The 72,089-nt window shown below is 36.0% G+C and overlaps 1 long non-coding RNA gene across 1 annotated transcript; it reads left to right on the forward strand.

The window, feature by feature from the left end:
- Positions 1 to 17,139: 17,139 nt before the first annotated feature.
- LOC115898243 lies at positions 17,140 to 31,436 on the forward strand. Its single transcript, XR_004057934.1, has 4 exons — positions 17,140 to 17,252; positions 20,017 to 20,089; positions 25,792 to 25,798; positions 31,427 to 31,436. It is a non-coding gene; the product is annotated as an uncharacterized LOC115898243 (long non-coding RNA).
- The last annotated feature ends 40,653 nt before the right edge of the window (positions 31,437 to 72,089 follow it).

Here is a 72,089-nt window from a genome sequence, read left to right on the forward strand (position 1 = left end):
CAATAAATATGTGACATGAAAGAAAAAAGGCTATCTTAGTCTGTTTTCTGTTACCTGAATTCCATAGGCTGAGAAATTTATAAAGAAAATAAACTTATTTATTTCTTACGGTTCTAGAGGCTGATAAGTCCAAGCGTATGGTGTCAGCCTCTTGTGAGGTCTTGCTGTGTAATCTCATGGCAGAAGAGTGGAGGGACAAGTGAGCACATGCAAAAGGGAATGTATCAGGTTCTGAGCTGGCTTTATTACAACTTTCTCTTGAGATAACTAGCAACTCTGATGATAGGACCTTAATCCATTCATAAGGGTGGTGCTTATGATTTGATAACCTATTAAAGACCCCACGTCTTAATACTTTTACAATGGCAATTAAATCTCAACATGAGTTCCAGTGGAGACAAACATTCAAACCATAGCAGAAGCTTAGAACAGAATCCTAGGAATTCCAAAATTGCCAGACAGAGAAAAAGAAGACAGCTACAGAATCTGTAAAATATGTTCATCAAAGTAAAAAGAAATCCAGACAGTCAGTGACCTGTGAGCCAGTGGAAGAGAGAAACCACAGAGGTGAGTGCCAATGAGAGATCAAATGAGATATAGGTGATAGTTACTTGTTCTATTAAATGACATAGAAGATAAAGGTGGCCTTAGCAAAAATAGAGTTTCAAACTGTTAGGGAGGAAGCCAGACTGGAATTAGAGAGGTCGCTGAAGAATGACAGGGAATAATTAGAAAGGAACAGAGAGTATAGGTTTTTTTGAAGAGCCAGGAAAGTTGGCATGAAGAAGTTCAATATCTCTTTCTCTCTGGTTCTCATTCTCACTGTGTGTGTGTGTGTGTGTGTGTGTGTGTGGTGGGGAGAAGTAATAAGAGACAGAAATCTTGAAACATTAAAATTATCATTAAATGATGGTGAGAAGGAAAGAAATATAAAAGTTAAGGTAAGAGAAAACTATGAGTAATATTTAACTCTTTCCAGAAAGGATCTTCAAACCAAAGAACATCCATTTAGGCACTATGGCTATTGTTCAAACATATAGTAACCTCAAAATAACACTTGCTCTCAAGCGGACTTTGTAATAACTGAGCTGAATAATCATGGATTCAAAGGAATTTATTTCTTGACATATCAAAATGGCCTGGTTTAAATGCATGTAATCAAGTCTATAATAAAAATTTAATCTTAAGGTTTTATAGCTCAAAAAATCTATATTTTACATTTTTAGGCAGTTTCTTCTAAGGTGAACAATAATATTTACCTTTTGAGTAGAACATGACTTATTTTTGGAAGTGTTGCTTGAGTAATATTAAGAATTAGGAAATGTCTACTTGCTGATATGAGAGTACACAAAAATGTTTGCTTGACAAGCTTCTGAGGGCTCCGTAAGATTGTGAGTGATATCAGATAATGCCCTTCCCAAATGGGTCTGCCTAACAGTGAATTTATATCTGCTCCTGGGAGCATAATAGCTTCCTGGGAGCAGAATGGCTTGTACCTGACTCTGCCTCTGAGTGTTTCAAAGATATGGAAGCATGTTTGATGAAAGATCAGGGAATAGCAAAGAAAAATAGCACCAAAAAGGCAAACAAGACAGGGAAAGATTCTAGACTAGTGATTTGGGATCAACACAGGATAGGATGATTAGAGAGAATACCTTCCTGTGCACACTGTGTGGTTTGATGCAAGAAGCCATCCTGATCCAGGTGCCCTGGTACTGTGAGGAGGCACCTTGGAAAAATGACCCAGAGGGTGTGAAGTGACAGATATGTTACACCAAAACTAGTAAGTCATTCTTCAGAGTGAAGGCAGTTTTCCTACAGAAAGCTTCAAAAAAGGAGATACATCCTTCCTTGTTCCTGGAAATCTTGTATTTGAGGAAATCATTATGTTCCAACTTGGGTGAGTCAGGCCACTGGCCAATTTTTTTTTCTATATCCCTCCTCTACTATAAGTTCCTAATTTCCACTTGTTCTGAATTTTTTTGGTAACCCATTGTCTCCGTTATTGAACTTATTCCTTTCAAAAATTAGCAAAGCTGAGAATTTTCATCCTATTCTTTTCCTACTTTCAGAACTTTGAACTTTGAATTTTCAGGAAGCCATGAAGGATGGAATAAGTAAGATTCTAGGACCAGTTAACAAGAACATGTAAAATAATTTGTTTCTAAAATAATCTTAGAAGGCTAAAGAACAAGCCAGAGCAGATTTTTTTTTTTTTCAAAATGCATAAGCAACACTTGTTCAATTCCACCTGCTGCAGTTAAAGTAAGCAAAAGGGAACATTGACAAAGTAATTATTTCTAGTTATCAAATGTCCATTCATTGATTGCTAGCCAAACCAGAGCAAATCAGGAAGTTTCTGTAAGTTCAATGAGTTTCCAAAATACAGAATATCTGTGTTGGCTCAACTCCTACCAATTACCAAACTCCCTAATCTTCTTCAATACTTTTACAATAATTGTAAATACTTTCAAAGTTAAAATAGATGCATCAAAAAAAAATCTGCCAGATAGCAATATTTGAACACTTTTCACCAAGTGCTAAAAGATTTTAGTTTTATACACTAGTTGTTAACATGGAGTAAAACCAACAAATAAAAACACAGTTGGAATACTAGTTGTGCTATCTGGCCAACTTAGCACCAAATCACTAATAACAATAAAATTTTTCAAAATGTTAATCAAAATTTCCCCAAATTAAAAGAAAACCAATCAATCCATAAATTGTAAATATTGTAAAATTAAATCAGTTAAACTCAGTTGGGAGAGATTTTGTTTTCCAAGGCACATTTGTTAATATCTAAAGACATTTTGTTTGTCACAAATGAAGGAGGGGGTGCTACTGGTGTCTAGTGGGTAGAGATCAGGGATGCTGCTAAACATCCTTTTATACCTAGGCCAGCCCCCTACAACAAAGAATTATTGGCACAAAATGTCAATGGTGCCAGATTTTAGAAATCCTGAGTTGGAGTTATCATAAAGTCCAATTTCTTTTCCTTTATTTAGGCAGCACCCTCTGGTTTATAATGTTAAAATCATAGCATCAGTATGTAGGAAGAAATGTATTTTCTAATCCATTATGGTTTTCAGGAATGAAGAGAATTACTATTGCTATATCTGAAAATAATACCACACCATTAAGAATGTAAGTGAAACGGAAGTGTCTAAGGCACTGGAATCTTTGTACAACTTAATCTTTTAGATAAATTTGAAATTTTTAAATGCTTTAAAATAGGGATAAACTCTCCAAGATTCTGAGTTTACAAAAAAATTTCCAAGTGTTTTAAGTAATTAATTTTCTTATATAAATACCAAATAAGACATAGAGGTACTTGTCAACAAACTGACTCCAGATTTCTATCAATGAACCTAATAATATTACAATGATAGTTTAAATATTAGGCTAAAAGACATTAATAATGGAGATTAAAGTAAAAGATGTATATTTAAATTAATTCAGTTAAATGTTATTGATACTCGTTTCCATTAATTCTGTTTTTGCAACCATTCAGACTTAGTTTCCAGAGGCAGAAAAAAGGCAGAAAAGGTTGTTGAAATTCTTCACATTGATTTCAGGGCAATGATCTCAAATGGTATAGTGGGAACCAGCAAATTTAAGAGGTAAGGGAAGCAAATGGACTCACTGGAAACTTTATCAGGTAAGAGGCAGCCAGGTTTAAAGAATAGCCCTGCCGCTGAAGAGAAGGAAAATCTTCCCTGGCAACATTTTCTATTTTCCATCCTTTTCATTAAGAGAAAACACCACACCTCGAATCTTGGGAACAACATGGATGATCTATGTGTTTTCTCATTGGCAGACACCTACTTTAGGAATCCAAATGTTAATGCACATGGAACTTTAGCATGGAAGAAATCAGAGTACAGCACTTTAATTCAAGTTATGTGTTTGAATTGTAACACTTTTACAATAAAATAATTTTTTTGAAATTTATTAAAATCTCCATTATTGGAGATTAATTTCTTCTAGTCAAGGTCCTGTTGCTTCAATGTTAAAGTAAAAATATTCCAAAATGTTTAGCACACTGTTCTACCAACAGCTATTAAAATCTTAACTTGAATTAACTTCTTTAATCAACTCTAGTATCAGATTTCTCATTTAGAGAGACAGGGTAATGATTTTTAAACTAGTATGATGAATTGACACAAAATTTTCTATTCTAAAGTAGATTCCATGGAACACTATTTTCTGAAGTAGCCACATGGGAGAAAAATGGTTCAAACTTTTAAGAAGTGCAGGACATACTGCCTATATTGATCTTTCTTTGAGGTTCACCATGCATATTAGAAAAGTCTTCGAGAAACTGATTTAACTAGTTATAGAAAGTCACAAATTTGCTCATTTTCCCAGTGTGATCTGTAACATTAATTGACATACTGTGATATTAATACCCTGAGTAAAACTTGGGAACTAGATGTGTAGGGCATGAATAGTATCATTGGGTATATTAGTTGTCTGTTGCCATGCAGTAAATTTTATTATATCAGAGTTTTCCAGGGTCAGGAGTCCAGGCATGGCTTAGTTTATCTGGGTTTACTGCTCATGGTAAAAGGCTGAAATCATGAAATCAGTGAGGACTGCAGCTTGGAAGATTGTCTTCCAAGCTCAACTGGTTGTTGGCACAATTCATTTCCTTGTTGCTGTAGGGCTCTCAGGGCTTGCTTCTTCAAGCCCAGAGAGAGAATCTCTGTGACTTTAAGTTTCTGACCTGTAGATCCCCTTTTAAAGGGCTCTCCTGATTAGAATAGACCTATCTAGAATAATCTTTATCAAGTCAGCTGATTAGGAAACTTAATTGCATCTGCAAAATCCCATCACCTTTGTCTTATAATCTAAGCACTGGAGTAACACTTGTTATAGTCACAAATCCCACCTCTACCCAAGGGCATGGGATTATACAAAGGCTTGGATACCAGGGGAAGAGAATCACAAGGACATCTGGGGACTCAAGAAACCATACTGGGGAACATTAAAGAAAGGGATATATGGGGGCAGAGCAAGATGGCCGAATAGGAACAGCTCCAGTCTCCAACTCCCAGCGCGAGCGACACAGAAGACCGGTGATTTCTGCATTTTCAACTGAGGTACTGGGGTCATCTCACTAGGGAGTGCTGGAAAATCGGTGCTGGTCAGTTGCTGCAGCCCGACCAGCAAGAGCTGAAGCAGGGCGAGGCATCAACTCACCTGGGAAGCACAAGGGGGAAGGGAATCCCTTTTCCTAGTCAGGGGAACTGAGACACACAACACCTGGAAAATCAGGTAACTCCCACCCCAATACTGCGCTTTAAGCAAACGGGCACACCAGGAGAAAATATTGCACACCTGGCCGGGAGGGTCCCACGCCCACGGAGCCTCCCTCATTGCTAAAACGGCAGTCTGCGATCTAACCGCAAGGCAGCAGCGAGGCTGGGGGAGGGGTGCCCGCCATTGCTGAGGCTTAAGTAGGTAAACAAAGCCGCTGGGAAGCTCGAACTGGGTGGAGCTCACAGCAGCTCAAAAAAACCTGCCTGTCTCTGTAGACTCCACCTCTGGGGACAGGGCACAGTTAATAATAACAACAACAAAAGCAGCAGAAACCTCTGCAGATGCAAACGACTCTGTCTGACAGCTTTGAAGACAGCAGTGGATGTCCCAACACAGAGGTTGAGATCTGAGAATGGACAGACTGCCTGCTCAGGTGGGTCCCTGACCCCTGAGTAGCCTAACTGGGAGACATCCCCCACTAGGGGCAGTCTGACACCTCACACCTCACAGGATGGAGTACAACCCTGAGAGGAAGCTTCCAAAGTAAGAATCAGACAGGTACACTTGCTGTTCAGCAATATTCTATCTTCTGCAACCTCTGCTGCTGATACCCAGGCAAACAGGGTCTGGAGTGGACCTCAAGCAATCTCCAACAGACCTACAGCTGAGGGTCCTGACTGTCAGAAGGAAAACTATCAAACAGGAAGGACAGCTATACCAAAACCCCATCAGTACGTCACCATCATCAAAGACCAGAGGCAGATAAAACCACAAAGATGGGGAAAAAGCAGGGCAGAAAAGCTGGAAATTCAAAAAGTAAGAGCACATCTACCCCTGCAAAGGAGTGCAGTCCATCGCCAGCAACGGATCAAAGGTGGTCAGAGAATGACTTTGACGAGATGAGAGAAGAAGGCTTCAGTCCATCAAACTTCTCAGAGCTAAAGGAGGAATTACGTATCCAGGGCAAAGAAACTAAAAATCTTGAAAAAAGAGTGGAAGAATTGACAGCTAGACTAATTAATGCAGAGAAGGTCATAAAGAAAATGACAGAGATGAAAACCATGACACGAGAAATATGTGACAAATGCACAAGCTTCAGTAACTGACTCGATCAACTGGAAGAAAGAGTATCAGCGATTGAGGATCAAATGAATGAAATGAAGCGAGAAGAGAAACCAAAAGAAAAAAGAAGAAAAAGAAATGAACAAAGCCTGCAAGAAGTATGGGATTATGTAAAAAGACCAAATCTACGTCTGATTGGGGTGCCTGAAAGTGAGGGGGAAAATGGAACCAAGTTGGAAAACACTCTTCAGGATATCATCCAGGAGAACTTCCCCAACCTAGTAGGGCAGGCCAACATTCAAATTCAGGAAATACAGAGAATGCCACAAAGATACTCCTTCAGAAGAGCAACTCCAAGACACATAATTGCCAGATTCACCAAAGTTGAAATGAAGGAAAGAATCTTAAGGGCAGCCAGAGAGAAAGGTCGGGTTACCCACAAAGGGAAGCCCATCAGACTAACAGCAGATCTCTTGGCAGAAACTCTACAAGCCAGAAGAGAGTGGGGGCCAATATTCAACATTCTTAAAGAAAAGAATTTTAAACCCAGAATTTCATATCCAGCCAAACTAAGTTTCATCAGTGAAGGAGAAATAAAATCCTTTACAGATAAGCAAATGCTTAGAGATTTTGTCACCACCAGGCCCGCCTTACAAGAGACCCTGAAGGAAGCCCTAAACATGGAAAGGAACAACCGGTAAAAGCCATTGCAAAAACATGGAAAAATGTAAACACCATCGAGGCTAGGAAGAAACTGCATCAACTAACGAGCAAAATAACCAGTTAATATCATAATGGCAGGATCAAGGTCACACATAACAATATTAACCTTAAATGTAAATGGACTAAATGCTCCAATTAAAAGACACAGACTGGCAAACTGGATAAAGAGTCAAGAACCATCAGTCTGCCGTATTCAGGAGACCCATCTCACATGCAGAGACATACATAGGCTCAAAATAAAGGGATGGAGGAAGATCTACCAAGCAAATGGAGAACAAAAAAAAGCAGGGGTTGCAATCCTAGTCTCTGATAAAACAGACTTTAAACCATCAAAGATCAAAAGAGACAAAGAAGGCCATTACATAATGGTAAAAGAATCAATTCAACAGGAAGAGCTAACTCTCCTAAATATATATGCACCCAATACAGGAGCACCCAGATTCATAAAGCCAGTCCTTAGAGACTTACAAAGAGACTTAGACTCCCATACAATAATAATGGGAGACTTCAAGACTCCACTGTCAACATTAGACAGATCAACGAGACAGAAAGTTAACAAGGATATCCAGGAATTGAACTCATCTCTGCACCAAGCGGACCTAATAGACATCTATAGAACTCTCCACCCCAAATCAACAGAATATACATTCTTCTCAGCACCACATCGCACTTATTCCAAAATTGACCACATAATTGGAAGTAAAGCACTCCTCAGCAAATGTAAAAGAACAGAAATTATAACAAACTGTCTCTCAGATCACAGTGCAATCAAACTAGAACTCAGGACTAAGACACTGAATCAAAACCGCTCAACTACATGGAAACTGAACAACCTGCTCCTGAATGACTACTCGCTACATAACGAAATGAAGGCAGAAATAAAGATGTTCTTTGAAACCAATGATAACAAAGACACAACATACCAGATTCTCTGGGACACTTTTAAAGCAGTGTGTAGAGGGAAATTTATAGCACTAAATGCCCACAAGAGAAGGTAGGAAAGATCTAAAATGGACACTCTAACATCACAATTAAAAGAACTAGAGAGGCAAGAGCAAACACATTCAAAAGCTAGCAGAAGGCAAGAAATAACTAAGATCAGAGCAGAACTGAAGGAGAGAGAGACACAAAAAACCCTCCAAAAAATCAATGAATCCAGGAGTTGGTTTTTTGAAAAGATCAACAAAATTGACAGACCACTAGCAAGACTAATAAAGAAGAAAAGAGAGAGGAATCAAATAAACGCAATAAAAAATGATAAAGGGGATATCACCACCGACCCCACAGAAATACAAACTACCATTAGAGAATACTATAAACACCTCTATGCAAATCAACTAGAAAATCTAGAAGAAATGGATAATTTCCTGGACACTTACACTCTCCCAAGACTAAACCAGGAAGAAGTTGAATCCCTGAATAGACCAATAGCAGGCTCTGAAATTGAGGCAATAATTAATAGCCTACCCACCAAAAAAAGTCCAGGACCAGATGGATTCACAGCTGAATTCTACCAGAGGTACAAGGAGGAGCTGGTACCATTCCTTCTGAAACTATTCCAATCAATAGAAAAAGAGGGAATCCTCCCTAACTCTTTTTATGAGGCCAACATCATCCTGATACCAAAGCCCGGGAGAGACACAACAAAAAAAGAAAATTTTAGACCAATATCCCTGATGAACATCGATGCAAAAATCCTCAATAAAATACTGACAAACCGGATTCAGCAGCACATCAAAAAGCTCATCCACCATGATCAAGTGGGCTTCATCCCTGGGATGCAAGGCTGGTTCAACATTCGCAAATCAATAAACGTAATCCAGCATATAAACAGAACCAAAGACAAGAACCACATGATTATCTTTTTTTTTTTTTTTTTTTTTTTTTCGAGACGGAGTCTCGCTCTGTCACCCAGGCTGGAGTGCAGTGGCGATATCTCGGCTCACTGCAAGCTCCGCCTCCCGGGTTCACGCCATTCTCCTGCCTCAGCCTCCTGAGTAGCTGGGACCACAGGCACCCGCCACCTCACCTGGCTAGTTTTTTGTATTTTCTAGTAGAGATGGGGTTTCACCGTGTTAGCCAGGATGGTCTCGATCTCCTGACCTCGTGATCCGCCCGTCTCGGCCTCCCAAAGTGCTGGGATTACAGGCTTGAGCCACCATAGATGCAGAAAAGGCTTTTGACAAAATTCAACAGCCCTTCATGCTAAAAACGCTCAATACATTCGGTATTGATGGAACGTACCTCAAAATAATAAGAGCTATTTATGACAAACCCACAGCTAATATCATACTGAATGGGCAAAAACTGGAAAAATTCCCTTGGAAAACTGGCACAAGACAGGGATGCCCTCTCTCACCACTCCTATTCAACATAGTGTTGGAAGTTCTGGCTAGGGCAATCAGGCAAGAGAAAGAAATCAAGGGTATTCAGTTAGGAAAAGAAGAAGTCAAATTGTCCCTGTTTGCAGATGACATGATTGTATATTTAGAAAACCCCATTGTCTCAGCCCAAAATCTCCTTAAGCTGATAAACAACTTCAGCAAAGTCTCAGGATACAAAATTAATGTGCAGAAATCACAAGCATTCTTATACACCAGTAACAGACAAACAGAGAGCCAAATCAGGAATGAACTTCCATTCACAATTGCTTCAAAGAGAATAAAATACCTAGGAATCCAACTTACAAGGGATGTAAAGGACCTCTTGAAGGAGAACTACAAACCACTGCTCAGTGAAATAAAAGAGGACACAAACAAATGGAAGAACATACCATGCTCATGGATAGGAAGAATCAATATCGTGAAAATGGCCATACTGCCCAAGGTTATTTATCGATTCAATGCCATCTCCATCAAGCTACCAATGAGTTTCTTCACAGAATTGGAAAAAACTGCTTTAAAGTTCATATGGAACCAAAAAAGAGCCCGCATTGCCAAGACAATCCTGAGTCAAAAGGACAAAGCTGGAGGCGTCATGCTACCTGACTTCAAACTATACTACAAGGCTACAGTAACCAAAACAGCATGGTACTGGTACCAAAACAGAGATATAGACCAATGGAACAGAACAGAGTCCTCAGAAATAATACCACACATCTACAGCCATCTGATCTTTGACAAACCTGAGAGAAACAAGAAATGGGGAAAGGATTCCCTATTTAATAAATGGTGCTGGGAAAATTGGCTAGCCATAAGTAGAAAGCTGAAACTGGATCCTTTCCTTACTCCTTATACAAAGATTAATTCAAACTGGATTAGAGACTTAAATGTTAGACCTAATACCATAAAAACAATAGAAGAAAACCTAGGTAATACCATTCAGGACATAGGCATGGGCAAGGACTTCATGTCTAAAACACCAAAAGCAACGGCAGCAAAAGCCAAAATTGACAAATGGGATCTAATTAAACTAAAGAGCTTCTGCACAGCAAAAGAAACTACCATCAGAGTGAACAGGCAACCTACAGAATGGGAGAAAATTTTTGCAATCTACTCATCTGACAAAGGGCTAATATCCAGAATCTACAAAGAACCCAAACAAATATACAAGAAAAAAACAAACAACCCCATCAACAAATGGGCAAAGGATATGAACAGACATTTCTCAAAAGAAGACATTCATACAGCCAACAGACACATGAAAACATGCTCATCATCACTGGCCATCAGAGAAATGCAAATCAAAACCACAATGAGATACCATCTCACACCAGGTAGAATGGCAATCATTAAAAAGTCAGGAAACAACAGATGTTGGAGAGGATGTGGAGAAATAGGAACACTTTTACACTGTCGGTGGGATTGTGAACTAGTTCAACCATTATGGAAAACAGTATGGCAATTCCTCAAGGATCTAAAACTACATGTACCATATGACCCAGCCGTCCCACTACTGGGTATATACCCAAAGGATTATAAATCATGCTGCTATAAAGACACATGCACACGTATGTTTATTGCAGCACTACTCACAATAGCAAAGACTTGGAATCAACCCAAATGTCCATCAGTCACAGACTGGATTAAGAAAATGTGGCACATATACACCATGGAATATTATGCAGCCATAAAAAAGGATGAGTTTGCGTTCTTTGTAGGGACATGGATGCAACTGGAAACCATCATTCTTAGCAAACTATCACAAGAACAGAAAACCAAACACCACATGTTCTCACTCAAAGGTGGGAACTGAACAATGAGATCACTTGGACTCGGGAAGGGGAACATCACACACCGGGGCCTCTCATGGGGAGGGGGGAGGGGGGAGGGGGGAGGGATTGCATTGGGAGTTATACCTGATATAAGTGATGAATTGATGGGTGCTGACGAGTTGATGGGTGCAGCACACCAACATGGCACAAGTATACATATGTAACAAACCTGCACGTTATGCACATGTACCCTAGAACTTAAAGTATAATAAATAAAAAAAAAGAAAGAAAGAAAAAGAAAGAAAGAAAGGGATATACAGAGTGGAGAGCTGAAAGGAGAGGAGAAAATATTAATATCATGAAAGAACTTTAAAACCACAATTATCCTAGCTGCCAAAGGCCAACTCAAGACCACTATCTCAACAAAAATGTCACTGACTGAGTTCTTCACACTGTTTTAACTAAAAGACAAATTAATCAATTTTACTAAGACCAATGGCAAAATGGATCATGGTTTCATTTAGGTACCTATTGCTGAAACTTTTAATCCAGGCTTAAAGTAAACATACAAAAACATAAGCATTATTTTCTGGCACCTGTTCCACTTTCTTAACATAATGCCATTCTAGCATTCTCTTCCAGTAGACATCCCATTGTCACAGCACAACAGAGTAAAAATACATTGTCACAAGGCTGAAAGAATAACATGCTTTTTCTTAAGAAATGGAAAAAGATGGATAAATAATCATCCATAAGTAAAAAGTTCAATAAAATTAAACTTATAATAACTAGAATCTAGATTTCCAAGGTTATATTTTACCAAAATTGTCTTCACTAAAACATTGCAAAATTTTTCTGATTATAATCTAAATATAGTCACCATTTAAATTTTTTTCCTATTTGCCATTTATTAAATTTTCCTTTTAAAACAATTTGTTTAACCTTTACATTAAGTTTAAACTTAAGAAAAAGAAAGAATACAATGAAAAAAGAAAGTAAGGAGCGGATGAAATATTATTTTTATCATAATTAATTTTCTGAAATAAATTAATATTTTTAATTTAGATATACACATCATAGAAAATAACATACACTAAAATCTTTTGCTGTCTTTATTGTTGTATTAAATTGTACCTAATATACTTTTTAAGTGAAAGTAGAGTCTCATCCCTGTATTTACAATGATTTCTTTTGTCTATCGATTAAAAAAAAATTTTTGCTTCTCTTTTCAACAGGAAGCATGAGATCACAGATAAAGCTTAAGCTCATATGTCTTGATAGAGCACTAGTCTTTGTACCAGTTATACACTGTACACATTGCATATTTTAAATTATTTATATTTCAGAGGAAAGAGTTAGCTAGGTGATTTACGTACTACTGGTAAAATCCCAGTGCACAAAACTAGCTGTACAGAAGACAATTGAAGCTTACTCCTGAATATTTATAAATCATTCCAGAGTTAGGATAATAATGTAATTCTCAAAAATAACAGTGAAAAGCAAGAAAAGTTCCTTTTGGAGAAATAAAACAATAGATCCAAGTTTCAAATCCCACTTTGCTAGGCCATAAATCAGGTAAAAAGATATAATTTCATACCAAGCCAATTCTCTATTAGAAAGGGAATGTGGGTTCTGGGAGGCTTGCACTTAATCTGACTTATGCACACCACAGTGTTGTCCACAGAATGTACAAATAACCCTGTAAGAAAGGTTAATCGAATGTGCACTGTGACTTAGGATAAAATGCCTGGGATGGCTGACCAATTCGATTCATATCTCCTAGTGGAGATCCATAATGTCTCAATTCTTAATTATCTAGTCTTTTGTGCATTAAAAAAATGGCCAATAAAATGTCAGCCAAGAAACACACTGTTCATTCCTTTCAGGTTTATTTTAAACCTATTGCACTTAGACTAGAGCTAAATCAATTTTTCATGAATATCTACCCCGGTAGATTGCACCTCTAGCCAATTCAGATCTCTAGAGAATTTTAAAAAAGAGATTTATCAAGTAACAAGTAACACCTCAGGAAAAAGAAACAGGGTTTTTAATTGCTTTGTGTGCTCCATAATTGAAGGCAGGAACCTTCTTGAGGCGCTCGCTGCCAGGAGGAGTGAGACTCCACTTGGCCCTGCCTAATTAATCCTGTGATACAAACCTTCTGGCTTCAATTTTCACATTTCTGTCTCTTTTTAGAGGTGATAATAAAACTAAAAATTTATGTTGGTTACTGTATGACTATAACTGTGCCAGCAGAACGCAAATAAAACCATATGGGCTAAGGAGACCTTGTCTCTACATTTCTGGTTTCCCTGTGGCACGAGGCACCGGGGCAAGCTTTGTGCTAACAAGAAAACGTAGGGAAAACTCAGTAGCGGGTGGAAGTGCAGGTCAACCACTTCTTATGAGTTTGCTCTGTTAAGATGACTCATTGAAACATATGCCTTTTTTATTGACAAAATTTTTTTCTCAAAATAGAATTGTACACTCTGAAAGCTCAATGGCTCAGCGACTGCATATCACAAAACGGCGCTAGAGCTTTTAATGAAAGACAAATTGGGCAGCTTAGCCTTTAAAAAAACTGTCAGAGTGACAAGTGCAGGGTCTATTATCTTAATAGCTTACATATTAAGATGAGTAAAACACATCCTTTAGAACTTTGTCCATGACACCAGCAACATCGTAGTTGAGCTGTGATGCATAATGCATCCCACATCATGAATTGGCTCCATTGTTGACACAGGTCAAAATTATTTTGCTTTTATGGAGAACCTTGATTTGTAATGTGACGTTATTGTTATGTGTCTGGTGGAATGATACTTATATAAAAAGAAGAGGCGAACAAATGGGGAGAATAATAGCGCCTATGGGGTAGTAGTTTACACAGAAAAATAGTATTTTCAAAGATTGGCATAAAAACCTGAAGGGTATATTGTGCCGTGCTGTTCACAAGTAATTCATATGTCTTCTTAAGAGAAAGATAATTCTAAAAATTATGTTACTTAAATTATTTTTATATGTGGTTAAAACTTTCACAGGTTGTATCATTTTCTTTACCTTTGTTTCTTTGAAATCTTTGTTTATTTTGAACAGTTTCTGGTCTTTCCGCTGAATTTTTAAAAATATGGGAGCCATCTGGTGGTCAACAATTATAAATTTTCTTAAAAATAAAATAGTATTTTATTATAAAATAAAGTGCTGTATTATTTTAAAATTTGGTAAGGTCTCCCCCCCACCACCCCCCCCCACCACCCCACCCCCCCCCCCCGCCAGTAGAATTATTTTTTACAAAGGCACTAATTCTGTACTCTCATAGGCTTAGTCAAATAAATTCTGGGCATGAAACTTTTAAAATATATTGTTTTCACTGTACATTCCACTCATTTTTTACAAATATCAAATGGATTCTTCTTTCCATATTGTTCATGTATTTACCAAGAAGTAATTTAAATCATTCAAGGAGTTGAGAAAAATACAAATATATCCTTGAAAATTTTATAATATGTGAGTTTTATGCGTTTTAAAGTAAAGCAAGTGATTTTTATAGAATATTCTTCATAAAGGGAAAGCTTTGGGAACAAGGTCCAGGATTCCATAAATATACACGGATATGGAAGATAATTTTAAAAGGAAAGACTTACACGCAAAGCCTTAACTACAAAAGTTCAAGTTCTGGCCAGTGATATGTGAAACATCAAAACAGAACTGACATTAATAGCAATTGTTGAAGTTCTTCATACCTTGTTCACATGACTTAAAATAAGCTGCTCACCTTCTAAACTAGTATATTGAATGTGTGTATATATATGTATCTACAATACACACATATAAAATGTGGTCTGTTGTGAGTATATTAAAACTGACCATTTCATTCTAATCTCTACCTCTTGATTAAACTGTTGAATTCTTTTTGTTGTTATTAAGTTCTGTTAACTGTTTTTATTGTTATTTAACACATATTGAATATATACTGTATGGCAGGTTTTTGATTAAAAGCTCTTATAAATAATCTCTTTAGGCTGGGGATAGTGGTAAGCACCTGTAGTCCCAGCAAATCCAGAGGCTAAAGTGGGTGGAACACTTGAGTCCAGGAGTTTGAGGTCAACTTGTGCAACATAATGAAACCCCTTCTGTAACAAAATAAAATAAAACAATTTTGTTGAGTCTATGTAAAATACTACCTGATGGGTACCATTATTCTCCCATTTATTTTCTGAAGCATATGCAGCTCAGAGAAGTTGTGAGACATCAGTACAAGTAAGTGGCCTTGGCTTGACCCCAATTTTAACTCCAATTTCTATACTTTTATCTACTATTCAAAACTAAAATGGCTGCTAGACACTCTAATCACTTGCAGTTTTTCTGTTCAACAACATAATTACGTCCTCAATCAGCTTTGAATTGGAAGGGAAAGCACCAGCCTTATAAGCCAGATCTGTTACTTATCTATCAGGTTCCATGAGAGGCAAAGTAATAAGGAGAAATCAAACATCAATGTAATTGTCACTGATTGTTTAGTTCATTAGGCCCTCTTTCTTCCTTCTCTTCTGGAGCAAACTCTTTCCCTTCCACTCAGGGTTGGCTTTCTTCTGCTTCAACTCTGGAGGGAATGCCAATCCCGAACTCTGGGGATTGGGCATGTAGTGCAGGCCTGGCCACCGTGACATGTCCAGGAGACAGCAGGAGGCCTAAGCCAGAACAAGCAAAGGCATTCCCTGGTATTCTTTACCCTTCTCGGAAGAAGGGTGGTGAGAGCTCTTTCCTTCAGATCTCCAAGTTGAAATGATGTAGGCATGAAGCTTCACTCAAACCCTGGGCCTCTTGTCAGAACCCTCCATATGCACTCCTCAGTACCTGAGGAACAGAAGGGAAAGAGATGAATGCAATGGCTACAAGAAATGAGAACTAACAGAAAATAAAAAGCCTTGAGACTTTCACTTGATCTAGCTAAGAGCTCTAAAGCAGTGTTATTTCTTCAGAACTTCCTTCAGTGTTTCAGCTACCCAGGAATTCTTCCAGTAAACTTGTTGTTTATTGGGTTTTGTTTTTGCTGCGGTTGTTTTACCTTGAGCTAGTTTGAGTTGGATTTTTGTCACTTGAACACAGGAGGCCATTAGACTGTACAATTACAAAATATTAGGTTCTCGTATGGCAGAAAACAGAGATAACCACTGTTACCCAATAGTGTCTTTCGGGTGGGTTTTAAAATAAACAGTTTCCCTAGGAAAAGAGCCAGCGTGCCTGCATATGACAGGGAAGTGTGACACAAAGCACCAGACTGGTTTTGGCAAACACAGGGATGAGCCAATTTCCAAAAGCTCTACAGTTTTAATCCCCACTGGCATGCAATGTTTGTTTGTATCTCACCCTTCTATGTGTAAAACTGGACTCAAAATTTGCACACTTAACGAATCTTTCTCTCTCTCTCTCTCTCTCACACACACACACACACACACACATACACACACATAGCCCTCTTCCTGATTTTCTTGATTTTTATATGATCTCATTTGGGCCAGAAGTAATGCCTCCTAGAACTCCATCTTCCTAGTCTACTGAGAAAATAAAGTGGCACACATAGTATAAGGAAAGTGTAAATGTGGAAGAAATCAGAACAAATTTAGCTATTGTGACTAGAGACACAGGATTCTTTAAGCCAAAAATCATATGCTTTTGAGCTGACGCCCTCTAGGTTGGTGTCCCAGCTTTGCCACTTACATGCTGTGTAAGTCAGTGGCTCTGGATGTCCATTTTCTTTTCAATACAAAGGGTGAATATCAAGGTCAATGATATGACTTGACTGTGTCCACACCCAAATCTCATCTTTCACGTTTTGTGGGAGGAACCAGGTAGGAGGTAATTAAGTAATGGGGGCAGGTCTTTCCCACGCTGTTCTCATGATAGTGAATAAGTCTCATGAGATCTGATGGTTTTATAAGGGGTAGTTTCCCTGCACAAGTCCTTTTTTTCCCTGCTGCCATCCATTTAAGATGTGACTTGCTCCTCCTTGTCTTCTGCTATGATTGTGAGGCCTCCCCAGTCACATGGAACTGTGGGGTCCATTTTTCTTCCCGGTCTCCGGTATGCCTTTATCAGTAGCATGAAAATGGACTGATACAGTCAATTTCAAGACTGGCAATAATCTATAAAAAGAACCTAAAATAGATGCTCAATAAATGGCCAGTGTATTGGTGATTATCACTATTATTATTTGTATTATTATATTATTAATATTTGTATTATTGTATTAACTCAGTATATACTTTTGTTAACCAAAACACTGGAATGAAACATACAGCAAAGAGAACAAATAGTTTGATTCCGTGTTTACCAATTTTGCTTTTTCTGGGTATTCTCAATCAGCTTCTTTTGAAAATACAATCAAAACTAACAGTTGGAAAACATTAGTGCTGAAGTCTAACAGAGTATTGCCACTATTGAAAACACATTAAATATTCTATTTTGAACTCAGTATTTTTTCTGGTAAATCTTATCATTTGAAATAAGATATGTTTCTGCAAATTCTCTATTTTTGTCTTCTTTTCCCTAAAGTATAGTGAGAGAAATTTAAGTCTCAGAACCTAGACCTATAACATTCATTCATAAGATACACAGTGTATTATATAATCTCTACTCAGTCATTGTTATGTATATATTTGGACAAGACTATTACATAAAAATATTTAATCTAAGAAGGATTTATTTCAAACAGAAGAAAGCCAAGTTTGAAAGTGATGCCCACTACATATGATAAAATAGTTCAGTGGGTTCCTAACTTGCCTGCTTGTTGCAATCATGGGGGAACTTCAACAAATACTGACACCTTTGACTCACTACCCGCCCACTGGCTAGATTATCATTCCATTGTCTGCATTATGGTCTTGGCTTTAACATTTCCTAAAGACTTCCTGGTGATTCTAGTGTGCAGCAAGTTTTAGAAGCACTGGATGAGCTTCCTCACTATGTTTCTTTTCTTAGTGCTCAAGCAATTTCTACCTGTTCCGTTAATTTTCTCTAAGAACAAGTACATTCATTACAGAAACTTTTATTTTATGACAGAAAATGAAAACACACCAAAGAAAACACCTTTTTTCAATCAATTAATTAAATTAATATGTTCCACTTCTCCAGTGTTCAACACATTCTGATAGAGACTGATGAAGAAAATTTTTTAAAAAGATACAGAGCACAGATTCTGCTTTAAAAAATGTTAAAAGAGGCCAGCCATGGTGGCTCCTCATGCCTGTAATCCCAGCACTTTGGGAGGTCGAGGCCTGTGGATTACTTGAGGTCAGGAGTTTGAGGCCAGCTTGGCCACCATGATGAAAACCAGGCTCTACTAAAAATACAAAAAGTAGGCCAGGCATAGTGGCTCACACCTGTAATCCCAATACTTTGGGAGGCCGAGGCAGGTGGATCATAAGGTCAGGAGTTCAAGACCAGCCTACAATATGGTGAAACCCTGTCTCTACTAAAAATACAAAAATGTGCTCGGTGTGGTGGCACACACCTGTAATCCCAGCTACTCAGGAGGCTGAGGCAGGAGAATTTCTTGAACCCAGGAGCAGAGGTTGCAGTAAGCCAAGATTGTGCCACTGCATTCCAGCCTGGGTGACAGAGCAAGACTCCATCTCAAAAAAAAAAAAAAAAAAAAAAAAAGTAGCTGCCATGATGGCAAGTGCCTATAGTCCCAGCTACTCGGGAGGCTGAGGCATGAGAATTGCTTCAACCTGGGATGCAGAGGTTGCAGTGAACCGAGATTGTGCCACTGCCCTCCAGCCTGGGTGATAGAGTGAGACTCTGTCTCAAAAAAAAAAAAAAAAAAAAGTTAAAAGATTGTTCACCTGATAGAACAATGATTAAAATTCTAAGTGTCTCTCTTCAGCAATAATGATCTTGAGAGAACTTAATCACTTGAAAACAGCGAAAATATTTTTTAAATGCAAGTAAACCATAAAAACTGCAGTGACCAGGGAAGAATCCCCTCATACTTTTTCTTATACACACCAACAATTTATTTTGCAAATGTCATTGAAGTGAGTCTGTTTCTTCATCTGATGTCTAGAAACTACTTGTCTGATTTTCATCAACATTGGAGGTGACCAGACAGCTTCATAGATGCAGCCATTCTCTCTCTGATTCATATGAATACTTTGTCCATCCCTTGAATCTACCATCTACTACCATCTGTGTGAACACCATGCAATACCTATGCTGAGACTTTCACAGTTCAGAGGCATTCATATGTCCATAAGATTCATATTCTTTATATCATATGAACAGTGGAGAAAAGATCTACATTTACACAGGTTTCTTTACTCACTTCTAAAAATCCCAACTAATACCACAACTTGGCGTTAATAAAAGATTTCGAAGTTTTATGTCCCCAAAATGCAATATTTATCTCAGGCCTATAATGAGGATTAAAGGTAATAATGAAAAAAAGAGTTCTTAGCACTGTTACTGAGACATAGTAGCCACTCAGTAAATGTTAGTTCTCAAAACAAAGATGATGTCCAATTTCACTATCTTGAAATGACTGTGTTAATTTTAAGAGTGCTTATAAAAAATTCCTTGAAGTCATTTAAAAGAGAAGCACTATCTCACTTTATTGACATTATTGTCACCTACTCCCAAACTTACTGATTTTTTAAAACTTTAAGTAGGCTTCCCTTAATTAGAGTTATTAGTATTTTAAAAATAAGTAGTTGTAGATTCCTAAATTGTGGCCTAATGCAGGTTGAGAAATGATGCATAGTTAGAAGTAGAATAATAGTTTACTGATGACCTTCATTAAGTCTTTACTGTTTTCTCAGCAAAGCTAGAGGAAACCAAAGTCGTAGAACATCTGAACTCTGTCCAAACTTTGGTTGTATTTCAAAATTTCAGGTTAGAATGCATAATATATTGATGCTATACAACTTTATTGTGTTCACTTTAAAATTTGTATTAAGTAGAATGCTACATTATGGTAATGTACTAAATTACCTAAAGCAAAGTAATACAATGATTAACTGACTATAAACATTGGTTTATGGTCAGTTTGTAAAGTATTACAATGATTAATATTATGCATTTTCATAACAGTAGAAAATTGCAGGATGAAATATCTGTGGATTGACTCAGTGCCATTAGGAATAATAAAACAGTGGTATAACTCAGTCTCAAGTTACATCTTGAGAGTAAACTTTGTTTTAAATCTTCTCCCTAAGTGGTTGGGAAATTCATTAATTTAAAATGCCCAATGCTTGCCAAACATAACATTGAGAATACAAGTGTTCATACAAATATATTAGGCAAACTAGGGATTAACTAATGTTTTTTAAGCATTTTTCTTCAATGTTTTGTGGAAGAACAATGAGAAAACATGAGTTTTATTTGTTATGTTCTCTTAATGATTACAAAAATAGGTAAAATGGATATATTCAAGAGTCAGGTTTTACCTTCTTTCAAAAATAGGTTTGAATGAATTACAATTTTCAAAAATAATCTCTCAGATCTAGAGAAGCCTAGCTCATCTGTTGTACAACATAATGTAGTAGACTGAGTCTTTGTGGAGAAACCAGACCACACTAAGAAAAAAGAAAGAGTCATAAATTTATATTGTTCTATTGTGGCAAAGGATTGGAATGTACTTAGTCACCAATACAAAGGATTTGGGCCTCAGGGAGGAGGAATTCTATAGAAAACTCAGTGAGGGACTTACGCTGGAGAATGCTGCAGCAAAATTGTCTAGGTTTGACTTCTCACCTTGCCACAGAACTGCTGTATAATCTTAGGCCGATTACCTTACTTTCCTCATCTCTAAAATGGATATAATATCTCTGTTTTGAATGGATTAAATAAAAATTGTCAAGTGATTGGTCCATAATAGACAATCAATAAATCACAGTTATTTTTAGGAACATTATCATTATATTTATTACTAGTTGATTATAACTAGTTGGTTATTACTGAATTCTAATGTCCCAGTAGGAAAAAAAGTAAAGTGAAAATTTGTATGGGCCCAGTCTAAGAATGCTGGCTGGCGAAAATGATATGAACTTGGGAAATTGTGTGAGAGCCCTAAAATACATATGTTGATCATTTTATAAGAGCCTCAGACTTCCCATGATAACATCTGCCTAGTCTTTAGAAAAGCGTATGGAAGTGTTCAAGAACCTTTCCTAAAACTGAACTTCTATTACAGACACTGCTTCTTCATGGTTATTCCATCAGATTGCAATCACTTATATGTTTTTTTCCACCCTTCCTTATATTATGAGCACTTTTCACGTAGGGGTTCATATATTTAATAATCACAGCTCCCAACACAATTGTAGGCTTATATTAGATTCTCGATAAAGATGAGCTGAATTAACAGATAATGTAATGAATAAGGAAAAATAGAATAGTTTTGAATTAATGCATTTTACTGATGATGTGAATTTAATGTTTTCATTTCAATATTATTTATATATAAATTTAATTAATTTTTAACTATATTTGCCATCCATATATCTAGTTATCTGCTCATTTGAAAATCTCTTTCCTGCTTCCTATTATTCAAAATATTAAAAACAAATATTACTTAAATATTTAAATCACTCTTTTTCCAAGTGAAGTTTCTCAGGATGCAGAATGTTGCTGTAAACTGAGAAATATTAGACTATACAAAATGGCTACTATAATGTAATTTTCTAGCAAATGATAAAAGTCAAACCCATTGGTTTTTTGCTGCCAATACAAATTTGTCAATGTAATTAATGCCCCTTAGCCTGGGAGGGTTGCATGACAGGAAAAATGGCATCAAAGCCATTTTTATTTTAAAAATAAATTTAATATTCTTTGATAATAAGAGAGCTATATAGGCAAAAATCTTAGAATTTTCTTTTCCGTTTTTTTATTCTTAGTTTCACATCTTTCTACATAGTATCCAAATCCCAGTTGTTAATACTAATTTTCCTGCTTTCTTACCCTTAACAAATTTGGAAACAAAGTTAATATCATTAGTGATATGTAAAGTAATTCCTAAAGCAAAAATCTCTAAAAGTGTGATCCATGTCCCATTTTTTATTGGTCTGCAATGAGGTAAGCACAGAAATTTTAATCACCTCCACACATACCTTCAATGAGCAACATGTACAGGTTTTGAGACTCTTGTCTCTTTTCCGTTGTTTTTTTGTTTTTTTTTTTTTTTCTGATTGCATTTATGAAAATGCAATTTTGTATTTGTTGAACCTAATTATAAAAAAATGAGATTCGTATTTTGTGTATCTGTTCTTTTAAAGTTTATTTTCTAAGTAATTCATCTTCATTGTATTTCATAAAAGTGTCAGTCTGTGAGAGACTGGAAACAACAGAGAGAAGAAAAAGAAAACTAGTCCTCCACCACAGATAGTTTGAAACCACCATCCCAGAGCATGGTGGCCTCTTCCCCACATTATATATTTTCTTTAAAAAATATTTTTAACTTATTAAATGATAGGCAATGCTCTTTTTTTTTTTTTTTTTTTTTTTTTTTTTTTAATCTTCTCTAGGTGCTGCTTTCTGTTTGTTATTTGTGTGGTCTTTACAGATGTTTCTTTAACAAACCGTGAAGGATCAAGACTGAATTTAACAGCAATAACAACAACAAAAAAATGACAATATTATGTCCTACTTAAAATGCATGAGTAGCATCTCCTTACACATATGTTTAATGCTTTTGAAGGCTTAAAGTTCCCACTAATATCTGCTTCTGATTTCCTTTTTTCTTTCCTTTTCTTTCTTTTTTTTTTGAAACGGAGTCCCGCTCTGTCACCCAGGCTGGAGTGCAATGGCGCCATCTCGGCTCACTACAACCTCTACTCCCTGGGTTCAAGCGATTCTCCTACCTCAGCCTCCTGAGTAGCTGAGATTGCAGGCATGTACCACCACACCCGGCTAGTTTTTTGTATTTTTAGTAGAGGTGGAGTTCTCCATGTTGGTCAGGCTGGTCTTGACTCCCGACCTTAGGTGATCCGCTCACCTTGGCCTCCCAAATTGCTGGGATTATAGGCCTGATCCACTGTGTCCGGCCTGTTTCTGATTACTTTTTAACCTGATCTCCAGCTCTCCACTCCAGACCATAGACATATGCTCTCATCTCCATGCCTCTGAAAATATACTTTACTCTCTCATAGAACCCTCGTCTGTCTCTCTCTAACACACACACACATACACACGTGCATATATATATGTACACACATGATTCACACTTGCTGATACCTACTCTCTCTTGAGGTCTTTAGGTGTCAGACTACATGGAACTTTATCTCAAGTCTTTGGTCTCTTACTTGCACTATTAGTACTGTTTTCTTTTCATAAAACTTACTATATTTGTAAAATATTTTTAATAGCTCTCTTTTTCCCTGGATTATAGTTTTGGTTGGTCGACAAACAGTTTTTGCCTTTGCTTTCATATTCTCAGAACTGAGAACAGTGTGTGACACATAGTGGGTTCTCGGTATTTAGAAAAGCAAAAAGTGTATAAAAGATTTTGTGAACTGGTAATTTATAATGACAGATTCTCATAAGTGCTTTTGTTGCTTCATATCCCTCTGCAATAGCCCACATAAAAAGCCCTTATAATAATATTAGTAACTTACAGAAAGAATACCATAACCAAGGGGTCTTATGTTGTCTTATCATTATTAATACTTAGGTTTTCTCTCTACAGTACCTGCTGTACAAATAAGCTTATTATTAAAAAATTCAGTTTGTAATATCTGACGTTTTATTTTTCCAACTTATTAAATGTGTTGAAAATTTAAATTCTGTTCCTCAATATGGTGCAAAAATCTACTTATTAAGACTAACATCAGTGGAAAAGTTTAATAAAACCTCTGGAATTCAGAGTAGTTTGATCTTAATTTAAAATTGAACTCTGTGTAACTCCATTATTTCAGGTTCATTTACACTAACTTCAACTGCAGTTTAATCCTCAGTGCATTGTTTTTTTTTGCATTGGTCTTTTAAAATAATGCCTATTTTCTTTAATTTAGTTATTAATGTAATAATTAACTCAAAAATATGTTTTTGTTGCCCATCTACCAGGAGCAAGACATTTTAATAAGGATTTTCACATAAACTTCATACTCATGGTTCTCCTCTAAAGCTGTTTCTATTATTTCTGAGAACTAAATCCTAGAATGATTAAGTAATTTGTATGAAAACAAGTAGCTAAACTCTGGGAGAGTCACGATTCAAACCCAAGTCGTCTGACTTCATACTTAATACTGTTTCAAGTGTTCTTCTTATCACCATCACCGATATTTTCTAAAAATACATATGACTTTCAGAAGTTCTTTTGAGATTTTAAGAATCCAAAGTAATCACCCCTACATTATAATCTAAAAATCACTCAACACATTCAGTACACCAATTGGAAATTAATTGAAAACAAAACATAAAAGAAAATGACTTGCACATAGGTAATTTTTTGGTAAAAAATTAATAATGGCTGACTGAGTCACATGTTAGCATTGCCAGCTTGATGGAAAGGAGCAATAGTTTAGCTGACTCATAAGTCAAGTGAGTTGGCTTAATGGCTGTGGGGAACAGCATACCTGTATAACTGAAATTCAAACTTATGTTAATAGTTCTCAAAGCAGGACATCTAGGAACCTCTATATTTCTTTCAAGTATAGTAGTATACCAAATGTGAGACAGAGATGGAGTAACTTGGTTTATTTTCCTATCCTATGTGACATTAATATTAGTCTTTGTGACAGGCCCATCAACTCTATTCCCTCTTCTACTTGAGTACAAAGGAAAAGAAAGGCGCCTATAGGGAATGTGCTTTCTGTAACATGGAGGCCACTCACAAAGAAAGATTTCCAAAGAAAGTGTTGTCACTGTCCACAGAGATTCACATAACTCAAGTTCTATAATCTAAGAATGTTTGTTCAGTTGCTTAGAACTTAGTGCAAATGTGACCAAATTAAGTATCTTATCATTCACCCACCCATCAAGTTTTCTCTTGCACAGCTTATTAGGTGACCAGCTGTGTCACCAGCTGTGTCAAGTGTAACCTTACTTGTGGTCAAGTGTGACCACAGGTAGGGTTAGATAGGAGAGTCTAGTTGGTCACAAATAATAGTTAAAATATGTAGCCTTCAGTTATTTGCCATTACACATGAAAGAAATTCTGATAACACATCTGTAGAAACCCTAATCATTTAAGCCAGCAATTATGGATAGTCTCTTAAACATGTATCAATTAATTTCATTATATTTGCTCATAAAAATTAATCACCACTCACCTTTATATCAAATAAAAATGATGGTGTTAAAATCAGTAAATGAAATACCCCTCAAACTATTAAGTAGATGCTTAATTTAGAATATATTTTTTCCTCTCGTTACATGTCTTTGTGTCCATAAGAATAAAAATCCTCTTATAAGAAAACTTCACAATACATACACAGATAACCAGAAATTTCAACCAAGTTATGTTGTAATGAGGCAGAATGGCTGTTGCAAAATGTACAAATGTTCTTCAGAAAAACATTTACACGAAGTGGGTTTTGATTGTTGCTTTGATCACGGGGTTAGAAATGATGAAGGAGGAAATCTTATCCACTACACAGACTGAGTGTGGAAACCTGTATTAAGCAATCTGATAAGCCTAAGTACAGAACATTAAGTCTCTAGAAATACCTTGCACATATACCTGAAATAGCAGAAAACAGAAATCTTCAGCCTTTCATAAATATATTTCCATTTTCAATTTATAAGAGCAATTACTACTATAGGAAAAGATATTTCATAAGGATTAATGACAAGCTAAAGGTAATGATTCCTGCCCTCATGTTAGTCTATCAACTCCCTTCAGAGATGAAACCTAATCAATCTGTCATTATCGAACTGATGTTACATACATACTTTAAAAAAAAAATGCCTCATTTTGATGCCAATAAACTCCTGAAGATAAAGAATACAATCCTCTTCGGCAGGACCACTCTGATTGACTTTGCCCCAAAAATTTGCAGAGAGAAATTTAACAGGCTGACTATAAAGCTAAAATAGTTGTCTGTAGCCACACTCACATTAAAACACTGATTGTCTGAATTTTAAAACCCACAACTTCTCTGTGACTAGGGTTGTTGTTTGTAACATGGGGTAACAACTGCCTTATCCACTCAATAAACATTATTTTGGGAGACAAGTAAGCACAAGGCACCATCTAAATGCTGAAAATATAACTTTGACTAAGGCACAGTCACTATCTTCAGGGAATTTTAATCCACTGGAGAAAATAGCCAAGTAAGGAAGAAATTACAAAAGGGTTTCAAAACTCTTCCACAGGCTGGGCGCGGTGGCTCATGCCTGTAATCCCAGCACTTTGGGAGGTCAAGGTGGGCGAATCACGAGGTCAGGAGATCGAGACCATCCTGGCTAACAAGGTGAAACCCCGTCTCCACTAAACACACACACACACAAAATTAGCCGGGCATGGTGGAGGATGCCTGTAGTCCCAGCTACTCGGGAGACTGAGGCAGGAGAATGGCATGAACCTGGGTGGCGGAGCTTGCAGTGAGCTGAGATTGCACCACTGCACTCCAGCCTGGGCGACAGAGCGAGACTCCATCTCAAAAAAAGGAAAAAAAACAAAAACTCTCCCACAATGGGGCAGGGTAGGTGACAGGGAGCATATAACCTTGCATTTAGAATAGGTGTGAAAGGTGACTGGAAAAGCGTATCCATAGGAAATGACCTCAGAACAGAAAATATATCAGGCTAATATGCTGGTCTCCCAGGAAGAAGTGATCATACATGCAAATGCTTGGAGGTAATTAAAGAAAAAAGCAACACACTCAAGCCACTGCAAGTTGTCCTATGTGGCCCATTAATTCAGGACCTGCATGAAGAGAGATGAGGCTAGAGACATAAGGAGAGACTAGAGTCTCTTATAAACAATATAAATAGGTCTTCTTCTGAGAGCAATGGAAAATCATTTGTGGGTTTCAAATGGAACTGACCTGACGAGTAAGTTAATTTTGGCAGGAGGGAAAGATGGACCAGCCTCAGCTAAGTTTGCTGGAAAACCAGTACTGCAGCATGGGCAAAATAGAATAGTGGCAAGGGAGATGGAGAGACATTGACAATTTCAAAGGATAACAAGGCAGTAGGACTTAAAATATAATGGTCTTGGAAGAATGGAGAAGAAGGTGCCACTCCCTAAGAGAAGGTGAACAGGAAAAACACAGATTCATAAAGGTAGATAAGATTTTCACTATGAAACTTGTGAAGTTTTAGGGCAGGACATCCAAATAGAGATGTCTGTTAGATACGTAGACAGGGCTCCTCCTGAGGAGAGAATGCTGGGATAGAAATAAATATTTGATACATATATATTCTGATTGAGGCATTCAAAGTGGATCAAGCTGCCTAAGGGATATAGTCAGATAAACAGAGACAAAAAGAGAGGGAGTGCACTGAACACATAGCTATGTATTTAAAACCACTGAAGTCATGGGAAAAGATAGGAAGTACGTGAGGGTATGTAGATGAGATAGGAAGACATTAAGGAGAGTGTGTTGTCATAAAAGTTCTCGTGGAATTTGTTGGTTTTTATTCCCAGAATTCATTTTTTCTTCTTATGGTATTACTAGGTGAACTTTGATATGAGTAAACTCTTCATTCCATTCTCAATCATGCTTTTCAAACTTCACCCCTAGGGTCTAGGAGTTGAATACATGAAATAGGCAAAACGTATTGAAGTTGAATACATGAAATATGAAGTTGAATACATGAAAACCTACTGGATTTGAATATGTGAAATAGGCAAAACCAGTCAGCTCATTCTCTCCTGTCTACAAAACATATCTACAAGCTCATTCCCTCCTGGCTTAAGAGTGGGCACAGGACTCAAGTCAAGTCCATCAGTGTCAACACAATTCAATTACAGAATTCTGAGTTACTGGGGAAATAGATTCTTCTGAACTGGTGTTGCAGTTCTGTGAGCCTGAAGCATACAACTTTCCTCCATCAAGTCTGAGAAGAAAGTCAAGACAAAACATAACCAAGGAGGCTAGATCCTACTGACATCACTTGAACCCTTTATCAGCGGGAGGTTACAATCTGAAGATGTTCTTTCTTCCCAAGTTCCTACCAAGAGTCAGTATCCCAAATAGCTTTATGTTTCCTTCCTTTTCTAACAAATCTACTTAGAAAACTGCAGCCATATTGACTTTCTTATTTTCATTATTTTTAAACACTTTCTTCTGACTATAAGATAAATATAAAATTAGGGGGAATACTGAAGAAATAACAATGAAAAGCATAAAAATTAGTACAAACCTCATTACTCAAGAATACTGTTAAAAGTCCAATATAAAAATAGTATTTTAAATTGTATATAAGAGTATAACTATTTTTAAAAAAAAACAGACACACGCTTCTGCCAAAACCAGAAATAGACCATAAGGAAATGTGTTAAAATGTCAATTTAGGCTGTTTTGAATGATAAGGATGTAGATGAATTTTCTTTTTGCTCTAAGAGTTAATATGTCTTCTCTGCATATTACATTAAGAATGAATTTCAAGGTTTTCTTCCTTCTCAATATGCTGTGGTTCAGTTCAACTCTTTCTTTCAGAAACTGGGGAGATCCAAAAATGAGTGTCAGCATCTATAATTCTACCTCTGTTTCTAAAATGGCATAAATTTTATGGTTGAAGTTATAAGTACTTCAAGACGAAGTTGGTGTTACAAAAATGAAATAAGTACATAGATATATATATACATATATATACGTATATATATGTAGAGGTGGGTTATGACAACAGACCACGCATTTCAAAATGTTGTTTTAAAGAAGTGAATGTGTATAAATTTATTGAGGGTTGGATGGTGACATACAGAATTATCTATGTGATTTTGAAAAATGAATACTTGGTCAGAGGTTTCAGCTCTAGAAACCATGAGATTAACACCAAGCAGCTTAGGCAAGTAATTTTTGTCCACTTTTGTAAAGTAAGGAGGGTTTTTTTCCCTGTTCCTAAAATTAGAAGGAAATAATATTTTGCAGAGCTTAAAATTAGTTCTCTGTTTGAAGCTTTCAATAGTTTTCAGTGAGAGGATATTTTTAAACAAATTACATTCTGTAAAAATGAAAATAAACTTCATAGAAAAGTGCACAGAAACAAAGCCCCAACCTTGTTTTTAAATAAGAAGTTGAACTGTTAATGCAATGACATCTCAATTTACACATAATTCTCCATTTAGCTGTTTGAAACCTAGTAATAACATAACATTTGAGCAATACATTATGTAGCAAATGTTTTCTCTTCTGATAGCCCACCAAAATATAGATTCAATGTGTACTACGTCTGAAAGTCCACGTGAGATTTAAGATGACTCCCAGATATTTTCATTCCATGATATAAATTAATGGTTTCAGCATATATTCTAACATTACATTTCTCTTTACAAGAGTTCTTGCAACAGTTGATGACTTCTAACCAGGGCTGATATTAAATTCATGCTCTGGAGAAACATAATTTTAACCTGTCAAATGCTTCAGATTCTTTGCAAGATAGAACAAGGATTAATTTCATTTAAGGCAATAAAATTTACTGCATAAACCAAAACTTTGTAGAAATTCTATGAGATTCACTGACTGACTCTTGAATCAGAGATGCCCTTAGCATGAAGGGTCTATGCTACCCTTCTTTTCTTTTCTTTTCTTTTTTTTTTTTTTTTTAATTATACTTTAAGTTCTAGGTGCATGTGCATAACGTGCAGGTTTGTTACATATGTATACATGTGCCATGTTGGTACCCTTCTTTTCAATCTACTTCAGTCCCTCCCACAATCCAGAGACCAGCTTTCCACCAGGTGTCTCAGGATGTACTCCGCTTTATATATGGGCTTGTCTCAAGAACCAAAGGAAAGTATTTGAGAGTTTTGTTTTGCCTTTTAATGAACACATGATTAAACTATTAGTTATTATTCAGTATGTGTATTGTGATTTCAAGACTCCCCCAATAAATAATTCACAACATTTCGTATGCTGCTGTGGAGTAGCTCATTTACAAAAGAGGTGTCTGTAGTGCTTTAGATAGCATTAACTGAAGTACAGCCTTGTGCAATTTTAGGGGGTCCTAGGAAGGTGGCTAAGATTACTGTTTTTCAGGCTCTCCTTTCTCTTTAAAACCTCTGGGTATATTGATCATGTTCAGGCCTCAAATATCAGTGGGATGTGGAAGGAGGTGAGAGGGAGGTTATTCTACCTTATAACATAGTTATCCCAAACCTCCTTCTGGAATTTGACTCCTGTTTGAACTTAGGGAGCAATTAAAATACAGTCATGCCAACTCAGCCCCAGCCAAATGCTTTACACTTCTCTACTACAGGAATGCTCATCTCTTAAGCCAAGATTCCAATCCTTGTTTGTCCCTAGGCTAGAAAGCCATATCACTGACACAGCTGTTGAGATGAAGCGGAGATACTGGAGTGGAGTCTTGACTTTTTACTCACCCTCTAGCATAGCCCATAAAGGGACTACATGAAACTTTGGAACTTTCTGAAGCACTGCATGAAAACCACTAATCTAAAATGCTCTTCCAAATATTCTAAATATTTGGATTCTATATAACACCATACTACTGTTTTTTTTGGATTTTTTTTTTTTTTTTTTTTTTTTTTTTGAGGAACATGTCCTTCCTTATTTAGTATGGCCCCTCACATTCAAATATATGGGAGCTGCATTAGGAACCAAATTTCCAATATATTGACTCTGGTTTGGGGACACAACTGTATAGCAGATTGTGGCACCAGATCTTTGATCCATCAAAATGTCAAAAATGTGGTTACCTCTTATGGGATGAAGTAGAAGATTATGGTAAGAGGGAACTACAAGTAACTCTCAGAAAGCAAAGTTTGAAGGTATTTTATCTATTGAATATTCTAGCAAATTTTCCCTTTCATTTAAATGAAGATTAGGACAGTGCCCTGATGCCTAGGTCTACTGCCAAGTAAATACTCAGCTTTGCTGGTGTAACTGGACCAGCATGTTTGTCTGGAGCTGAGACTGCCCTCTGGCTGCCAATGTGAATTAAATCATTACAGAAATAACTAAGCTTCATCACAAACAAGCAAGCTCAGTTTTGGAACTGAATCTTTGATAAGGTTCTCAGAGAAGCCCTCATTCTGGATCATGAAGTCAATACCCACTTCATTCTCTCTTAACAGTGTAGCACTTCTAAAGGGCATCATCTCAGCTCTTTCTGTTTCTAGCACTCAACATTGCCAAGGAAAGGAAATTTTTTTAAAAATCATGTTCTGAAAGAATAAAAATAAACAAACTTCATAGAAAATCACAATGAGACAAATTCTTTTACCAGTGTCTCTGGCTTTCACATGTTTTTGCATAATGAAAGGGCTAATATAACATAACAAATCCTAAACTGTTTTCACAAGGAGTGGAAAAAAGATGTGTAAAAGTATGCTCTGTCTTGCTTCCTTCTGTTCACAATGTATCTAAATAAAACAAATGGTGTTCTTGCTCTTTCTGTCTGTTTCCCAATCTGTTTGGATAGTAGCCACGATCCCGCAGCCAACGATAATATCTGACACTTCCTGACATCATGAAAGCCACCATCTGTCTATCACCAAAACCCTGTACTTTTTAAAGACTACTTGGCTTGATCCTTAATGAAGCTTCAAGATGAATGCACAGATCGCTTTAGAAGGAATACAGGGAATAATTGACACAAGGTATCTGTATAAAATCACGTTCTCATTAGATTCCATTTGAAAACATAGAATGAAATGTTAAGGCCCCTTTCAGGCAGAAAAAGCATGGTTTACTTTCAATTGTGTTTCATTTCCGATTTGCCTGTGAAAGTTTAGACAGTGTTGAACACCAGGAATAAACCTAAACTAAAGTGTAAGCTTTAAATTCAATATTTTCAGTCTTGTAAAATTAAACAGTTAGACATGACTTTGCAGTTAGTATACTTGGACTATGAGAAAAGAAGAAAAAAATCTATCAATTATTTTCCCAAGGCTTGAGAAAATCATGCCATTTAAAACTGAATCAACTTCTTCTTTAACACCTGAACGATTATCCAGGAAACAAAAGAAGGTTCTGTATGTCTTCACTTGTAAATGTCACAGGTGAACACAAACAACCCCGTGCTGGCAATGTCAAGTCAGTCTTTGTTTTATTAAACTGTTGTACCTCTATGTGTGCAACAAGGGAATTAGTTAACGGGGAGACTGTGGAAAAATATAATAATTCCTAGGTGATATTAAGTTCTCTCAGAAAAAGTAAAGCTTTCCAGGGAGAAGACAGAATAACAAGTTTCATACACAACTTTCTTGACTGCACTCCAATGTTTTGATTTGTGACACTGATTTCACACTAATGTCTTTCTTTTCTCTCCTTACTCTAATGTTGTCCTGTGGTTCCTTTTAACTATCTCATAAATCCAAATTTTGTGAAGTCATAGACATTTATCTGAGAGTCAAAAATATGTGTATGTATGTAGAATACACACTATATTCACTTATATATGTATATGTGTGTATGTGTACATGTATGTATACAGGAAAGAGAAAGAGAGCACTACAGAGGCAGACACAGAGAAACAACATGTGTGTGTCTGTGTATCTGTGTGTGTATGTTTAGATCAGCCTTAAGTTTAAATCTTAAACTGGGGGAAAGATATTTATAAAGTTCTGTAACAAAGCCTTTATGAGAGTTGAAATCGCATTTCTCCAGAAAAATAGCTTGGTAAAATAAGATTTATTATGTGCTTATGCTATGCCAGGTACGTGGTCAAGCACTTCATAATTATCATTTCATTTGATTCTATTTGTTGGGCACTGTTACTGTCCCACTGTTTTGAAGATGTAATTGAGGCTTATAGACAGTAACTTAACTTGCTGAAGATCCCACAGCTAGTAAGTGACAGATCCTGGATTCAAATCAAAATGGTGTGATTCAGTGCCTGTGCTCTCTCCCACCACCACTGTACAGTACCCCTTGCTTAGACTGTGTACCCTGATACAGTCTCTAGCTATGAGATTATAAAACGTGGCACACTAGGGACAAGGGGGAAAGTGGACATCAGAATATCTTCATCCACATGAGTGACAGCCTTCCAAATCATCATCATGAAAGTCTAAGCACTTAATTTTCCAATTTTCCTGATGTTTTGGAAGGGCAATTGACTCTAAGCCATTTTATCAGCTTTAAAAGAAAATATCACATTGCATTTTGCCCCATATTGGATATGTAGAACAAGTCCCACCTTAACTGAAAAGCAGTTTCATTGCTCTTCTTTCCCTGTCCACTCTACATCACTATGTTTTCAGATGGACAGTGAAAAATGAATTATCCACTTGAAATAATAGTGAGGGAGGCAAAATGATTCACTCGAGTAGATAGTCTATCATAATACTAGACTTTTACTCCACTCAACACATCATGATCCTTAAAACCAACAGATGCTTGGGGAGCTGTATTCAACATGTTATCCAAGGTTGTTGCTAATAACCTTGTAATGTAAATAGCTGTCATTTTTTTCTCTCAAATTAATTCAGAATAAAGGGTATATCTCCATATCACTGAGTCTTCTACTTTCTGATTGTCACCTAACCTACTGAAAAAAGAAACATGAAAATATACGCCCTTGAGCCGAAACATTAACAAAACCTGCAGCTAGTCCTTTTACTGTGTGTGTGTCTTGAATTGTACTGGGACTCTCCATAGATATTTGATTTTACCCATTAGTTGAATAACATTGAATTGCTTCTCATTTGTTACATACAAACACATTCATTTCATGTCACACTTCCCTCTGCTAGAGAATTCAGGCTCATGTTTCTCAACCTGGAGATGGGGCATTGTAGTTTTTAGAATAGAAATAACACATGAGAAAAAACTGAGAGCAGGTTGTTTAAATAAAAAGTGAATAAATTATTCAGACTAGCTGTTTGGATTTGGAAAGAACTTTTCTGTGTTGATTAAAATCTCTTCATTTGTCTTGTGCTGCTGTGAAAGAGCAGGGTATAAATAAGTTAGGACCAGAATGCCCTTCTCTGCAAAAACTACTTGGTCTAGCCCAAATACACACAGCCACCTCAGAATGTCTTACTCTTTAGAAGAATGTAGGCAAGTAGGTTTTAATAATGATATACATTTTTACTTTAAAAGATTCAAAGTGTTAATGAAAAATATATTTGACATTTTTAAACAGTGAAAACATTTCCAGAAATTACAACATGCCTATCCTACTGTTAAAAAGAAAAGAAATGAAATGAAGCTAAACAAAAATAAATAAATAATATCATGAGGAAATAAATAAAAAGTGACTGCTAATATTTTCCCATTATCATCCTTTATATCTTCACCCTTTAAATCTTAATGCTTCTTTCTACATACATTTATTGTGTTTAGGTTTTTATTAATTCTAGCCTATAATATGTATTTAAATAGATGTATTAAATACCAGTCCCTAAGCATTTATTATAAGAAGTATCTTAAGAGATTCTCATTTATATATCTAACATCATAAACTTGACCTTTCTAGCATTCTTTTTAACAATAACACGTAATGGATGATATTTAAATAAAGTTTTTGTGAGTAGAAACTGAAAGCAATAACCTTTCTTTATACTAAATTCTTACAGAATTAGCATTCATGGAGCATATGACTTTAATTTACTTGTTTAAAATTTTTTAAAACATAAAAAGCAGATTGAATTTTTTAGCCTATTGATGAAAATGATTTTAAACTTTATATCACAGTAATTATTGTCAATTTTTGCTTCTATAACATTTTTCAACGGTATGTTCACAAGATAAAATACAAAAATTGGTTTTCCACAGAGATCTCCTGGAAAAAGCCCTGTACCTAATATTCTTGTTTGGAGGAAGAAACTAGGAAAGACATCTGTCATCTCTTCACCGGGTTTATTTTATTTTATTTTATTTTTCTACTAAGCTGTTGTACAGAAGCCATTTATTGAGTATGCAGGCTATTTCAACAGTGCCTTGCAGTATAAGAGTGGGCTAGAGAAAAGAAGGAAGAGAGAAAAAACATTCATTATTCATAAATATTATTCAACATAAACAGCTTTAAAGGTATTTGTAGAAATACCTAGGGTATAGGGAGCTGTGTTGTGGGCTGTATAATCTTCATTAGTTATGCAAATTTACCCAGGCAAGTTAAATGAAAAAAAAAAAAAAAAAGAGTGCATTAAGAATGTTTATCACATTTGAAAATATGACCCAACTTTAATATAGTACAGTAGCCTTCTGGACGTCTATACTTAGACTTCTTAATCACAGGTAGCAAGTTAAGTAGAAAAGTAAGTACTTTATAGCAAAATACAAATGCTGGTTTCACTGCTTTCCAGGAACCTAGATAAATGTAACAACATTAAAGGTAAAAAGTAAAAAAGGCACACTGTTGTACAATATATACATGTTTATTGCTGGGGATTAAAAAAAATAGATGACCAAAAGGATAACAGAAAAAGGCTCCATAAAACACAAAATATAGGTTTTAGTGTATGTTCTTCTAGTGTTTTCTTTTCTGTAAATTTTCTGAAAAAAGATATATGATCTTAATGGAACATAAATCACAAGTATATGTATCTGTCTGTATATATCTGCTTGATCCAATGTGTCCAAGGAACTCGGTTAATTTTGTCTCTGGATGGGCAACTTATCTTTACCATGTTCAACAGCTTTATCCTTTAATGAAATTGATGCATATTTCAGTGATTCAAAAGAAAATGTTAATAGTAGAGTATTGATTCAATAGTTCTTTATCATTATTTTCTAACTGAAATTTTCTTATTTTTCTTATTGGAATATCTGTCTTCATTTCTCTACTCAAAAATCATCACATTCTGTCAAAACTCAATTTAAGTCACATATCCTCTATAAAATCTTTCTTTAAGCATTGTCCTAGTTTCCTGTGACATCTCGATTTGTGTGTGTGTGTGTGTGTGTGTTGTGTGTGTGTGTGTGTATTTGTTGTCGTTTTGTTTTGTCTTTTGGCTTCCTAGCATGTTGCATGTGGTAAGGACCCTGACAACATCACTGTTAATGCCACGATGACAATTTCAGAGTTTTCTTCTAGGTTCTCAATTTATTTTATCCTTTCTCAGCTTCACATTCTTAGATTTATTTGCCCATAGGATGACTAATTTCTACTTGTAGGCTTTTTTATTCTCAAAATTTTTTTTAAAAATCTCTTTTTTCCAACCAAGTCAATTACAAAGTTTAAGTTATGTGGTAACATATAGTTTAAATCTACCATGCAAAACTTTATTGGCTTTCTTAGCCTAACAGGTTTCTATCACCATTGTTTTAAGGCTCTTTATCCAGTGCTATACATAATAAACAGTAGTAAAACAAATTCAAAGACCTTATGTATTTAGTCTGCCCCAAATAAGGACAATCTGAAAGAAGAGCATAATGACTCTTTTGAATTCCCTCACTAACCTTATAAAAATACAAGCTTTCACAACTCATCGATGATTTTCTAAATACAGCCATGTATGTTTCCCATGGAACTGTATTAAAAACCCCTTGCTATTTTAATCTAAATAATTCAATAACCTTTTAATACTACAAAATAAACAGATAACTTATTTTAATAAGATGATGATGACTTTTATAGGTTGTGGCATAATAATTATAGAAATTATTACAGTTTATACCTCACACTTTAGTGCTAAGAAATTTAAAACAGAAACCACCATACAAAGTAAAATGTGATAATTTAACTTAAATGTACTCAAAGATGAAATAAATAAATAACATACATAAGTATGTCTATAAAATCTTTGGCATTGATTTTTTTTTTGAAAAAATCTTCCTTTCCACAAGTAGATTGAATATTAGAGGTTTTTAATCACGTGTATGCAACAGGTGTTTGTGCTATTATTCTTAGAGAGATGAATGAAACTCTGAATTCAGTGCTGCAGTCAAAATACTGCATCTTGCAAAGATTATATCACAATTTTAAGTTTCTACAATGTTTTATATTACTTGATTTAATCTATTTAAGCAGTGAAGCACATGGGGGAAGTTCTTTTCCAAATTTTACTTCTCCAAGTATTTTTCTTCCTCTAATACTGTTTCATTTTACAAATCAAAACAATTGCAATGTGGACATCTGCATGCAGACACTCTCATTTGCAAGAAACTACATTTACAAAAACAAAACGCCAGGAAATGTGAGAGGGAAAAGAGCTGCCACCCAGAATCCTGTAGCTAAGCAACAGGATGTCTTCTCTTCAGTAACCAAATTATCCAATCACCCCCTGTGGGCCCCAGAGCTCTATAGGATTTCCATCGTTTGACTTTAACTTAAGCCATTTCTGGGCTTTTTAATCTCGGGCAATCAACCCTATCTTGTCAAGTTTATGGGGTATGAATTTCCATCTCAAAATTGGTCACAGCAGTCCTTCTGGAGGTTCTAGTCTCTAACAAACCATCTTATGGAATACTTAGTAGAACTGATCAAAACATGAATGAAACAATATAGGTATTCATGAATAAGAGCAGCTACAATGAATGAGGATTGTTTATATGTAAGATGAGTTATTATTCAAAGTCCCAATGAATTTCTTTCCACATGGAGATTTTCCAATGTTGAACACAAGAAAGGGTGCTTATTCCTAAATGTATGCATTAGTGACATAATTGCTTGTAATAGCCCACCAATGAAATTATTCTCTAAAAGAAAGCACCCTAACTAAGCTCTCATGGTTTGTTTTTAGTTTGTGTTGTTGTTGTTGTTGTTTTTAGTTCTGGAAAATACCTTTAGAAATGTATACATATGCCAGACACCTAGGACTTCTGGAACCTGGCAAACCACGTTTTTTTTTAGGAACAATGCCATCATAACAGATGGGTGTTAGTGTAGGCATGCCAGGGAATCAAAATGTACATCACGTTCCACTACAAGGGGGCAGAATCTCATCCAGAAATACCCGTCTGTGCCACTGGCTAAAGGAATATTCCACTGTAACTCTATCTTAGAGCCAGCACTTAAAATGATAACTTCTAAAGCCATAAAACAGATTCCCCTCCCCCATACTGTTTTGGCTTTTGAGTGTAAGGATTCACATTCCACTGGGAAAAGTAGAATGGGAGCCATTGAAATGAAATTTTAAGCAGTAAAAATGTTGTTATGGCCCACTTCATTTTTCAGCTGAATGACTTACCTAAATAGAAAATCCATTCTGTGGAAGCAGGCATATAATTTCTGTTAAATAGAACCTGGGAGCTCCTTTCTGACTTAACAATTATTTAGAAGTATTTTTTTCCACTTTTTGGAACCTGTAGAAATCCATTTTAAATTGAGAATAGTTTCACTAGAACTGCCCTACTGAACATACACAAAGTTATCTACTGTTACATACACAAAGTTATCTCCCATTGGTTATGAGAATTATCTAAATGTTACTAGCTTTCATAACAGACTTATACTGACAGCCATAACTACATTGATTGCACAGAACCCATCCCTTGATGCAAAGATGTTCACCAACTATCGTCTTAAATAAGCTATTTGCAGAGGTTCTGGCTTTAACTGGAATACAACAGAAACATCTCCTGAAATAATAGAAATTTTGAGCCTTTATATTGTTGGTTTCTTGTCTGCCTTGAATATATGAATTCATAACAACTACCAAATCAATCTTTCATTTTTATAATAAATCATTCATGTGTAATTGGTTTTATTCTGATCACGATGCTGAAGCTAAATGTTTTGGTCTTGGGTGATAATGGAAGCTTAAAGGTAATATCAACTACAAAGACAGTTTTTAAATGTTTGGCCTGAATATTATCAGCTTAATATTTGCACTATTCTATACTTGTTCCCTTTACAAATCAATTACTAGTATATTACATTTCACTGGGTATGAATAAATATTTTCATTAAATTACTTTAAGAGATCATCAATTAATATACATTTCCTAATAATTATTAACATAATGAACACTTTTTAAAGCATGTATTTTAATGCAAACTAAGACCCTTAGATACATTCTGAGTCATAGAATAAAATCAAGAAGCATTATAGTTTTATGTCAGTCCCCACAAATCATATAGCGTTAAAGGTGACTTTTTAAATTTGTGATTTTTTTTTCTTTTAGTTCTGCAGGATTTTTTTTGTTCTTATTGTTGTTAATAAGGAATAATATATCTTTTCATAATTACAGCAACAAAGTTTAAACAAATTCCTCAGATTTTAGTAAATGATAGCATTCTAACTCTCAAAACAGTTATACCTAAATACATTTGGTACATGTTGTAATACTATATTTATTGTCTCAAGAGAAAATGAAATCTGGTTATTAAGATACATCAATACTTTCCAGTTTTTAAATTAAGAATAAATCAATTATTGCTGGTGGAATTTCCAAAACTAATACTTCACCCATCAACCTAATTAGTAATTAAATATATCAAAAGCATTGAAAAGAAAAGTGGCATATTAGTTAAGATGCCTGAACTACATAAAGGTACAATTCTCCTTTTAAATGCACATATCCCAACTAAATTTCTTTCATAATATGGCTATAAAATCATTTGGTGATTAACAACTGTAAAACAAGACAAAATTTTTTCATCGTTTTCAGAATATATTACTCCTTTTGGTAAACTACTGTGGGAAAAATTACAGCTGTCACATACACAAAGTTATCTCCTATTGGCTATGAGAATTATCTAAATGTTACTAGCTTTCACTTGCTCTTGTCATTTGCAAATGTGCCAAGTCGACTAGCCTTTCTATTAAAATAAAGACTACCTTAGCCAAACAAGAAATTGGACAGATTCTCAGCTTTGTCTGCAAACATGTAGAGGAAAAATACACTAATGGAAGCAGCATGATTCTTCATTATGGACCCCTCCAGGTCTTGAAAATCATCCAAGGAGCTATGTCATCAAATGTTGAAAATCTTCCAAGGATCCCTTCACACACACCCTTTTTAAGTGATGAGTTCTGATCAAATGTTTTCTCCATTGAACATGGAGAGAGGGGTTTCTGAAATTAGGCCCATTTTCTAAACCTTGCCCAAGTTCTATCCAAGCAATGACAAAAGATCCAATATAATATTGTTTTCACTTTTTAAGGATGGAAGAACACCTCCAAGGAAGAAGCAACTTATTGTCATGATTTTCAAGGGCACATCTTGCCTATTATTTGATGGTGAATTCTGTCTTCGTGTGTGTGTGTGTGTGTGTACACACATACATACACATGTATATATATTTATATATTTTCCTTCAGCCTTGAGGAATGGGAATATTCCAAGGTCTCTTTCTGTCAAGCATCCTTTCACACTTACACAGACATCATAGACATGTCCCCGTTTTTACTACGAATATATTTCCAAATAGGAGCCTTAAGGATATGAACAAATTTTGCCAACAAGACATAACTCCCAATCTTATTGCTTTTATTTTAAGGTTGCATTTATGTTTCAATTACTCTAATGCATTTTAAATACCAGATAAATAATATAGTACTTATCCACATACAGCAGAATATTATGAACTATCCATTATAATGTTTATATTTTATATAATTTTCTACTTATATTTCTGTAAATAGTTTCTACTTATTCCTTACTTTTCTTAATGAAATTAATCAAATAATAAAAAATGGAATAGGAAAGGAAAATTATGAAATTATACAGTGTAAGTTAAAAACTGAACTTGAGATAGAGTCGCTGGACATAAAGGAGGGTTTGCAAGTGTCCTAAGATCATAGCAAGAGAACCTAGACTCTGGATAGACCCAAAAGTGCTAATGTCAATAATGTCAGAATACATATGCTTGAGGAAAGAGTAAAGCCATCAGTATTGTCTCAAAGTCACTTCCAGAACCACAGTGTGCCTCCCATTTGGTTGCCTTTGTTTTTTTGGTAGCAATTTGCTCTTTGGAATCTTAAACCATGGTGGTACTTTGAATTTGCTAAGCTGCTTTTCTGCTCCTATGTAAGAGTGTCCAGGTAACAAGTTTTGACAGAGTTTTTAGAGCATCTAGCTGAGCACAGGTAAAATTAATCAGTTTTGCATGAGGTGATATTTGGAAGATGAAAGTATTCATGATTGACAAGAATGAAGCAAATATAGTATCCAAGGCAAAAGACTAAGATATTGGCTGAATAAGGTTATCCTTAAGATACCTGCTAAAATTGGTGATTAAAAACATTTTCATTAAAATTTGGGAAGTCATGGTAAGATATGTTTTTTTCTTTAACATGGTGTAATTCATATCCTTAGTAGTATTTAGTCATTTGGAGCTTCTATTTCACCTTTGAGGATTATTCAGAGTAAAAGCTATAGAAATTTAGAAAATTGTGACAAAAAGAAAATATGAGTCAGAATTCCACTGCCCCAGCATGACTACTTTGATATACTTGCTTTCATTCTCATATTTTATATGGTTGTAATCATATTATGTTGCTGTCTGAATCTTTTTTCTACTTACTATCAAAAGCGTTTTATATTTTGCTCATTTTTAACAATGATGCTTTTTAATGACTGCATAATATTCTATTAAGTGAATATGTCACTGGAAATTAAATGATCACTTTCTCATATTGTTTACCATTTAGCTTTTGTAAATAACAGACTTGTCAATAATTGAATTTCCTTCCTCATGTTTTAAAAATAAAATTTTTGTTTGGGAATAATTTTGAATTTATAGAAAAATGGCAAAGATAGTAGAAAGACCTCCCTATCCACTCCTCACCTGAACTTCAGTTAATCCTAATATTATCATATTACATTTTCAGGGTTCTTTTGTCAAAACTAAAAAAAAAAAAAAAAAAAAAAACATTGGGACAGCAATATTAACATTAAACTCCAGACATTATTAGAATTTCACCAGTTTCTCCAAATAATTTATTTTTAATGGTGCTGTACATTGATAAGGAAGAAAAGTAATGAAATCATGTCTATATAAAGCTACCAGAAGACAAAAAAGGCCTTTCAGTTTATTTTTATCAGTTTTTATGTTGCTTATCCAAAGATCAATAATCACCATTACTTTTAAAGCCAGATATTTTTATTCTAAAAGTCTAATAATTAGCAAAAAGAAATAGGTAATAATAAACTTTAAAAGTACAGACAGATATGTTCCTATTCAAATTCAAATTGCTAAAATGTTATCTGGGAAAAATATTCAGCGATGTGTGAATGCATTTTGGTGTACATTTGTGCAGATGGGCAATCTTTATTAAACCCCAATTACTTGCTCAACCCTCTTCCAGGCACTGCAAAAGGAAAATAAAATATATCTTGACTCTTCTCTCAGAAGCTTAAAAATCTGAAAGCCATCAAACAATACTGTGCTCAAAGATATAATATACACTAAGATGATGTAGACAAAGTATCTTATAGAAAAAGGAAAACTTTTACCAGAATTTCTGAACTTTCTTTGGAGTTATGTTAACAATTTCTAGTAATTGGCAAGTTATTGAATGCTTACTGTGTGACATGAACTGCTGGGCAACTTATTTACTCTCCAAACAACTGACAACATATAGCTATACAAAAACAGCTAATTCAGTCCCCCCAGTTCAATGAATTGCAGGTCTTGGTGCAAATTTCTGGATCAGAATGAAAACTGGTTGGCCCCAGGAAGATGTGCCTGACAGAAAAATAATAATGACTATTGTTTATTGAGCACTTATTCTGTCCCAGGCATGCGTTTATGTACTTCACATGTATTTACTAATATAATCCTCTTGACAATCCTATGATGCAAGATCTCCTATTAGCTTCATTTAAAGTGGAAGAAACTGAATTACAGAAAGTTATGTAATTGTCCAAGGATGCTAGAGTAGTAAGTAGAGAAGTTGGAATTCAAACCAAGGCTGTCTGATTCTAGAGACTGGGTCCATGACTATCCCTCATGCTGGAGAGGAGAAACTGGGGGGTGGGGGAACTTAGAGGGAAGAAGCCATCAGACAAAAGGGAAATGAAATTAATTGGCTAAGTTCAAGAGATCTATTATATGTGGTGACTACAGTTAATAAAACAATGTGAGAAATTAATTGACTGAAATGAAGTAGATGCCTTGGTAGTAAGCTTTGAAAAGTAGGTAAAAATGATTAGACTTGAGACAAATGTATGCCAAATTGTATCTAATTTTCACAATAATATAGTCAATAGAAAATCAGAATGCTACTTTGATCACATAAAGCCTTGAGTTTAAAATTACATGGATTCTCCTTCTGTTTCATATGTTTCCTCTTGATTTAGCCTGTGTTTTGTTTTTCTTAAACAGATGGGGGACCTGCTATGTTGTGCAGACTGGCCTTGAACTTCTGGCCTCAAAGAGATCCTTCCACCTCAGCCTCCAGAATAGTTGGGACTATAGGAATGAACCACTGCACCTGGCTTGACCATTTTTATAATATTAACAAACAAAAGATATACACTGTACCCTTTTCACTGGTAGCCAAATAATGTAACAGCAATTACAGACATTAATTTAACTAACCTTAGATCTAGTTTCAAATGTTCATAACATCTTTCCTTTTGTTTTTAATGTGTTTTCCAGGCCATTTTCAAAACACTCACTATATCTATGTTTTAAATTCTGTCCATTTGGTCAGAGTCTAAATAGTTATTTTTGGAGCCCCCTTCCCCTTGGAACATTCTTCACCATTTAATCTTTTAGTGAATATGCAGTGCTAGCCATTTCTGTGGATTCACAAGGCAAGTAGTTAAAGGTATGATCCTATCACTTGCCCAGGTTTACCCACAGCAGTTTGCCACTTGACAATTCTCATGATATAAAAAATAAAGGAAGCTTTAGAGCACCAGGCTCCACTATCAAGGCACTCTGTTTTCTTTTTGTTTTTAATTTAAATTTCGGTTTTCTGATCTGGCTGTTTAGGTTTGCAATAGTAATCAGGTATTTGTCAAAGTTTTTCTTAGTATTATGCTAATTTCAAATAATTTTTAGTTATGTTCAATGTTTTTCCTGTTATTTTTATTAAGAAGCTGAGAAGGGATTTTTAAATAATATCTAATGTTTAAATAGTTCAAATTTTATTTTCTTGTCTCTGCAATGTTCAGAAAAGCAGAACACATCATTATGCATGCAATATAATCATCATCAATATCACTGAAGCTCACATTTACTGAGCAGGTAAAATATGTTTTACAGATACTAATTTAATCCTCACAACAACCCTTTCAGGTAACTACTATCTTCATCCCATTTTTCAGATTAAGCTATAAACTGAGGTACTGAGGTAAAGTAAATTGCCAAAGATTACACGTCTGTTACCTTATAGAGCCAGACTTTAACACAGACATTTTGATTCCACAGCCCAATAGTTAAATATATCATAATCATTTTACTCAATGTGTAATAGAAGGAAGTTCCTTGACTAATATATTGATTATTGAAATAATTTACAAAAGTATGCAAACAGCAAACATTATGCACACATTTAGAGAGAGAGAGTGGGAGAGTTCAAACTTTTCCAAAACTCACAGATGTTGATGCTCGACTTGATTCATAGCCGTTATATTTTTTCAATTGCCCAGTGGTTTGTCTAACCTAGCATCCCTGTAAAGCCACTGTCATAGGAACCACTGTGAAAGGTGTTATCCAAGCACATCGGTGGGTTTATAATGCTCTCAGTGTTTACTTAAAAATGATAAACAAATTTCGTTCCATAATTATGATCTCGTCTGTTAATATTTCACTTTTAGTGTTCTTTATAGGGGCACATTTATTGCTTGAGTATTTGTGAAGCTAGTTTGAAAAAAATATATTGCATGTAAGTTAAAGTGTCTTCCAGTGTGCATATTGCTTCAAAGACATCAAAGGCTGCTTGTGTGTATGTGAAACCCATCTGGGATTTATTGACAGCTTATTTTTTTCAGGTAACTGCCATCCTATATGCCATCCTACCTATTTTTATTGATAGATTCTGAGGTTACTATAAAATAAAATCTGTTTACTATTTAGAACATGGTTCAATGATGACTATATTATTCTGTTGTATTTTCTCTTAATGTAATCAGTCAAAAATAACAAATCAAAAAGTGTTTGCTTGTGGAGTATTGTTTTGCTTCTAAATTTCATGGTAATCTAGATACAGGCAAGAGGCAACTGTAATAAAAATTAATAGCAAAAGATAGTTTTCAGAGTTGAACTAACTAGAACACTGTATTTGGGTTGACTTTCATCCCAGGTCTCTGGAGGCAGGACTTCCACAGAATAGGTGATCTACAATAAAAGTCTTTAGAGTATTCTTGCTAGTGATGGTACAAGGAGATGCTTTAATAAACCCTTGAAATCAAATTTTTTGGCTTCGATAATAAACAGTTGTGAAATATTGGGCAAATCATTGAGTATTTTAAAATCTTCATGATTCTTTTAAATCTTAGGTTTCTTATTTATATAATGGTAATAAAACTGAAAGGCAGGTGTAAAGATGTAATGAAATCATACATGTGAAATGCCTAGCAAATGTTATTTCCTGGAAATTAGGAAATATTTCACATCCTGGAAATTCCCAAATGTTCAATATCCTGCAGATTAGAAGTTGGGGTATTAAAATAAAGATCACAATATTAGCTGCCATTGCTTGAGCTTAAATTATTGCTCTGTTCTTTCTTAGCTGTGTGACCTGAGGATTTTATAGCCCTCAGAAGAGTGTTCAATAAGATCAACACCTAACAATGTCACTACTTCTCCGCATTTTACTCATTACCAACAAATCCATCCCAACATTTCCTGTCCTTCTCCCTATCCTCTCCCCGGTTTTTTCTTCTTCTCCCTTTCCAGAGCAGCAACAAAAAGATACAAAGTAAAACATAGAAAATTGCCCTATTCCCCCAAAAACAGTACAACCATGGCAGTTGTGCCTCATCAGCAAAAGTTGTGCAATTGTCATCTCTTGTAATTAGTTCTCTTCTAGCCAGATGTTTTATTTGGTGTCACCACTGGACAGATCAAGTAAAAACAATACTTACAATCCAGGCTGATGGCCTAGGGAACAAACATCACATGACTTACAACTAGAGAGTTTAACAATTGGAAAACTGATGGCAACTTGTAAAGAAATGCGTAACTACTGAATACTACTTGACAATGCATTCTTTACAACAAATCTTTCCAAATCTGACCACTTCAGCTTCAGCTTTTATTTTTCAAAGCACAATATTCTTACACATAACCTTGAAAAAGAAAAAGATGAGCCATAGTATCTGTTTACTTAAGAGAAGTTAGATGGTGCATGTAACATCTCTGTTACACAGTATACAATAGTGACAGACTTTAGCCCTTAAATTACATTTGTCATTTGCTTTGACTGCAAAGTGACCTATACTTATTTATGTTGGTTTACAGCAGATAATGCCCTTCAGTTTTTAACTAACACTAAAAAATAAAGACATTGCGGTAAAACAAAGAAAGTCTCTATTAGCCAAATACCAAAGCAAGAGTTAGCCTACAACTTCTAGCACAACAAACATTTACAGAGAACAAAACGCCAAAAGGGAACTGCTGGGTTTTTCCATTACTTGCTCTCTTTCTTTCTTCATATTTATTGGAAAAAGTGTAAGCTTTAATTCAGCTTGTGTAAGTACAAATCCCAGCTCCGTTGCTGAATAATTTTGTGGCCGTTGGCTAAATAACCTGTCTGTGCCTCAGATTCCTTATCTATAAAATGGAAATAGCAATTACAGTAACGTTCTGAGAAAACTGTGTAGAGGATTAAATGAGATAATACATGAAAAGTTTTTAAACAATAATTGAGATACCATAAGTGCTTAATAGATGTTGGTTATTAACACCTTAAATAATACTTCTTTTTAAAACAGTGTGCTGTCTATTCAACACGAAAACTTGCCTACCTTGCAAGAGTAAGAGAAGAGCAAATTAAACTACCAATAAATGTCAACAACCTAATTCGTGGTACTATCTTAACCAAACGTTCAATTTAGTTCTGTATTCTAAAGTTGTAACAGAGTGCCAGGAGTCAAATGAATAACTCAGAAACATCTCTCTGGTGGCATTTGAACAACAATATGAAATAAATCTCATAAAAAATATAAAATTATGGCAACAATCAAAAAGAAAGATGATGAGGATCTAAATGCAGGCAGCGGCCTTAATTATGGAAAGAATGGGAGAAATATGAGGAGAATAAAAGGGACAGACTACACAAGCATATCGCTAATATAAAATGGGTAGTACCAAATAAATTCAATTATATTGTTATTTTTAAAGCTTTCCAGAGCAGGAACTCATCTTATTTGCTCTAGTGCATACTTCATACAATAATCATTATTAGTCCAAAATTTATTTCAATTCACACTTTTTAGAGAATTATCATATGTTGCATTATAGTGGGTGCAAAGGATGCTTATAGCTGGTAAAATATGATTAGCTTTATTAGTATATCAGGCTAAACTACCCATATGTTAATCAATATATTTATGCTAATTGCTAATTTTCATGTCTCACAACAAAGGTGCAAATTGTGGCATCATCTGACCTTCAAGGCACACATAATACCAGTGATGCTTTTTTTTCTTACTAAGTTGTGCAACTGCTAAAATTAATTGTACCCCAGGGCTATTATATTATGTGTGAATTGTCACCCAAATGAATGACAATGTTTGAGAGGGAGTGGAAGAATAGGGATTTAGATGTGTTCTCAGTGAATGCTGCCAGCTACATGACAACTGACATAATACCCAATTACGAGATCACTAATTAAAGCTATCAAATCAAGCCTGTGCAATTTTTGCCCATCACTAGGATTTTCAACTTTAGCTTCTGAATTTTCCTTCAACAATTAGAAAAAAAATCCTTTTCTAACTAGTTTTTCCCAACATTCTGAAACTGGGATTTATCATTTGATGAGTCAGAAAATATTGTAATTTTGCTATGCCCAATTCTAACACGTAACGACATAGTGACAATATGCTTTGATTTTATTTTTCCTGTTTCAGAACTCAAAAAGAGCTAAGAAAGTCAGATACATGTTTCCTCTTTTAAGACTGAAGCAAAGAAAGTAAAATCTCTAAATTTCCTTGCATTCCTCATGAAATCTCCTGAGGAATGCAAGGACATAGTAGGAGGAAAGAGCCTTACCAATATACTATTTATTATCTTCTTTATTGGAAAAAAATAGCTGGTTAAATGTATAGCTTTATATCTACTTTGTTCAGAAACAAGATGAACATAATGGTTCAAGTTTTTCCATATGCAAAGTAGAGTCAACTTTTATTCCACAAGTTAATATTCAGTGAATATCTGAAATATTTGGATGAAAATTTTAGAAATGTGTGTATATATATACACACACACACAAACACACATATACAGCATCATATACATTTACTTGAGTACATATATGTAGATATACATATTATTTATTGTGTGTATATGTGTATATTTGTGTGTGTGTGCGTGTAAGATTTTCACCAAAAAGACCTACAAATTTGTTGAATATTATCTTTGGTTAAAAAAAAAAAAACTTTAGACAAATTAAATTTAACAGAGATTCACTGAGCAAAGAACAATTTGAAAATGGGGCAGCCCACAGAACCAGAATAGGCTCAAAGTGACTCCGGGGTCGCCACATGATTGAATGACATTTACAGACGGAAAAAGGAAAGTAACATACACAAAGTGGGAGCAATGTACAGAAACATCTGGATTGGCTACATCTGGGTGTTTGCCTTAGTTGAGCCTGATTTGTATAGTTGGCTGCCTGTAGTTGACTCAAGTTCAGCTGCTGTAATTGGCTGAGGCTCAGCTACTTGTGACAATAGTAGGTTGCAATCTGTTTACACATCAAGTTGGGTTACAGTTTATTGTATATGGAAAAACCTTTTGGCCAAGTGTAATTTAACCATTTCCTCTTTTGTCAGCTTCTTAATTGAAAACGATTAAAGAAAACCTTAGGCATTGAGGTCACTCTGTCACCATCGTAAATGCACTTATTTGGTCTCAAATCCCTTTGGAGAATGGCAGAATAGTGGGTTTTGTAGGTGGGAACAAGGAAACCGAACAGCAGGAAAAAATGCTGGGGAGCATCAGGTCTCTTCAGATGTCTTTTTTATAAGAGAGCAGAGGAGGCTTCCCTATTATCCTAAAATCTCCTGTTTGAGAGAGGAAAACAAAAATGGGCCTGTTTTGAGATTTATTTCCTAAAGTTTTAGTTTTATTACGTGGCATTTAACATGAGTGACTTCACTTTTATTTGGTCTAGTCTGTTGGGATCTAGTGCAGGAACTCAGTCCAAAACAATGACCCCCAATAATTTTGTTTAAAAATTTCTCCCTTTTGATCAGGATCTCATCTAGGTGTGCATGTGACCAAAACTTAGGGCATTAGCACTATTGTCAGTTACCATCATTTTAGCTCGCCAGTCTCACTATGTCATTCATAGGTTATGGTGTCCTCATGAATGCAAATTTCTTTAACTTGTTGTCTTCCAATCAAAGAGAGTCTATTTAACATTCTACAGATGTCTGCATGCAAACATTTAAAACTTTTGAGAGAATACAGTGCACCAGAAAGACTATTATTATGACTATCAGAAGGACAATATCAAATATGCTGCTTAGCCAGGGTCCCCATAAACCAAAACAACCAAAATTAAATAGATGAAAGAATGTGCCAGATGAAAAGTGCACCTATTTTAACCAAGCAGCCTGTTTGTTAATCTCTTGCAACCTAGTCTGTAATACCTGACGTATTCCTCCATGTGTAACAAGAAGTGTGAGCAATTGCAGATTCTTTCCTGTTCAGCTAACAGGTAATTTAGAGCAATTCTATTATTTAGTACAACTTTAACAAGAGAATGTAAAGAAGTCTGCTCTGCAATTACAGCCTTTGCAATAGAATCTGCTATAGAGCCTATTATGAAGGATACATCTCTAATTATTGTCTCTTTTATTATATATTTACTCCAAGCTCTGGAAAAGGCAGCCTAACAAATGATGCCCATCCAGAACGGTGAAGAGCCCCTGACAATGTTCTCTTTAATGTATGACGCAAGGTAAGGAGTGGACCCGTGCTCTGTTTCTACTGATTTGGAGCAGCAGCGAAGAATTTGAAGCCCACATTGGCCCTTCATCTTCAATCCAACAAGACATAATGTTGCCCATGGATTAGATGGGCTGTGAAATCCTCTAGAAATAAAACTATAACCCTTGGGTGAACACAAAGACCTATTGCTCACATATACATTATAACAGTTTCTGGCCAAGAGTCTGAGACAGAATTATTACAGGTTAAAATAACATTGTGGTACCATGGCATATAGCTAATTTGCAAAAAAACTCCATTTGAGTAAGTCTGTTTTGTAATACACTCATTGGTCTGGCTCTGCATACCATTAAAACAGAGAATGCCTTGGGGGCCGGGCGCGGTGGCTCAAGCCTGTAATCCCAGCACTTTGGGAGGCCGTGACGGGCGGATCACGAGGTCAGGAGGTCGAGACCATCCTGGCTAATACGGTGAAACCCTGTCTCTACTTAAAAATACAAAAAACTAGCCGGGCGACGAGGCGGGCGCCTGTAGTCCCAGCTACTCGGGAGGCTGAGGCAGGAGAATGGCGTAAACCCGGGAGGCGGAGCTTGCAGTGAGCTGAGATCCGGCCACTGCACTCCAGCCTGGGTGGCAGAGCAAGACTCCGTCTCAAAAAACAAAACAAACAAAAAAAAAAAAACAAAAAAAACAAACAGAGAATGCCAGCAAGTTGGTTGAGAAATCTTACCGCTGCTACAATTCGGACAACAGTTACATTAAGGATGTTACTAAAATAACACACAAAGTAAATTACAGGATCCCTTAAGTCGTATGAAGACCTGGGTTTGATATGACAGATTCAACACTCTGTCAAGTTACTCACAGATATTACTGATTGTGAAATTTTAATTACAGCATTCTTCTGCTGCTTTGGTTTTGATGATTGTCCCCTTCAAATCTCATATTGAAATTTAATCTCCAACGTTGGAGGTGCACCTAATGGGAGGTGTTTGGGTCATAGGAGTGGATTCCTCATGAATAGATTAATGTCCTCTCAGAGGGTATGGGAGGGAGAAGTGTGATTGAGTTATTGCTCTATTTTTTCTCATGAGTTCTGATTGTTAAAAACAAAAACAAAAACTAAAGGAAAAAAAAAAAAAAAAAAAAAAAGCCTGGTACCTCCCCTGTACTCTCTCCAGCATCCTCTCTTGCCATGTGATCCCTGCACATGCTCTACTTCACTTTCTGCCATGAATTGAAGCCGCTCGAGGCCTTCACCAGGAACAGATGCTGGTGTCATGCTTTCTCTCCAGCCTACAGAACTCTAAGTCAAATAAACACTTTTATTTATGAATTACTCAGTCTTGGGTATTTTTTATAGCAACACAAAATGGACTAAGACAGAAAATTGATACCTGTAGTGGGGTATTTAAATAAAGATACGTGAAAATGTGGAAGCAGCTTTAGAACTGGATAATGGGCAGAGGTTGGAAGAGCTCGGATGGCTCAGAAGAAAAGAAAAAGGTTGGCACTTCTTAGAGATTGGATAACTGGTTGTGACCAAAGTGCTGATAGAAATATAGATGGGAAAGAGAATGCTGAGAAGATCTCAGACAGAAATGAGAAAATGGGAACTGGAGCAAAAGTCACCCTTCTTATGCCATCACAAAGAACCTGACTGCATTGTGTCCATGCTGTAGACCTTTGTGGAAGGCTGGAACTTAAGAGTGATGACCTAGGGTGTCTGGTGGATGACATTTCTAAGCAGCAAAGTGTTCAAGAAGTGGTGTGGCTGCTTTTAACAGCTTCCAATTAGATATGGTAGGAAAGAAATGTGTTAAAGGTGAAATTTACAATTAAAAGCAAAGCAGAGCAAAAAAAAAAAAAAAAAAAAAAAAAAAAATTGGAAAATTTGCAGCCTGGCCATGTGGTAAAGAAGAAAAGGGCATCTTCAAGGGAAGAATCCAATGGTGCTGTAGAGCAACCACTTTCTAGAGAGGTTACTGTGGATAAAAGGGAGCCAGGTGCTAATAATCAAGATGGGGGGAAAAGGCCCCAAAGACATTTCACAAATCTTCTGAATTCTGAAGGCCACCCCTTCCATCACAGGCCCAAAGGCCTAGGAGTACAGAAGATATTCCTGGGACAGGCCTGAGACACTACTGCCCTGTGTCACCTCAGATGCTGCTCCTGCATCCCAACAACTCTGGCTCCAGCCACAACTTGGACAGCCCCAGCTTCTGCTCTGGTTGACATTCTGGAGAATGCAAGCAGTAGACTTGGCAGCAACCATGTGGTACAAAGTCTTCAGGTGCCCAGAATGCAAGAGTCATTCTTGCATTGGCTTGGTGGCTTAAGAGATATATTGAAAGGACTGGATACACTAGAAGAAGCCTGGTACCACGTCAGAGCAACCAAAGAGAGTCCCTACTAGGGCAGTGCATACTAGGGTAATGAGAGCAGTACTGTCACCCTTCAGATCCCAGAATTATAGAACCACTGGCAGCATAAAATCCTAGCCTAGGAAAGCTGTAGGCATCAGGCTCCAAACCATTAGAACAGCCACATAGACTATGCCCAGCAAAGGTATGGGCAGGGCTTCCAGAAGCCTTAAAAACCTACCCCTCACACCCCAGTGTGCCCAAGATGCAGGATATGAAGTCAGTGAAGACTATTTTGGAGCTTTACAGTTTAATGTCTGCCCTGCTAACTTTTGGACTTGTGTGGGGCTTGTTACACCTTTCTTTTGACTGATCTCTCTGTTTCAAGATAGAAATGTTTATTCAATGCCTGTGCAACCATTATGTCTTAGTAGTAAATAGCCTGTTTTTTATTTTCCAGGCTCATAGCAGGAAGAAACTTGCATCGAGTCTCAGATAAGACTCTGGACTTAAAGTTGATTATGGAACAAGTTAAGACTTTTGGGGACTATTGGGAAAGGCTGATTGCAGTTTGCAATGTGAGAAAGGCATGAGATTTAGGGGTCAAGGAGCAAAATGCTACAGTTTAGATGTTTGTCCCCTTCAAATCTCATGTCGAAATTTGATCCTCAGTGTTGGAGATGAGGTCTAATAGGAAGTGTTTTGGTCTTGGGAGTGGATCACTCATGAATAGATTAAGGTTCTCTTTGGAGGGGAGGGGATGAGTAAGTTCTCACTCTGTTAGTTCCTGTGAGAGCTGGTTGTTAGAAAGAGCCTGGCACCTCCCGTCTTCCTCTTTTGCTTACTCTGTCACGATGCAATTTCTGCTCATGATGATTCCCCTTCACCTTCTGCCATGAGCGGAAGCAGCCTGAGGCCCTCACAGGAGCAGATGCTGGTGCCATGCTTCCTGTACGGCCTATAGAATCATGAGCCAAATAAACCTTCTTTCTTTACTAATGACCAAGTATCAGATATGTCTCTATAGCAACACTAAATGGACTAAGATACCTGCCAAGCACAAGAAGTAGGCATAAGTAAAAAATTAAAAATTAAGAGAAGAGTTTCATGATAGCAGAGAAGTCTTGATCCATGATCTTGGGACAGCTCCTCATGCCTAAGCTGCCTCTGCTTCTGAAAACTTCCCTGACTAGCTTTATCTTAAGGTCTCCAGTGAGTGTACAGTTCCAAGAGTCTAGAGAGGGCCTTTTGGCTTGTGAGATGTGCACTGAAGCTTTGAGGCCCTGACATTTTGCTGCAGTGTGAGTGGCAAGTGCAGTCTTTCTCTGAATACGTTTTTAGATGACCCAATCTCTGGGTTCTAGATCATGAAGGGTTTGATTTTCCTCAGTTGTTGGATCAAGAAAAGGGTACGTTACCTTGTGAAAGCACACATTAGAATAATGTATTAAAGTCTTGTAGCATTTTCATGATTTTAGAGTTTAGAAAAGCAGGAAATACATTAGGTTCTATTATTAGAAGCATGGGCCTTTCAGTGACTATGTCATTAGGGGTCAACTTATATGTTCTACTGAAAGTTCATCTTACTGTCATCAATCGGAAGTGCCTTTGACCTAGACAATCTAGTTGATTCAGTTAGCATTACCTAATGCTATTGTATCTGTAATACCTTATTCAATTGTTTTCCAACTTGTCCAGTAAAGTAAGTACCTCTATTACTGGAAATTTCTCCAAGAATTTCCCATGAGGGAAATACATTTTCTAATAACCATTTTACCTATTGTCACATCATTAGTCTTCTTTCATGGAAAAGCTTCTATCCAACCAGAAAGCATGGATTGAAAATCACAATGGAAAAAAGTTCTTCTATAAATGTTGAAATAGACCATTAGGCAGCAGAAATGTACCTGAACTTGTGAATGTCTTCACAAAATTAAGGGTTTGACTAAACAAATATTAGTCATAAGTAATTTTGCCAATTTTAGAACAGTCACCACACCATATTTTTTAATATAATTTTGATCATTTTGTCTCTTTATGATGAATCATGAAGTACATAGTTTTTAATAATGGAAGTTTTAAGCACTCAGAAGGGACCAGGTGGCTGTCCAGGCTCTCCATGAATCCATGCTTAACACTGGATTTATATTCTCTAAAATATCAACATTGTTTCTGTAATTCAGGTTCATAGCACTGTTTATTAAATGGGTTAACACAGATAATTTGACTTGATCATGGAGTTCATTCAAATTGCATGTCTTAGCAATTTTAGTACTGGCTGACTTAGCATGAAAATCTGCCAAAGTATTTCCTTGGTATTTAATTAGTTCTTGTACTGCTTGAGTTAGCAGTTTTACGAGCCAGTCAGTCTCTTCATTAGAGTTCTGGGAATTCTTACTGAGTCCAATGGTATGATCTTAAGGTTATCAGCAACCTGTGCTTGTCAGAGTCATTTCCAGTCTTTCCATGAACCTCCTTGAAGACATAAAACTTTAAGACTATAATTGCTTATGAAGAGCTTTCTGAAAAAAATCAGAATTAACAATTAACTATAGACAACAAGATTTGAAATGGTTCTGGTTAAAGAGGCAATTGGCAAGGAAATTTGGTTATTTCTATGGCCCACAGTAATTTAATGTAATAACAATAATGACTGATAACATATTCTGAGCTTATACAATTTTGGAACATGTATTAATAACATATGTATACAACTATAACTCAAGCTAAAAAGGTTAAGTATGATTTCTTATTTAATAATACTTTCCATATAAGTTAACATAGCATATAAGTGGTTTTCATATATCTCTTTTGGATGTTTCAGGGGACCTCTGGAACATCTCAAAGTTAATTTGAGATCAAAAAGACTTAATTTTGATTTTAAAATTTGATTTTTGGAAGTCTACCAAATATATTAAGGGTTTAAAATACCTAACCAAAATAGGATCACATGTTGCTGTAAAATAATAGTCATTTAACCAAAATGATAATTAAAACATCTTGAAAAATAATAACTTTTACTCTTTGATAAAGAGGAGACTCGGTTTTCCAAATAATCAAAAGACCTAATAAAGTCAGAATAAAGCACAGAATATTTGTTTCTCTTTCTCTTTCATTCTCTCTCTTTCTCTCTGTTTTTGCAATTTACTCAAAAGGTGAATAAAAATCTTTTATTATCTCTTATTAATACAACACAAAAATCTTGCTTAAAACAAAAAGCTAAATTTTATTTTCATATTAGTCTTCTTTTGATTTTAAGGCTCAATTTTTAAAACTCTTATAACAAATTTATTTATTCTTAGTTTAACCACACAAGATTTTAACTATTTTTTTCTTTCTCAAACTTTCTACGTCCGTTCAGTTTTATCTATATCACTTTTTTATTTGTTTATTTTGAAGCAATGTTTAAATAATGTCTAAGTGAGATAAAATTACTTTAAAAGAAAATATACTTTTATATTTCTTTTATAACCTGTCTCACCAAAAACATATTTTTCCTTTTTTTATTATATATTTTGCATACAGAATTGTTACCCTTATTTTTAGCAGTTTTAATTACATACATTAATTAAAATTTTAACTCTTAATAACTTTAATTTCCAGTGAAGAAACTAGAATATAAGCAATTTTGAACTGTTTTGTAACAGTATTTGTAGATGAAAGCCATTACATAATTTTGAGAAATATATGTTTAATCAGTGTTTTATGTTGATTAATAAACCCAAATATATTTAGCTTCTCTATACCATATAAAAACATGTTAAAATATATAAACTTAAAATTGTTCTTAATAATTAATGTTTCAATATTTTAACTTAGATATGACTCAGATATTTAATGAGTATTAATTTAACATGACTTTAAGATTTTAAGTTGCTGAAAAAATATTTTTGAAACTATGACATGTTCATTTATAAACTTTTATGCCATTTACATTCAGATAATTTACTCATTCATGCGAGGATTGCTCATTAAGCTAAGCTAGTCATTGAAGAAGTTCTGGAAATACCACCCTAAAATAATGTCATTTTATCAAACTATTGCTATGAATACAGGTAAGCAAAGCAAGGCTTTTTAAATTCCCTGCACCTGTCTAAAGACGGATTTTCTGAAGAAACTCAATTGTCATTAATTCTCTTTCCAGGGAGATCCAGCAATGAGGGAAGATTAACTTTTATCACTAGAAAGGAGATTTTGTCATAACCAGACAGATATTGTCACAAACCATCACCCATTTTTCTAAGGGCCCATTCATTTTTTCCAAACACCACTTTCTACCTAAAGCCTAAATACCATCATTTGCCAAAGCCAAGGAAGGAGGGCATAGGAAAAGACCTAGTTAAAATAAGATGTCACGAAAAGCAACTTAAACAAGGATAAGGCTTGTTATGTAAATTTAAACCAATGCCTTTTCCACTGTAAGAGTTTCTAGTTACTCAGTCATTCCTCTCTTCCTAATGCACAGAGATATAAACTCTTACAAATAGATATTTTCTTTATAGATGTATTTTTTTTTTTTTTTACAAAAGGGTTTCAAAGTAGCCAACTAAATGCCAGAAAGTTGTACAATTCTACAGAAGGACAGTGTACTTAAGGACAGTGTACAATGCCGTATAAGGACATTTTGGTCAAGGATGGATTGCATGTATGATGGTGGTTCCATAATATTATAATACCATATTTAAACTGTACCTTTTCTATACATAGATACACAAATACTCAGCATTGTATTACATCAGAACAATAGCATGCTATACAGGTTTGTAGCCAAGGAGCAATAGGCTACACTATGCAGTGTAGGTGTGTAGTAAGCTATACCATCCAGGTTTGTGTAAGTACATTCTATGATGTTCACACAAGGACAGAATTGTCTAATGACATATTTCTCGAAATGTATCCCTATTGTTAAGCAGCGCGTGACTGTATTTTGATGACTGATTTAGTTCAGTAGGAGAGCTTTTTGACTTAGCTTTTATTTCTTAACTAAAATTACATAGTTCAGGGTGGAGGCCATTAACAAATAGGACCAAAAAGTGTCTTCTGTGCCTGGACTCAGCATGGATACCTCTGAAAAAGAAGAAAGCCTACTTTACCTGAGAGCCACCTTTTATAAACACTTTATGCAGTTTTCTTTTCACCTTTGGGATGGGATAGTAGCTAAACCAAATGTTAGCAGAATCTATTTTTTGAACAATTAGTCATTTAAGCTTTTTATTTTTCTTTTGAAACAATTTTTAAAGGAGGCAATAAAAATACTGAAATTTTTGTAGAAGTTTCTGCATGTCAGTAGCGGTCCCTTGGTGAGCCTAATTTGGGAGCCCTCATTTTTAAATGCACTTGTTAAAGTACAGTGCTGTTCATTCTGAATGTTCCACTGTAATTTTAAATTATTTTCTTTAGTAAGATTATGCCATTTTTTTAAGTATTCTCTGCTTCTGAGGCCTAATAACTATACACCTAAAGGTAGGCTTAGCTGGAAGGTGGAGCACTCAGTTCTTCAGAAATTATGGTTCCATTTTTACGCTGAACCTTGGCACTGGTTCTGAGATCCCCTTGATCAACATTGTCAGTGATTTTTCTCTAGCTAGACTTGCAAGTGAAAAAAAACAAAGAGAATAGAACACAAAATTCCCACAAATTTGCAAAAGCAGAGTTCGTACCCTCTGCAGTGATTGCCGTTTACTGCCTGTTTCTGCCTGGTCTGGTCAGACATTTGAGGCCTCTAACTGGATCCAATCTGGTAAGTTATTGTATCTGATCCAATCCTGGACCCATTCCAGTTTTTATGCCAACTTCTGAACTCAATTTAGATCAAAAATTTGCCTAAACAAACTCAGCTCAAAACACAGATCCATGAAACTTCAGAATCGGAAAATAACTTACCCATGATCTCCAGTCGCTGCAAGTGACCAATGGACACGATGACCCTGGAAGGTGTCTCGCTTGGTCAGTCAGTGCTCCTGAGGTCCCCTGAAGCTCTACTTTGAATCCCACTTCTGGTGCCATCTGTTAAATGAAAAACTCTAGACAAATTAACTTTGATTTAATCAAAAACCAATTCCAGAATGGGGCAGACCTCAGAACCAGGATAGGTTCAGAGCAACTCCAAGGCTGCCACATGGTTGGATAATATTTACGGATGGGAAAGGAAAGTGTTGTGTAGAAAATGGAAGTATGGTACAGAAACAGCTCTATTAGTTACAGCTGGGCATTTGTCTTATTTGATCTTGCTTTGAACAGCTGGCTTCTTGGGAGTGGTTGACTGAAGTTTGGCTGTTGTGACTGGCTGAGACTCGGCTACTCGTTACAAGAGAGGGTTACAGTCTACTTTACACAACAAGTTAGGTTACAGTTCATCATGTATGAAGTAACCTTTAGGTGGAACATCTACATTACAGCAAAGCATTGATTACCAGTCGGAAGCCATGCTGCTCTTAATGGTGACTCTGGACTTGTCCTTCCTATGTGTGACTCTAATTTTGACCTTGACAGGCAGCTTGCTGCAGAAATCAGCCATGCCAGCCAGGCACGGTGGATCACGCCTGTAATCCCAGCACTTTGGGAGTCCCAGGCAGGTGGATCACGAGGTCAGGAGATCGAGACCATCCTGGCTAACACGGTGAAACCCTGTTTCTACTAAAATAAATAAATATATATATATATATATATATATACACAAAAAATTAGCCGGGCTTGGTAGGGGGCGCCTGTAGTTCCGGCTACTGGGAAGGCTGAGGCAGGAGAATGGTGTGAACCTGAGAGGCGGAGGTTGCAGTGAGCCGAGATCGTGCCACTGCACTCCAACCTGGGCAACAGAGCAAGACTCGGTCTCAAAAAAAATAAAAGAAAAGACCCGCTGAATCGTGAAAAATAACGAATTTCTCTGGTAAGTCACTGAACTTGGAGTGGCTGAATAATCATCAATAGAGAACTGATCCATTGCATTAATCCACTGAGATTATTAAGTTGATTCAGCCACTGGATTTTCTTTTGCCAATAAACACAACTAGTAATACAACTGATTCAGCAAAGAGTCACAATTCCATGTGTAAGAATTGCTGGCCTGGGTGACTGGTGATCAACTCTATAGATGAAAGTACTGTTAGAAGCTTTTCATTTCAGTGGTGTTAAAAGTGTTTTCCGGATGCCCTGGTTTTCAGGAAGAGCTCCAAAGTCTGTCTGAAAAGAAAGGCCAGCATTCTGCTCTACTTCTGCTGGACCACATGTTTTCAGAAAAAAAATCCATTTTCTAAAAAGGGTCAGCCTGAAAAAACATTGTTATAAAGGTTTGAACATCACTAATCTTGTCCAACTGTATTAAGAATTATTAAAACAGACCCAGAGAAGTAAGGTGGTTTGTTCAAGTTCATGTAACTGAAAGTGACAAAGCAGAAATGTAACTCCCTTCTCTATCCACTAACTTGGGCTTTTGCCTCCTACAACATCCTGAGACTTTCAATATGGAGGGTAAGGGTGGTGTCTGCAACTACAAATGGCTGGATAGCACCCCGTAAATCAAAAAATGCCTTAGCATCTGTACTTATTCAGTTCATCAACAAGTATTTATTAAACAACTGTCACCATCAAGTAGGTCCTACCTAGGCATGTTCCTCCCTGAAGGAGCAGGACTCCTAAAGTTACAAAGATACCTAGCAGGACAGATGTAGCCTTTTTACAAAGTTCTAAACCTCATTTGCCACTGAGTGTTCATTAAGACAAATAAAAATCTATTTTCCTTTCCCACCTCCTTTATCTGAAGAGAAAATTCAGTCCTTTCTTTAAGTCCAATACTTTGCATACATAGTTAGTGTTTTAATATTTAAATTTTTCAAGTTTATTTTTAATATTTAGTGTTTATCTTTACGTTATTGAATAGAAAGAATAGGCACTTGAGCCCCAATACCAACTCATCATTGTATCGCACTGCCCACAAACTAAAGTCCACTTTGAGTATTGTAAATGAGCTCCATTAGTTTTGCCAACCAAGAACAAGTCAACAGTTTTTGCTTCCAAGTTCAGTACTAATAAGCGCACTGTATTTTTCTCTGTCTTCCACTCTGTAGCAAATAGTGAAGTCTTAGAATATTTTCAGGGAAATAACTTGTACATCGTAAAATTGTAGATAAAAATGAAAGCATTTCATTATTAGATAAGGACATTCCTGTTTCATTGTGAATTCTATATTTGTTTTTACCCAAAGTGCATTATTAATAAGTAGTCTTTATTTAATATTACCTTGTCCATTTCCCTATGCAGGATAAATGAATATTCATATAAATAAAAATTATTTACAAATGAGTAAATAGCCCCTTGATTACATCAGAATTGTTAGTAAAGAGCTTACTATATTTTAGATACAGTTTGAAAAATGTGCTCTCCTCCCTGGTTCCAATGAGGATATCACACATTTTGTACCCAAATAAAAGTGATACAAAATTAAGAGCACTTATTTCACAGTTGAGGATAATCATATTCCTGCCTTGGAGGAAGAAGGTATAGAAAGAGAGTGATAGCCATTAGATTCAGCTTCAGCTACCATTCAGGAGACCACATGCCAGATACTTTCACTACAGTCATTTAAACCTCCAAGCAGTCTGGATGAGGCAAACATGATTATCACCTCTTTTCCACAGATAAGGAAACTGAGAATCAAAAATATGTGTGAGAAAAATAGTTACTTTACTGTAGAAAAACCTTGCAGACACTACCTATGGTTGGCAGACTAATTCTCCCCTAGATGTTCACGTCCTAATCCCTAGACCTGTGATTGTATTATGTTACTTGGCAAAGAAGAATTAAGGTTGCTAATCAGATAACCTTAAAATAGGGAGATTAGCTTGGATTAGCCAGGTGGGCCCAATATAATCACAAAGGTTCTTAAAGAGGAAGAGGTAGGTGGATGAAGAGATCAATCAGGGAGACATTTGAAGAAGCTTTGATTCTGGCTTTGAAGATGGAGGTAAATGAGCTAATGAAATGCAGACAGCCTCTAGAAACTAGGAAAGGCAAAGAAACAGAGCCCACAAAAAGGAACACAGCTGTGCTGACACCTGGATTTTACCGTGTGATACCCATGTTGTACTTTTAACCTATAGAACTATCATATAATAAATGTGTGTCATTTTAAACCATTAAACTTGTGGTAATTTGTTACAGCAGAAATAGGGAACGACTACATCACCTTTATCAAGTGACAAATTTCACATCACCAGGGATGTCATATTGATGTCATGTGCCACCTGATATGATGCAATGAGGGGGACATCTCTTCTCTCTGGTTTTCTCCCCAAAAACCCATCGTTTCAACCCCAATGGAGGGACATTCTAAAAATATAACTAAAAAGTATTCGTCAAAACTTTAAAGCTCATGAAAAACCAGTAGAGACTGAGAAGCTAATACAAATCTAAAGAGTAAGAAGACAAGACAATTGACTAAGTGCAATATTGAATTCTTAATTGGATCTTGGAATTAAAAAGGACAAGAGTGGAATAACTGGTGAAATATGAATAATGTCTCTAGTATTGTGGAAAACTTAATTTTTTACTTTTGACAAATGTACTGTGGTTATGAACACTAGAATAAAACAGTGAAGGGAACTTGGGCACTCTGTACTTGTGACTTTTCTGTAAACCAAAAATTATTCCAAAATAAAAAGTTTATTTAAAAATAAGTAAAACAAATTGTCTAAATCAAAGTTTTTAATGAAAGACACATGCCTGAGAGAGTCAACTTTAGATGCAAGTTTTGTAGTCCTGAGTTCTCTTCCCCTATTTCCTCCCAGCATACTATTCTGTCCCAGGACTTAGAATCTACTCAAGCTGGCAGGGTGTGGTGACTCACGCCTGTAATCTCGTCACTTTGGGAGGCCAAGGTGGGCGGATCACCTGAGGTCAGGAGTTCGAGACCAGTCTGGCCAACATGGTGAACCCTGTCTCTACTAAAAATACAAAAAACAAAAACTAGCCAGGCGTGGTAGTGTGCATCTGTAATTCCAGCTACTTGGGAGGCTGAGGCAGGGGAATTACCTGAACCAGAGAGGTGGAGGTTGCAGAGAGCTAAGATCGCACCACTGCACTCCAGCCTGGGTGACAGAGCGAGACTCCGTCTCAAAAAAAAAAAGAAAAAAAAAAAGAAAAAGAAAAATACTCAAACTGACCTTTCCTGAGCCACCATACCATTAATTTAATTAAAGTCAAAATTATCTGGGAAAAAAAACAAGATTAAATTACCTGCTTAAAATTAGCAGGTAATATTACAAAAATCAATAAAAACCGAGAAACATAAAAGTTTGTGGAATAAGGATGGTCTTTATAACTACCTTTTTTCCCTCAAATTCTCACTTTTTTTTTTCTTGCTTAATTAGTTCTGCCTTTGTGGCATTTCATTTTGAATCAGAAATAACCTATCTGCCGGGCGTGGTGGCTCACACCTGTAATCCCAGCACTTTGGGAGACCGAGGTGGGCAGATCACGAGGTCAGGAGATCGCAACCATCCTGGCTAACTTGGTGAAACCCTGTCTCTACTAAAAATACAAAAAAACTGGACATGGTGGCAGACGCCTGTAGCCCTAGCTAGTCAGGAGGCACTGGGCATGGTGGCAGATGCCTGCAGCCCTAGCTACTCAGGAGGCTGAGGCAAGAGAATAGCATGAACCTGTGAGGTGGAGCTTGCAATAAGCCTAGATCGCACCACTGCACTCCAGCCTGGGTGACAGAGCAAGACTCTGTCTCAAAAAAAAAAAAAAAAGAAAAGAAATAATCTAGGGTAGTTTCTGGAGTTGATGTTTCAAACTCTAGGTGTCCTGAAGTGACTTCTATGGCAGAGACATCTTGTTACATCACTGGGGCTAAGTACAGAACAATGATTATAGGAGTTATAATAACAGCATTTATTGAATTTCCTGTGATCCAGGCACTGTTCTAAGCCCTTTACATGTAGTTGTCTCGTTGAACCCACAAAATAACTTTGTAATGTGGAATTATCTTTATTCATTTCCGAATGAAGAAACTGAGACACAGGAAAGTAAAGCAAATTATGACATGGCCAATAAGTGATAGAATCAGATTTCAAACCTCACTAATCTGATACTAAGATTGAGCATCTGACTGTAACTGTAAAAGCATTTGGGCTGAAAGTACAGCTCAATACATCCTTATTAATAATGCTGATATTAGCAGGTAACATTTATTAAGATTTTCCCTTATTTAAACCTCACAGCTATCCCTGTGAGATAAGTACTGCGACAGATCAGGTTCCCTGGGAAGTAAAGTTCGAGACAGATATTAGAATGCAGGAAACTTACTGGGAAGAGCTCTCTGGATTAACATCTGTAATGGAAGGGGGGTTAGCAAGATAAGAAAAAGTTGTACTGTGGTATGATCACAAGTCTCAGCTCTTTCTAGTTGAATGGAGCACTGGAGCTGGGAGAACCCTGCAGAGTTGTGCAAATTGTGGCAAAGTGGCTGGGGACGTATACACCCTCATTGGTAGGTAGTGGATGTGGGTGGCACCAGAGAAGGGTTGAGGCCTTGGGCGAGGTCAGAGGCAGTCTCCAGAAGGGGACTTAGTTGTGAGTCAGCAGCAGCCACCCTGACAGGCAACTTCAGGATAAGAACCTCAGTTCTGGAGTGTGGGCAGAGTGCTAGGCAGATTTTGAGTGGTATACCCCATGTTTATGATTCAGAAAACTGAAGACTAAAGAAAAAGCCACATGCCACAAATAAAATAAATAGTCATTGTATTAGTCAATGTTCTCCAGAGAAACAAAGCCATTAGGATGTGTGGATGAATGAGTAAATGATTGATTGATAGGTAGCTAGATAGAGTATTGATTTATTATAAGGAATTGGCTTATGCAATTATGAAAGCTAAGACTTTTAGTCCTAGGAGAGCCAATATAATTCCAATATGAGTGTGAAGGTCTAAAATGCAACAGAGCCAGTGGCATAAGTTCTGGTCAGAATCCTAGTCTGAAGGCATGTGAAGACAGATATCCCAGCTCCCATACAGGCAGACAGAATTCTTTCTTAGCCTGTCTTGTTCTATTCAGGCCTTCAACAGATTAAATGAGGCACACCTACACTGAGGAGGACAATCTGTTTTACTCAGTCTATAGATTCAAGTGTTATTCTCATACAGAAACATCCTCAAAGACATACTAAGAATAAAGTTCAACCAAATGTCTGGGTGCCCATGGTCCTGTGAGGTTAACACATAAAATCCACTATTACAGTAAGTGATATACATAAAGTATAACTTCAAATCTGTTGGAGTCCACTGTGAATCTTAACCAGTGTGCTATGCTGTTTCAAAATATGCAGGAGCTACTTGGAACCAAAGGAGAGTTTAGAGAGAGTGTGATGGGAGCAAATATACTGATACAATTGCAAGGGCAGCTTCCTAGTTCACTCCAGAAAGTCAAATCTTCCCTGAGAGGTGACATGATAAGGCAATTATAAGTTGAATCATATTTTGATATAGTTATAGTGACTCTTAACTACCTATTTAAAATGATAATACAAAATATCTGTATTAAGTGAATAAGGTGTTAAATTACTTCTAAAAATTGTATATGCAAAAACTATGAATGATTAAAAAGGGATGTTCAGATGCATTAGTAGTATAAGAATAGAACTCCCAAACCAGCAATCTCTGACGTTCTGGTACATTGGGCTTTCTTCAACTAGAACTCACATATGTGTAATTAACTCTGCTCATAGAGGGCAAGGAAATATAATTCTATGTGCAAACATACTTGTGAAAATTGATATGCTGATATATTTTTATGTATTTACTCTAGCTCAAATAATTGAATGGTTAATTTAACGATTGTGAATAACACTCCAAAAAATGTTTCACTTTGTTGGCTAATTTAACAGCAATTAAGTGAACTGTTAAACTCTTTTTCAAAATTACAGAACTTGTCTTATAATGCATTTGAAAACCTCTAATTTCCAATGTATCAAAGAGTGAAGTTTACTCTTTCCATTTTAGATTTAACAAATCTGAGTTACCTGGGAAGATCTAAAGAGAAGTAATTCCAAACAGGATTTCCATTCCACATGGAAATGTGACAAGAAGAATTAAAAGGAGCAAAATGAGGTAATGAAGGGGGAGGTGAAGAAAGACCAGAAGGAAGTGGGAGAGATGGAGAAGGTTGTTTAAGGTTTAATGATAAGAATAGTAAATAACCCTTTTCCAAAACCAAGCTATAATATATCTAGAGTAGAGCATTCCCCAGATTTTCTAGTCGAATAAACACTGCCTAAAAAGGAACCGAGTTTGATCTGGCATTAGTTTCTAGTAAATTTATACTATAATCACTGCATTCTTTTCTTAGATTCATAAAGTGTCTGTTTATTAATCCATTTAAGAACTTGACCAGAGTTTGTCATGCTCACACGTCAGTTCTATGACTTGGAGTTTTTCTGCTCTTTGATATTTGCAAGATTTCAACTTTGACACCAGGTTACTAATGGCTTCCAAAAGATATTCCCACTGGTAAACAATCATAAAAGCTATTTTTATATAAGTTTTTCACTGTACTGTAATATGAAGATTATTCTCTAATGAAAATGACATTAGCCAATAGCAGAACTCCCATCCACAGAATTGTTCAAGCAAACACTAGCTGATTCCATGTGATGGAGTTAAGTACTGCCACTTTCTTTCCTTTTGCCACTTACGGATTTTACATTCTTTTCAAGGTAGTGTACATCCCCCACACAAATGTGATATATTCATTTATTCAACAAATGGTTATTAAGGAAATTTTTTGTTTGATTACTATGAGCTAAATGCTGAATTGAACACTGAGAAGACAAAAATAAAACAAAATCTGAGCCTATAGAGCCGGCACTCTTCTTACCATCACCAAACTCATTTGAATTAAGTAGAAGACCCATTGTCCTAGTGCATTGTATGTTGCTGTAAGTGAATACCTGTTGCTGTAAGTGAATATATATATATATATATATATATATATATATATATATTTTTTTTTTTTTTTTTTTTTTGAGACGGAGTCTCGCTCTGCCGCCCAGGCTGGAGTGCAGTGGCCGGATCTCAGCTCACTGCAAGCTCCGCCTCCTGGGTTTACGCCATTCTCCTGCCTCAGCCTCCCGAGTAGCTGGGACTACAGGCGCCCGCCACGTCGCCCGGCTAATTTTTTGTATTTTTTAGTAGAGACGGGGTTTCACCGTGTTAGCCAGGATGGTCTCGATCTCCTGACCTCGTGATCCGCCCATCTCGGCCTCCCAAAGTGCTGGGATTACAGGCTTGAGCCACCGCGCCCGGCCTGAAACTGGGTAATTTGTAAAGGACAGAAATTTAGTTCTCACAGCTCTAGAGGCTGGGCAGTTCAAGATCAAGATACCAGCAGGTTCAGTGTCTGGTGAGGGCTGCTCTCTGCTTCCATGATGGCCTTGGAATGCTACATTCTCCGGAGGAGCACTGTGTTCTCCCATGGCAGTATGCGGAGGGGCAAAAAACCCTTTTATAATGGCATTAATCCGTCATGAGGGAAGACCTATGTGACTTAAACACCTCCCAAAAGGCCCCACCTGTCAACACTGTTGCATTGGAGATTACGTTTTCAACATATGAATTTGGGCGACACATTGAGACCATAACACCCATTAAACACAAATGTTTCCTAAAAGTATATTTTTAAGTTAATCAGAATGAAGTATGGTGACAAAGGATCAGATATTCTACAACAGTGTTTCTCAGAGCCTTTTAACATGCTGATATGCATTGTGAATATGTCAGAGCAGAAGAGAATATATAATGCTTGCCAAACTTACACGGCCTTAAAATCCCCCTTTCCTCCTTGAGACCTATTAAAAGAGTAGGATTTTGCAGAAAGAATTGGCTGGGAAACGATGGAAATAAGGAGAAATTTGTCTTTAGCACTGCGCTATCTCTTATTCTGTCATCATCGCAAAGGCGCTCAAAGGTAATTCCAAGGTAAATAATGAATAAGTGAATGAGTGAACAATATAGACCATATGCAAGAAGCAACCAACTTTACATAAAGATCTTATAGAATACATAAAAATATGTACATAAACATCTTATAGAAGAAATAGGAATACGTTTTTTATACTTATATGAGTAGTTTAGAATGTATCCTATACATATGTACAGTGATTCTCAGACACAGGAGTGCCTGTATACAAACTGGATGGAGAAATTTTGCATCTGTATGACTTAATTTTTCCATTGCTCAGACAGCTGTTTTTCTTTTATAAAATTTTGAACTCTTCAAACAAAGCTCAATGGCATTCCTTAAAGCAGTGATTCTCAAACTTTAATCTACAGATCATCTATATCAAAACTCTTGGGATGCTCGTTAAAAATTGTGAATTTCTTAACTCTACAAAAATGGTATACCAAAATATGTGTTTTTAAAAAAGGGTGGTTTTAGTGATTCATATGCACAATAGAACTGGAGAAGCATGGAATTAGAATCCAATCTCTCCTACTCTTTTTCCCTTATTTTAAGAAACATCCTCCCATAGCTCTTCACTTTGAGTCTCCAGGGTAATAGCATAGAGTGTCATTATAGGTAACAGGAACCCACAGATGAATCAGAAACACTATTGTGTCAAAAATGGCAACCTCATTAAAATTCAAACCTTTTAATGGGGTACAATCATAAGAAAAAACAAAGATGGCTAGTTTGAGATTAATTTCTATCTCATTATTGCAAATTGGGAAAGCTCAGAAGTCAGAGGAAAGCAGATAATGAGCCTGAAGATAATGCGATAATATATTTCTAGGCACCTTTAATACATATTTATTTCTTAAAAAGTTGAAATCAGGATATGGAGTAGAGAGTTCTGGGAAAATGGCCACCTGAGCTCACATCCCCAGCCCCATCCTCCTCAGCTCCTTGTTAAAGAGGTTTAACAAATAAATTAATCTTGCTGGTAAATACTCCAGAGAAAAGCACAGTTAGGTATTTCATTTTGGTAATGCCCGGGAGGCAATCCCATAGACCAACAGACTTGGGGTTAAGGCTGCTGAGAGCTTTGGTGGCAGACGCTGATGGAATCTGTTGTGGAGGGGGAAAGTGGTTTTTGCACTTTGCTTTTCTCTGGGAGGAGCCTATTTAGCTAATAAGCAAAATCTTGAAGAAGGTGTACTCATAAACTGACTTATTTGTGACCCATTGGTCAAGAAGAGCTATATCTCTTCTGCTTAGTACCGAAGATGACTAAACCAAGAGGAGTTTTTCACTACTGCCCAGTAGAATATTCTGTTTTTCCTACCTGACCAACCTACAGAAAGCTCTCCAGGACTTCACAGCTGGAAAGGTTCCAAAACCTATCTGTGCTATGTTGAGATTAATTACACCTACGGACAAGCAAAGAAAAATCACGAATCATTGTTGTAAACACCATAAACACATTAACTAGAAGAAAAAATATTCCATTAAATAATGAAGGACTAGTATCTAAAAATATAAAGAACATTTACAAAACAAGAAGAAAAAGTTAAACCCAAAGAAAAAGTTAATACAAAATGTGGGCAAAGATTACAGAAAAGCAATACAGAAACACTCAAACGTAAGAAAAACCCATGCACATATCTATAAAGAGACATGTTCAGGAATATGTATTTCAGAATTGCAGAAAAAATTTGAACAGCCTATTTTTAAATTGCTATTTATTCATGTAGCTCAATACTGAATTAAAATGAATGAAATACTGACACATGAATCAACATGGATAAATCTCAAAAACCTAATATTATATGAAAAAAGCAAGTATATGGATTATAAATATATGATCATACTATGCACACAAATTTTTTAACCATAAAATATTATATTTTTATTATGTATACATAACATACATAGTATACAGACAGATTAATCCCACATAGGAATAACAAACAAATTGAGGATAACAATTTCTTCTCTCAAAAGGGGAAGAAAATAACTGAGTGTTGCTACTGAGTCTCTAATGTTTTACTTCTAAACAAGCCAAAACAGGAGGAAGAAAATAAAGCAAAATTATATATTCAAAATTTTACTAATTTTTTCTATATTTCTATATGCTTTAAATATTTTATTTTATGTGAGAAGACTACAGTAAGACCTCAGCATAGCTGAGTATCAAGTCAAGTTTTCAATTTGGAAAAAAACTATCAAATTCAAATTATAATAAATAAAAAAGATACATCTAGACACAACTTATAAAATAACTGAACTCTAAAGATAAAGCTGATTTTACAGGCTTTCAGACACAAATAACTAAAAACAAAGACAGGGGAGTTAGACTAGAAGCCGATTTCTCATCTTATCTTCAACTCTAAGTTGCAAAATATTCACATTTATATTCTATTGCGAGGAAAAAACTTAATTTCAAATCCTACTCTTAGCAAAGATATAACTCTTACATAAAAGCAAAATACAGAGATATGTTAAAACTACAAATTAGCATATGTTATTATGTATATACAATATTCATACAAAAAGCATTCTCCCTACAGACACCTGATAATGCAATTAAAATTTTTAGATGAGGTTAATTATTATAATGTTTCATAAGTCTTTCCTGCTCCCTAGTGATGATCAATTTCTTTTTCTAAATATTAAAAAACTATATTCTAGCAATCCACTTTAGAAGTTTTTGTTTATAAGAAATTTCAGATGTATTTGTCTGTAGTTTATTATAGATGTATGTGCTTTGGCATTTCTCCAAGACTTCACATTAAGTTGGTAATTATTGAAGTGATTCTGTTACCACATGTTATAGTTTCACCAGTACATAAAGTTAAACAGTGTCTAGGCCTGAGACAAGAAACCAGTGAGAGCTGCTAAATTACTTCATAATTACTCCTCGGCAAACTTGAGTCTCAATTTAACCTTAAGCAAGTAAATATCAAATTATATCTTCATATCTTTTTTTTTTTTTTTTTTTTGAGACGGAGTCTCGCTCTGTCGCCCAGGCTGGAGTGCAGTGATGCAATCTCTGCTCACTGCAACCTCCACCTCCCCACCTCCCATGTTCAAGCGAGTCTCCTGCCTCAGCCTCTCCAGTAGCTGGGATTACAGGTGCCTGCCAACGCGGCCGGCTAATTTTTGTATTTGCCATATAGACGGGGTTTCACCATGTTGGCCAGGCTGGTCTCAAACTCCTGACCTCAAGTGATCCGCCCACCTCGGCCTCTCAAAGTGCTAGAATTACAAGTGTGAACCACCGCGCCTGGCCAATTATATCATTTGAAGACTGTTTTCCATGAAGGAAAAGATGATAGGAAAAAAAAAAATTCAAACGGGTCTGCCTTTTCTGCTGTGGTTAACTTTATCCCGTCACCTCCAAACAGAGATGTTATTCTTTTATTTTTCTTATTACTATAAAGATAGAGGCTTTACAATTCTAATTATCATAAGGATAACTATTTCTAAAGTTTCAGAATTTTTTAAAACCTCAGCTCAGTTCCCATCCTTGCTTCCCAGATCTCATTTTTATCAGTAGTACAACTTTTACCTATTCACCCTAAGATTTATACTTCTGTTCATATTTTTTTAATATGCTATAAAATCTAAAGACAAAGGAGGGAAAGGTTGTGTTTTATTTTCTCAATAATCACTGTATTTTTTATAAAAAGTCAAATAAAGGGCCGGGCACAGTGGCTCATGCCTGTAATCCCAGCACTTTGGGAGGCTGAGGTGGGCGGATCATGAGGTCAGGAGATGGAGACCATCCTGGCTAACATGGTGAAACTCCGTCTCTACTGAAAATACAAAAAAATTAGCCAGGCGTGGTGGCGGGCGCCTGCAGTCCCAGCAACTCCGGAGGTTCAGGCAGGAGAATGACGTGAACCCGGGAAGCGGAGCTTGCAGTGAGCGAGATCGCGCCACTGCACTCCAGCCTGGGCGACAGAGCGAGATTCCGTCTCGAACAAAAACAAAACAAAACAAAACAAAAAGTCAAATAAAGCTGTTTTTTAGGTCAAAAAAGAAAAAAAGACATTCTGACATGCAGGAAATAATGTACATACTCTCTGTGATTATTCATAACTCGAGGAAAATACTAGACATGCTCCTACCAAATGACAAATTAATGAGAACAAAGTTTCAGAGTAAGAGAAAAAAAATAAAAGAGTGGAAAGCAATGTGTATATATTTATATGTGTATATAGCAATGTGTAATGTGTATGTGTGTATACACACACGTGTATATATACAATATATATTTAAATTTGAGTGTATATATATATTTATATAAACCTCTGTGACTGAGAATTATAATAAAAGTATTAAATAACGATTCTCAAAATAAAGACTTTTCATAGTTCAAAAATAAAAATTTCTTAAACCTAGGAATCGTGGTAGTATTAAATAAATGCATCACAAACATCTTCCTCAGTAGAGATTTTGGTCATGTGAAATGTCTTGTGCAGGCTAGTAATTATTGAATGCTGCTCAGATGGTGTATATATATTTACATATGTGTTACAATGGGAATGTAACTGGTAATAGAA

The sequence above is a fragment of the Rhinopithecus roxellana genome, chromosome 6 (assembly GCF_007565055.1).
Source record: "Rhinopithecus roxellana isolate Shanxi Qingling chromosome 6, ASM756505v1, whole genome shotgun sequence".
NCBI lineage: Eukaryota > Metazoa > Chordata > Mammalia > Primates > Cercopithecidae > Rhinopithecus > Rhinopithecus roxellana.